Genomic DNA, 72,089 nt, shown 5'->3' on the forward strand with positions numbered 1-72,089 from the left:
ATGGAGAGGAGAGAACGGATAGGTGGAAAGAATACAGTGAAAGCCTCTATGAGGGAGAAGATTTGCCTAATGTGATAGAAGAAGAAACAGGAGTCGATTTAGAAGAGATAGGGGATCCAGTGCTAGAATCAGAATTTGACAGAACTTTGGAGGACCTATGATCAAATAAAGCAGTATGGATAGATAACATTCCATCAGAATTTCTACAATCACTGTGGAAAGTGGCAACAAAACGACTATTCACATTGGTGTGTAGAATGTAGGACTTTGGCGACATACCATCTGACTTTCGGAAAAGCATCATCCACACAGTTCCGGAGACGGTAAGAGCTGACAAGTGCGAGAATTACCGCACAATCAGCTTAACAGCTCATGCTTCCAAGTTGCTGACAAGAATAATATACAGAAGAATAGAAAAGAAAATTTAGGATGCGCTAGATGACGATCAGTTTGGCTTAACGAAAGGTAAAGCCACGAGGGAGGCAATTCTGACGTTGTGATTCATAAGGGAAGCAACATTTAAGAAAAATGAAGACACGTTCATAGGATTTGCCGACCCGGAAAACGCGTTCGACAATGTAAAATTTTGTAAGGATTTTTGAAATACCGAGAAAAGTAGGAATAAGCTGTTGGGAAAGACGGGTCATATACAATATGTACAACAGCCAAGAGGTAGAAATAAGAGTGGACGACAAAGAACGTAGTGCTCGTATTAAAACGGCTGTAAGACAATAATGTAGCCTTTCGCCCCTACTGTTCAATCTGACGGCCTCGGTGGCCGAGCGGTTCTAGGCGCTTCAGTCCGGAACCACGCTACGGTCACAGGTTAGAATCCTGCCTCGGGCATCGATGTGTGTGATGTCCTTAGGTTAGTTAGCTTTATGTAGTTCTAAGTCATAGGGGACTGATGACCTCAGATGTTAAGTACCGTTGTGCTCAGAGCCATTTGAACCATTTGTACCGCCCAAATCGCCTACAATATAATCGTTTCTTATTCACACAATAGTGTACACGCATAAAAAGTAAGGTTTTGGTATTTGCAGTCATTCCTCATGTTTAAATTTTAACGCCTAGTATCATACTTGTGGTTGATCTTAGGATGTCGAGGCGTGTGGAGTATCTGCTCCTTTATCTCCGCACACGCTGCCACCCGCAACTAACAGCTCCAAGCTAGATGGAAGTCGCTCACGCTGGGGCTTCCGCTGAACGGCGGGCCGACTCAAGGCCAAACCACAGTATTTTCAGCAAATAGCGGCCCTATTTTTAGTTGCTTTCAGCGACGGAAACATTGACATCGACAGAGTTTATTTTTCGCAATGAAGTATACGAGATTCCGCAAGTCTTTATAGAACTCTCGCTTTTAAAATGTTGTTACGAGAGTTAAGGATTCTGCAAAGCAACTACTCGTCCATCGACGAGAGAGAAATAGCCCAGTGTGTCTGTTCATTTTCTGGAAACAGTGTTTTAAGTTGATAGGTGACTTTTCCTTTTTATCAATCGCAAAGCTTCCTGAAGCTGACTATAGTATTCCACATTTGACAATAAACTCAACTGCGTAACTAATATTCCATTCCCAGTTGCATTGGTTGCGCTTGAACAAACCTTTACAGAAGTATGAGTGATGAAGACCTGGACGGTAAGTTGCTCGTTAGGGTACATTCAATCGAATAGAAAAGCGACGCGATGATGTTACGCTGCGCTGTTTTGCAGCGACAGCAACGACATAATGTTGCTTTGGCATCTAAACATCGACGCTTTACTTTGTGGTGTGTTATGCGTTTTGGTGATTCTTAATTAGAAATTCTTATTCTGCTGTGAAAGTATTTTAACTGAAAAAAAAGTAACTGGGTCGAAAGACTAATAAGCCCTAGTTACAAAACTGCTACGTAATGATTTGGAAGAGACTGCAATTCCCTTACATCAAAACACTCAGCAAAATCCCTGAACAAAATTCTAAAATCTCTCGATAATGTTTAGTTTCTCTAAATATAGCACCCGCCGCAAAAGTTTACGCATTTGAACTATACCTACGTCTAAGGTTATTTATATATGAAATTCTTAATTTGAGAAACTGTTTTGAGAAGTAATTCCTATGACTCTAAACAGAAAATCACATTCACGGCATACAGGTTCCTGTCCTTATTGCAAAATTACTTTCTTGTACTTCCCGCGTTTCTGTTGCGTGACAGAATGGTTGTCGTTGCACTGTTTCTGCCACCTTTTACAGGAACGACTATGGGTTGTGTACACACTTATTTCAACAGAAGCATCGTCCCTGTTAATCAGATTTCGGAGCACGAACACCTGTTAGTCCAACATCTGCCGCACGTCATAATCGTCTTATGAGCGTTCATATCTCAATATACATTGCCGCATAATACGAAGTAGCCCAAATAAAGGTGGCACAAGAGTGCCCCATGCCATAACCTGCTGTTTCGTAAAAACGCAAGGGGCAAAAATAGATGGTAGACCTTACAAAGTTGGCACAGAGGTACAGTGGCGTGGAAAACTTATGGATGAAAGTACCTTTCTGTGCCAGGGACGCTAAGTAACACTGCACGATGAAACTTGCACCATATTAAGGCAGAACTGCTGCGGTACAGTCCAGGAAGTAATGAAGAAATACACAGTGACAAGAATCACATTTGTTGTTGTGGTCTTCAGTCCAGAGACTGGTCTGATAGAGCTCTCCATGCTACTCTATCATGTGCAAGCTTCTTCATCTCCCAGTACCTACTGGAACCTACTGCCTTCTGAATTTGCTTAGTGTATACCTCTCTTGGTCTCCCTCTACGAGTTTTACCATCCACGCTGCCCTCCAGTACTAAATTGGTGATCCTTTGATGCCTCAGTATATGTCCCACCAACCGATACCTTCTTCTAATCAAGTTGTGCCAGAATTTTCTCTTCTCCCCAATTATATTCAATGCCTCCTCATTAGTTATGTGATCTACCCATCTAATCTTCAGCATTCTTCTGTAGCACCACATTTCGATAGGTTCTATTCTCTTCTTGTCTAAATTATTAATCGTCCACGTTTCATTTCCATACATGGCTACACTCCATACAAATACTTTCAGAAAAGACTCTCCGGAACTTAAATCTACATTCGATGTTAACAAACTTCTCTTCTTCAGAAACGCTTTCTTTTCCATTGCAAGCTTACATTATATATCCTCTGTACTTCGACCATCATCAGTTATTTTGCTCCCTAATTAGCAAAACTGATTTACTACTTTAAGTGTGTCATTTCCTAATGTAATTTCCTCAGCATCACCCGCTTTTAATTCGGCTACATTCCTTTATATTCGTTTTGCTTTTGTTAATGTTCATCTTATATCCCCCTTTCAAGACACGGTCCATTCCGTGCTACGGCTCTTCCAGGTCCTTTGCTGTCTCTGACAGAAATACAATATCATCGGCGAGTCTCAAAGTTTTTATTTCTTCACCATGGATTTTAATTCCTACTCCGATTTTTTCTTTTGTTTCCTTCACTGTTTCCTTAATATACAGAATGAATAACATCGGGGATAGGCTACAACGTTGCCTCACTCCCTTCCCAACCACTACTTACCTTTCATGCCCCTCGACTCTTATAACTGCCATCTGGTTTCTGTACAAGTTGTAAATAGCCTTTCGCTCCCAATAGTTTTCCCCTGCCACCTCAAGAATTTGAAAGATAGCATTCCAGTCAACATTATCAAAAGCTTTCTCTAAGTCTACAAGTGATAGAAACTTAGGTTTGCCTTTCTTTAATCTGCCTTCTAAGATAAGTCGTAGGGTCTGTATTGCCTCACGTGTTCCAACATTTCTATGCAACCCACACTGATGTTCCCCGAGGTCAGCTTCTACCAGTTATTTTATTCGTCTGTAAATATTTCGTGTCAGTATTTTGTAGCCGTGCCTTACTAAACTGATACTTCGGTAATTTTCACATCTGTCAACACTTGCTTTCTTTGGGATTATTCAAAGACAATAATTACACTGAAATCACCTCGATTTATGATGGTTCCCTGAACATCACAAAATGCAGGACATGGTTCTTAATTGCGTGTATCGTCACTACGCATTGCATGCTCTGAACCTTACTAGCCACACGGTTGGTAAGAAGTTCTTGTCGTAGGGCGTCTGAATCCTTCGCCAGTGCGGGCAACAACAGGTGGATGATCATTGGTGCTCGCGGATGTGCTATAATACGCGTCCCCAAAGCATCCGACCGTTCGTGATGCGAATTATGGCGAGGGAACGAACAGGCCAGTCCCTCGCGTAATATACTCTTGTCCCATATACTCTCGTTTCTCCTCCTACGTAATTCAATACGGTCGCACGCTGTTATCAATAAATATGAAGTCAGGGCTCAATGCACTCCAGAAAAGAAACACGTGGGAAAGGAATACAGTGTCACAACGGCGTGGCGAATGTACCGTGTTCAAGGATTATGGGACCCCACATCATAACGCGAATACCACCAAACGATCGTGTTCAACAGTGTTCGTGAGTGCATAACATATTCTATCTCTCGCCATAAGAGCAGCAGTTGTTTTTAAGTATGGTCCAAGTTCCATACAGCTATATTACTTGACGGTGACATACCATGCAAAGCTACTTTCGTTCTTAATTGTCACATACCAGTGTTTCTTCGGAATTCCGTGACAACGTAAAGAAACACCTGATACATTGGTCATGGGATAAGTAGTGTCTTTACCTTTGCAAATGGAACATTAAAAAATCGCTGTACATCTCCATCCTCACAAATTTTCTGTTATACGTGACTCTAATCTTTCAGACAATATTATGTTTATTTCTGCTGTCGATTTGTGAATCAAGAAGAAGCAGGACATCTGGATCATCCGATTTTCATTTCTTCAGATGACAAGGTTCAAGGTCTGCGATTTTGTGAAGTCACAGCACACAGGCCGCTAAGGATCACAAAAGTAGTTAGTAAATTAAACAACTGTTGCATAATATTCCCACAGATATTTGGTGTGCCATTTCTGAGTCAATGTTCACCACCCTGTATATGGATGGTAAAGTTAGATAAAACGTCTGAGAAAGTCAACCGACCAACCTTCGGACTGTGGACAGTATTATTTATAAGTGATACGTCATGTGACTCCACAGGAATATTCCGGCGGAGTCAAGTCCACCAATTTACTGGCGACCCAACTAATCACTCTACTTTACACGAACCGTCTGTTTAGTTCATAGAAACTAGAACGAGTTCTAAAATCCCACATGTCGAGAAAGTAGTGAAAACGAAAAGAACAGGTACCCATTCTGTCAACATAGATTTATTTCTCTTTTTGTCCTGGAATCGAAATCCAGAAATTGTGTACTTTATTAATGTTTGATTACTGAATTAAGTTCCCTGCTCCACCGCTGAATAAATACGAAGACACACTTGTTGAAGAAATGTTGTGCTGTTCAGGTAGCAATAATATTCCAGACGGAAGTAAACTTTCTTAGTTGAAAAATATTGTTACTGGAAGTGTCAGAAAGCAAACAGTAGTAGTTCCTGGCCACTTATAAAGACTAAAATATGTAAATTACTTTGTACAGGACACGGTGGGTAGAAAGTGTACTGAACTGGAAGGAGAGGCTCTAGATTAGGAACAATGTAGGACATCCTGAGTTCTAAAGATTATTGAATGCGGAAAAATTAAAGCACTAGATGGCTGGGTTCTACATCTCTTTTTCACGATCTGTAAATCCACGTTGTGTTTATAATCTACTATAGTAATGTGTACAGCGTAACTTCTTTTTAGCCTGATTATTACCGTTTTCCGGCTTAACCCATCAATATACATCATTATACAACCGGTATGGTACCCTCGACTCGGAACTGAAGCTCTTAGCTTACTCTTTTGCCTCATTGGGAAATTTTGCGAGATCTTAAAGGAAATTAGATTTGAGAAAGTTTTAACTGAAGCACATCAGCTGTAATTATTGCATAATTGCACTGATTCCAGAATCCTCACAGAGTCTAACACCCGTCATAAAACTAAGTACATCTTTACAAAGAACATTTCTTCGTCAAAATATAGACAAACGAAAATTATCTACATCGGATGCTTGATTCAGTGTACTGCAAGAAATGTGAAAATAACATTATTACTATCTTACCTTTTAGAAACAACTGTTTCCCACATTCGGAAACAAAAGTGACATTTTATCCTCTCCGAGCTGGTATTTCTGCTTCACAGTACAGTTTCCCCCAATCACACTAAATAAAATGATAAAAGGAAACGAGACATCACAATCCTACATCATGCAATATTGAACATATCTGTAGTTGAACTGCCAGTAATGAGCACAACTATGAGAAATAAATAAATAAATGAGATAAACATAGTGGACAGAATAGTTATGAAATTCCTAATAATTTGGCCAGTGATTTCCTGTCAAGAACAATTCCATACATAACTTAAAAGACCGTGATGCAGTTATATAAGTACAAAAAGACCGAATACTTCAGTTAGGATGACAGAAATTTTTGAGAGCACTACATCCCGCTATGTGAATCAGCATCGTTCTAATTCTGGCTTCGTTACTGTGGAAAGAGTCTCTGACAGACAAATCACAGCAGCAGACAACGCTAAAATGGGGCAGCTAATAAGGAAAATCGTCCACCATCGTCTGCTTACACTAACTTGTCTGTGTGATTATCTTCCCATTTGCGGTAAACCAGTTTCATCCTATACTAACGTTTTTTTGTGCGATGGGTGACAGCTTTAGTGAATATGTGGTACATTGTAGGTAGAAGGATAATCATTCTATACTTCCTTAAGCCTTTCTGTTATCTTTCGTGTGAAGTAAAACAGTTACAGCATTACACCACTTTAGAGAAATTACCTACCTCCGCATATATTTAGTAAACGGTTTATCAGGATCCTTCTGTATTACTATGCCTCCTTCAGTAATAATTGCTATCGAGACACCAACATATCCAATGCCTCCATTGGCTTTATAGTCCTCATATGGCATTATTTGCGGAATGTCTGTTTCATAATTCGTAATTTGAACACTATAAAGTAAAGACATTTGGAGTGCACCTAATCTTTTCTTGCATCTATTAACTGTTATGCCTTCAACCACCTACACCGTTGAAATGTGGTGGCTACCCAAAATAGGATTGTATTCCATCTTTTCCATAATCGTAACGTTTCAGTTCCTCAGCTTCCAATTTTCCATGTGTTCTCTCGTATCTTCTCGAGGACGATTCCAAACAGCCTTGTCTAATTCAACCTATAAAAGGTAGCCCTAAGTACTACTTGACTTAAGCTCTCTCTTTTTCTTCAATTCGAGATTTTCTTTTCTTTTCGTTCGTTCGTACCTGCCAGCATCTTAAGTTGACTGCTTAAATATCATTGTAAAGTAATTGTTCCTTTCGGGTGTACCTGTGTAATATGCATTTATTAAGATGCTGACATTGCTGCTTATTTCGATATGGTACACCTCCCTACTCTTACACAAATTTACATAATCTATATTTCTGTATACGGCATAATTTTCCCTTTTGCTCCTAGCATCATATAAGTCTTTATTCCGTACTTTTATTTCTTAATAAAACATGTTCGGTTTCATTTTTGTGTTCCAGTGCTTTCTGTGAAGCCGTTATTCTATTTTAGCACTTCATTAAGATAAGAATGTTAAAAATTTTGTGGACTGATAGGGTAAGAAATGAGGACGTTGTCTGCAGAATCGACGAGGAAAGGAATATATGAAAAAACTAAGAAGATGAAGAGACGAGATGATAGGACATCTGTCAAGACACCAGAGAATAACTTCCATTTTACTGGAGGGAACTGTAGAGGATAATGGCTTTAGAGGTGTAGAGCAAGACAGAGGTTGGGATACATCCAGGAAATAATTGAGGAAGTAGGTTGCAACTGCTACTCTGAGATGAAGAGGATGGCAGAGAACAGGTATTAGTGACAGGTCACATCAGGTAAGATGCTGATGACTCACAAAAAAAGATAACCTACGTGTACAATCCATTTATCAGACTTTATAGTTTCATTCCTCTGTCATGAAGATTTTTGATATTATTATAAACTGTTTCTTGTTTTCTTTGGCAGTGCTTCTGAACATTCCCTTTTCTTCAAGTACTCGTCTGTAACTATTAGAAAGATTAAAATGAGGACATAATATGATTAAGTGCACTTCAGTAACCACCGATAGCGACTACAGCACCACATATTCCGCTTCAAACCACACAGCTACAGCATAGTAAAGTCGAAGCAAGGAAAGGCAACGTTTAACAGTGTTGTTACAGAGGGAGCACAATCTCGACTAGGGAAAAGGTACCATCCAGGTATCCGCCTTAAGTGACTTACGGATACCACATAAAACCTAAATTTGGATGCTCTGACGTAGATCTGAAGAGCGGACCTCCGCAGTACTTTTACAGTCCAATAGCGCTACACCGAATTGGTCGGTGATAAAATATAAAGCAGTCGCGAAATAACATAAGGTTCTGTTATCATCCGTTCTCCTTGATTTTGACTTGGTTTTAACTTGGATGTCCGTAACAGTGTCCAAGAGTTAAGCTATATTTTTCCGTCTCGTCGTCATAAAAGAAAGGGGAATTCATCAAGCAACAAATGAAATACAGAAACACGAACTTCGATAATACTCGGTGAGTATAGACGAATGTTGATCCGTCGCCCGAGGCCTAATGATCGGTCTGTAGATTATTCTGTCGGCCTCCCTAACCCAACGACGTGTCTCTTAAATACGAGTACACAAATACGTAGTATTCGGGAATTGTCAATTGAGACCTTAGAAAATATACAACAGGTACTTTGGCTGCTAGTTAAGTTTGAGTCGCATGATGAATCATTAACGATCCCCCATTACGTAGTACTTACCGCAATCTATCCGTTAGGACGTGGTAGCTTTAGTAATCAGCTATCCGAAACCTTACAGAAGGGTAAGACGATAGAGCAACTGAGGCAATCGGTCGTGGAGGGTGAGTTATCAGACCGTATGCGCAAAGAACTAAAGAGTAGATATTATCGGCCGGTGCAAGACTCCCACGAATCGTTCCTTGAATATGCAGAGCGGGTTCGTGAAGCAGTATCGGCACTACGTTTGGATGTTCCCGAGGCGACTTTAGCAGCTAATATCTTGGAAGGTATTCGGTCTGAAGAAAGGTCTCGGATCACACTCTTTCCTCGTCCGCTCACTCTTCGTTAACTAAGGAACCTTGTTAACTCTGTTATGAAATTGTTTTTTGCCGACAACCACTGCAATGAGTTAACGGGGAAACATCAAAGATTATCTGACTCCCAGTCCAGAAGGTGGCATGATAGGTAAAGCACGAGGGTCAATGAAATCAGGGATTTGTTTTAGATGCGGCGCACGTGAGCATTTACTAGGAGGATGCCCTGTTCCAAGGACGCCCCGCGCTGAGAAACGATCCCAGGCGGGGGCGCGATTGCATCCTCGGAGATAGGGGCGGTGTAGTCGCATACAGGCAGCCACCACGGGTACCTTACCATTTGTTGTGCGGCTATAGAGCATGAACCGTGGTGTGAGTTACTAGATTTAAGCAGATCTGTGTCACTTCTTAATTACGAGTGGTTTATTGAATATGGTCACATGTAGATTATCTCCAGTACGTTCCTCGATTGAGTGATGTGAGACTTACCTCTGTGCGGGGAAATCTTTCCGTGTGTGAATTATCATGGCCTGTCAAGTTTTTATTAGTTAAGGGACTGGTGCCTGACTTAATCTAGGGCATGATTTCATCCATAAGACCGGTATGGTGTTACATTTTGGTACCCGTTCATTTTATTTCAAATTTTCCGCTAACCATCGAATAGCCTTTTGTTCATGTGCTCATGTGGGGATAGGACGTGACACCAGTAATAACACGTGCCTGCTTGGAATACACCACCTCTCTAATCAGCAAGGGAAACAGTAAAATGAACATATCGGAAAATTTCGTCACTTACTTTGTTACAGGTTGAGAGTCACATACGTCATTAGACACCACATTCGTGTCACGGATAATGTGCTTGTTCAGCAGTCTCCATATCGCTTGTCACCACATAAGAAAAAAATATTGCGGCACAAAATTGAGGGGTTGTTAAAAGACGGAGGCTTTGTCTGTTAAGCTCATCGAGCTCGAGGCGCAGGCGTCGGCTCGTAGTGGCGTTGGGGCAACTGTGGTGAGACCTATGCCTACTTCGGTGGCCTTGGAATCACATGGAACCCCTGATGTCGCTGCGTCTTCCGGCAGTGAGCATCTTACCGGTCAGCCATCACTCCAGGGTGAATGGCGGACAGTGGTGGGCTCGCGCGTGCCTGGCCGAAAGGCAAAGGTGGGATCTGGCCGCGTGGCAGCTGCCTTACCCCTTTCCAACAGGTACGGGGTGCTTCCTAGTGGTGATGACATCGTTTCCGAGCCACCACAGGATGCCTCGCCTGTTGGGCCAGTGGCCGATTCTCTGGCAAGGTCCCGACAGTCACAGAGGGCGGGCCTATTAGTTATAGGGAGCTCCAACGTTAGGCGGGTTATGGAGCCCCTCAGGAAAATAGCGGGTAGGTCGGGGAAGAATGCCAGTGTGCACTCGGTGTGCTTGCCGGCGGGTCTCGTCCGTAATGTGGAGGAGGCCCTTCCGGCAGCTATTGAACGCACTGGGTGTGACCGGCTGCAGATAGTAGCACATGTCGGAACGAATGACGCCTGCCGCTTGGGTTCTGAGGCCATCCTTGGTTCCTTCCGGCGGCTGGCTGATTTGGTGAAGACAACCAGCATCGCACGCGGAGTGCAAGCTGAGCTTCATATCTGCAGCATAGTGCCCAGAGTCGATCGCGGTCCTCTGGTTTGGAGCCGTGTGGAGGGTCTAAACCAGAGGCTCAGACGACTCTGCGACTATAATGGTTGCAAATTCATCGACCTCCGTTATTGGGTGGAGAACTGTAGGGCCCCCCTAGACAGGTCAGGCGTGCACTACACACCGGAAGCAGCTACTAGGGTAGCAGAGTACGTGTGGCGTGCACACGGGGGTTTTTTAGGTTAGAGGGACCCCCCCTTGGGCGAAACGATAAAATACCTGACGGCTTACCAGAGAGGACATTATCATCGTTGATAAAGAACGTCCGTCCTCAGAGACCAAAAACAGGAAAAGTTAACGTAATATTGGTAAACTGCAGGAGTATCCAGGGCAAGGTTCCTGAATTAGTATCTCTTATTGAAGGAAATAGTGCGCATATAGTATTAGGAACGGAAAGTTGGTTAAAACCGGAAGTGAACTGTAACGAAATCCTAGACACAGAATGGAATATATACCGCAAGGATAGGATAAACGCCAATGGTGGAGGAGTATTTATAGCAGTAAAGAATTCAATAATATCCAGTGAAGTTACTAGCGAATGCGAATGTGAAATAATCTGGGTTAAGTTAAGTATCAAAGGTGGGTCAGATGTGATAGTCGGATGCTTCTATAGACCACCTGCATCAGCAACCGTAGTAGTTGAGCGCCTCAGAGAGAACCTGCAGAACGTCGTGAAGAAGTTTCGTGATCATACTATTGTAATAGGGGGAGACTTCAATCTACCAGGTATAGAATGGGATAGTCACACAATCAGAACTGGAGCCAGGGACAGAGACTCTTGTGACATTATCCTGACTGCCTTGTCCGAGAATTACTTCGAGCAGATAGTTAGAGAACCAACTCGTGAAGCTAACGTTTTAGACCTCATAGCAACAAATAGACCGGAACTTTTCGACTCCGTGAATGTAGAAGAGGGTATCAGTGATCATAAGTCAGTGGTTGCATCAATGACTACAAGTGTAATAAGAAATGCCAAGAAAGGAAGGAAAATATATTTGCTTAACAAGAGTGATAGGGCACAAATCGCAGAATATCTGAGTGACCACCATCAAACGTTCATTTCTGAGGAAGAGGATGTGGAACAAAAATGGAAAAAATTCAGAAACATCGTCCAGTACGCCTTAGATAAGTTCGTACCGACTAAGGTCCAAAGCGAGGGGAAAGATCCACCGTGGTATAACAATCATGTACGAAAGGTACTACGGAAACAAAGAAAGCTTCATCATAGGTTTAAGAGTAGTCGAATCATAGCTGATAAGGAAAAGCTGAACGAAGCGAAAAAGAGCGTAAAGAGAGCAATGAGAGAAGCATTCAACGAATTCGAACATAAAACATTGGCAAACAATCTAAACAAGAACCCTAAAAAGTTTTGGTCATATGTAAAATCGGTAAGCGGATCTAAATCCCCTATTCAGTCACTCGTTGACCACGATGGCACCGAAACAGAGGACGACCGAAGAAAGGCAGAAATACTGAATTCAGTGTTCCGAAATTGTTTCACTGCGGAAAATCGTAACACGGTCCCTGACTTCAGCCGTCGCACGGACGCCAAAATGGAAAATATTGAAATAAACGATATCGGAATTGAAAAACAACTGCTATCACTTAGTAGCGGAAAAGCATCCGGACCAGACGAGATACCCTTAAGATTCTACAGTGATTATGCTAAAGAACTTGCCCCCTTTCTATCAGCAATTTATCGTAGATCGCTGGAAGAACGTAAAGTATCTAGCGACTGGAAGAAAGCGCAGGTCGTTCCCATTTTCAAGAAGGGTCATAAATCAAATGCGAATAATTATAGGCCTATTTCGCTTACGTCAATCTGTTGTAGAATAATGGAACATGTTTTGTGTTCTCGTATTATGACGTTCTTAGATAATACAAATCTCCTTCATCATAACCAACATGGATTCCGCAAACAGAGATCATGTGAAACTCAGCTCGCCCTATTTGCCCAAGAAATTCACAGTGCCGTAGACACTGGCGAGCAGATTGATGCCGTATTCCTGGACTTCAGGAAGGCATTTGATACGGTTCCGCACTTACGTTTAGTGAAAAAAATACGAGCTTACGGAATATCGGACCAGGTTTGTGATTGGATTCAGGATTTCCTAGAAGAAAGAACACAACATGTCATTCTTAACGGTTCAAAATCTGCAGATGTAGAGGTAATTTCGGGAGTACCGCAGGGAAGCGTGATAGGACCTTTATTGTTTACAATATACATAAATGACTTAGTTGACAACATCGGTAGCTCCGTGAGGCTATTTGCAGATGACACGGTTGTCTACAGGAAAGTAGCAACATCAGAAGACTCGTACGTACTCCAGGAGGACCTGCAGAGGATTAATGCATGGTGCGACAGCTGGCAGCTTTCCCTAAACGTAGATAAATGTAATATAATGCGCATACATAGGGGCAGAAATGCATTCCAGTACGATTATGCCATAAGTGGTAAATCATTGGAAGCGGTAACGACCGTAAAATACTTAGGAGTTACTATCCGGAGCGATCTGAAGTGGAATGATCACATAAAACAAATAGTGGGAAAAGCAGGCGCCAGGTTGAGATTCATAGGAAGAATTCTAAGAAAATGTGACTCATCGACGAAAGAAGTAGCTTACAAAACGCTTGTTCGTCCGATTCTTGAGTATTGCTCATCAGTATGGGACCCTTACCAGGTTGGATTAATAGAAGAGATAGACATGATCCAGCGAAAAGCAGCGCGATTCGTCATGGGGACATTTAGTCAGCGCGAGAGCGTTACGGAGATGCTGAACAAGCTCCAGTGGCGGACACTTCAAGAAAGGCGTTACGCAATACGGAGAGGTTTATTATCGAAATTACGAGAGAGCACATTCCGGGAAGAGATGGGCAACATATTACTACCGCCCACATATATCTCGCGTAATGATCACAACGAAAAGATTCGAGAAATTAGAGCAAATACGGAGACTTACAAGCAGTCGTTCTTCCCACGCACAATTCGTGAATGGAACAGGGAAGGGGGGATCAGATAGTGGTACAATAAGTACCCTCCGCCACACACCGTAAGGTGGCTCGCGGAGTATAGATGTAGATGTAGATGTAGATGTAGAAGATCGTCGACCTCCCCCTGTACTTCCCCCGTTTTCTTGGGTCCTAAAGACCAGGGGTAGGATTTCCGACCTCTGATTAGTTACAGGCTTCTCAATAAATCTTGGAATCGCTGCCACTGCCTGATCTCCCCGACTGTTCCACCTGGTTTTCTGGAGCATCTTGCTTTACGGTCCTAGATCTTAACTAGGCTTATAATCAGACACCCGTAACGGAGGAATCTAAGCATCTCACCGCCTTCGTCACGGACTCAAATTTATATGAATTTAATCGGCTTTCGTTTGGTTTGTCAACCGGTGCAGCAGTTTTATCCCGTTTATTTGATAAAATTGTAAGTGGTTTTGGTTTCATTGAGTCTCTAATTGTTTGGACCATGTGATTATGCTTTGTGCCTCCTTTGAAGAGCATTTAGAGCACACACGGAAGGTACTATCCTTGCTCAGGGATGCGGGGCTGACTGTGAAACCGTCAAAGATAACCTCGGCCTGGTGTCATTTTTGGGCCACTTGGTGTCCGGCGACGGAATAAGCGTTGATCAGGATCGCACTAGAGCGTTGAGGAATTTTCTGCAGTCACGGAATGAGAGGGAGGTTGCCCGATTTGTATGAATGGCTAATTATTTCCACTTGCCGCTCCGTTAAATTTGCTCCGCAGAAGTAAAGAGAAATTCGTTTGGGCTGAAAGTCAGCAGGCAGCCTTTGAAGGAATTAAAACTGCGATTGCCAGCCCACCGGTTCTAGCCGCACCCGACTTCAAGAAAGATTTTTGGTACAGACTGATGCTTGCAATACTGGTGTGGCGGCAGATCTTTCACAGGAAGATCTAGATATCAGGCATCCGTTAGCATTTGCTTCCCGACATCTGGAGGGGCCTGAGCTCAATTACTCGGTATATGAGAGCGAAACCTTAGCTGTGTTATTAGCCCTGGAAAAATTTCTGTTGTATCTCGAACATCATTAATTTGACCTAGAGACGGATAATCAGGCCTTTAGTTAGATCCTAGCTCGTCCTAGACGATAGGCATATCGGAAGTTTGGCGGTCCGCATTTCGGCTTTCCATTTTAAGCTTCGGCTCGATAAAGGATCTGACAATCAGGTTGCTGACGCCTTTAGCAGAATGTTCCAACAGCACGAGCTTGATGAGGTAACGCCAGGCAGTCACCTAGTATGTCCGATCCTTGTCGAAGTATCCCAACTGTTTAGTAATTTGAAAACTGAGCAAGAACAAGACCCATTGTGGGTTGCTTCAGTAAGCAAATACTAGATGGAAGAACGGCATTCTGTGTAACCGCAGAGATAGGTCTGGGGAAGTTAGAATTTGTCTTCTATGAAACTTATTTTTTCTGGTCTTCCAGTACCTCCATGATTCTCCAGTAGGAGCGCATTTAGGTCTTTATAAAACCTTAGAGGAGGTCAAGGAGCAGCTGACCTGGCCGACACTTCATAAAGACATTAAAGGTCTAGTCAAAGAATGCCGAGACTGTAAGAAGGGGATTGCTGCAATCGGAACTGGAAGAGCAGACGTTGGAAAAATTTTGGTTGATTATGTTGGCCCACTTCCTCGAACGAAAAATGAGATTCATATATTCTCGTAGTGGCGTACGCCTTCTCCAGGTTCGTTTGGTTGATACCTATCCGGGGTGTGACCGCTATTACCACCGTCTCTCATCTTACTGATATATTTAGGTGGTTCGGGCCTCCACGGGCCTTAGTTAGGGATAACGCTCCCGGCTTTCTGGCGAGGTCATTTAGACAATTCTGTTTTGGCAGTGAGATAAAACATGTTACCACTACATCTTCCTTTGCTGAAAGAGTTAACCGATACTTGAAGCCAGAATTGATTATTTACCACCATAAATCGACCAAGAAGTGGGATACCATCTTGTCCAGGTTAAACTTCGGGTTTAACTCCGCACGGCATGAAGCATCCCAGGCCACCCCAGCTTGCCTAATGTCCGCATATCTCATGAATTCCCCACTCTCTAATTTATGGGAGACAAATGATCTTTTACCTGCCTCAATTAATATATGCCTCAATTAACAAGTAAAATGAACAAAATACCTCTTGTGGTTTTATGGAAAACAAAATTTTATTCTTTCACTAGTAAAATTCCACTTTTTTGTTTATTGATTATTATAAAACAGTTTCTGATTCTTTGGTGGTTCTCAATTTACTTGTAATAACTTATCACCATCTGCAGTGTAAGTCGACCAATTTTCATGTTTCTAACCCCATTAGTTTATCAAATAATGGTACCTGAAAGTAAAAAAAAAATGTATGTTTGAGAAAAATTAATTTAAAGTTTAATATTACAATTCTAGTATAGTTAGTGATGATAATTACTTACCAATAATATTTTCCTGCACCATATTGAGTATTATCTGAATCATACTGGTCTTCTTTTCTTCTTTTGGTCCCTCTTCTTTTCTGTCTGGCTTCTTGTGTGCATTTTAAATTAGCAATATGTGCTTTGCGGATTCTTTATTTATCCATTTGCACCACCGATTTTTCGGTATTTCCACTAGATTTTATGCTCAATAATTCAAAAACATCCAGTTTTCTAATCACACCACCACTGAAGCGTAAAATAGCATCATAAACACCAAATTTGAGGGTCGTAAGCTGAATTTTTAGGTTATCGGTTCCAAATGACATAAATCAGAAATTGATTTAAATTTCGATTTTTCTCATAAAGACATTTCTTCAACAAGATATTTTTACAAAGGTCTCTAAATATGGGTTTAATTTCATTGATTACTGATGCAGGTAAAGAATGTTCGTGGTCATATCTGGTACTTCTTCTGTACTTGCACCAAGTGTCAGGATCATTTGGGCAAAGACCGTGCACAGGATTTTCATTTGTGGATAGCTTATGGAAAAAGATAGCCCATACAGCTTTTTTCATGATTTCTAAATTCACTACATGTCTTCTTATGGCCAAGCCACAATAATTTTGTAATCTATCTATATCAACATTTGTCAGGCGACCTTTACCACCTATCTTCTTACCATCTTTCAATACTATTTTACACACTCCAATTTAGAAATTTTGACATTAGGACCATAGGGTTGTTCTGCACATACCCGGTCATAAGCCTTTCTGTCACCATCCCTTAAATACTGTATGTATCTGACACCTCTGTTTGCCAATGAACGATTAAAAATCCTGAGAAATCCTGCTACTTCCATCCCACCACTTGCACCAGTATAATTCATTAGACAGTTATTTTCATGTTCTTTCTCAGTTCCACTGCCACAAGTTTAATAGCACTTGCTTAGAATCTCTACATCAATTACCTTGCCGGTATCAAATGTTGTAGCTGTCACGGCAACATTTAGTGAAGTGTGTCCACGTTTCTGCCAGCTGGCATGAAAACTCACACAAATATCACCACTTTCAGTATCGTCACTTTCCTTTAGTGCTTCTTCCGCTGCCCCCTTCATTGAGATGTTACAAACTTCAGCAACCGCAATGCCAATAACATTATTGTAAGTCATAAATTTTGCAGGAGGATTTGAAATGTCAAGTAATGCACATAAGAGTTTGCCTGCCTCCATCCCTTTACCAGTAGATCTGAGACCATAAACTAGCCTTATGTTGTTCTCATATGAATTATTATTTGCCATTTTTTATGTCATTGTTGTAGCAACTGCACCACATTTTGAACAACTCAGTGTCAGGTTTGACACAATCGCTTTATGTCACCAACACATATTCTGCACACAGTATTTTTGGAAATGAAATCACAGAGCATGCTAAGGTTCACCATAATATTTCCAAACGAATGTTCATCTTTACAAGCTGACTGGAACGAAACGCCTTGAAGTCAGTGCAGTTCCTTTCTTGATGTGCTGATTTTCTTTATGTCTAACATTCTTGGGTCCTTTGGCCCACTAACCTCAATTACCTTTACGTATTTATTTCCTCTGAACATTAATTTGAGTGAGAATTTCTTTTTTCGCGGCATTTTTATGAAAACATGCGGAACCAAAGAAAATAAAAATTAACATGTACTTCGCTCACAACAAACTTCACTAAGTACAATCATTAACTGTCGAAAACAATAACAAACAGGATCGGAAAAACGAGCAATAGTAAATACAGGGTAGGAAACACTGAAGCGATAAAGCAATAGAAGTATGAAATAATAGCCGGCCGAAGTGACCGAGCGGTTCTAGGCGCTACAGTCTGGAACCGCGCGGCCGCTACGGTCTCAGGTTCGAATCCTGCCTCCGGCATGGATGAGTGTGATGCCTTTAGGTTAGTTAGGTTTAAGTAGTTCTAAGTTCTAGGGGACTGATGACCACAGCAGTTAAGTCCCATTGTGCTCAGAGCCATTTGAACCATTTTTGAACCATGAAATAATATACGGGGAGTAACAGAATGCTGAGCATTATCTCTGCATGGTACAAAAAGGAAGACGTGGCATTTAAGTTCCAGATTGCACAGAGCGCCAGGGAAACCATTATATCTCAAGAAAAAATTGTCGTATTTATATAAAACAAAATCTGTTTCATGCAGGAAAGACGAGGCATTTCAAATATGCTAAAATCTAAAAATCAAATTTTTGAAGCCCACTTGCCTTCCTTCCTCTATTAACACTGAACGCGGTGCGAGTCTTCAGGTCAAATTCTCACCGCTTTTCAGTTAACTGATTCGCAAGAGTAATGCCGTTAATGCAAGATCGTCCCTTCCCAAAGGGCTATTATTCCGCCATTAGGAGAGTGTAAGGTACCTTACTCTTTCTTTTCTTAGTAATTCTTGTGTACTGCTTGTAACAAGCATTTACAAAGCCTGTTTCTGTCTAGTTCTGACGGACATAGCGTCCTCTTTTTTTGTAAAGCAGTATATCATCTCCCCTGTCTTACACGCCTCAGGTACCACCTTCGTCCTCCAGCATTCACTTAAGAACTATAAGAATCTAATATTAATCTGACTTTTTTAAGGATTTCTATGTTGATTTTATCAGCGGTACTGTTTCTAATTTGTTCCAGGTTCTGCTGCATCTCCTTTAGTATAGTTACAGGAAAATTTTAAAGTATCTATTTAGTGCAAGCTCTGTGCCTAAATGGGGCAGACTCATCTCCAGCAGAGAACAGGAAACACGTCCAACTGACGCCAACTGTGACACGCGGTTAGAACACGGTCCATTGGGCGCCGCCGATCCGTGAATTTCACGCGTCTGCCGAATAATTCACACTTGGCTGTAATCGGGACGGGCGAATGTGATGTGACGTGCTTAACGTCACTGCCACGAGCAGTTCTGACCGGCAGACAATGAAATGGAAAAGGGTGCGGTGCCTGCGCCACATGTCACCACAGCACGATCCATCCTCTTTAATTTTCTGCAGCCACAGTCCATTCAAGTATTCGACCTTTCGTCCTACCTATTCGGTGTGTATTTGTCTCTGAGAACAACAATGTCATAAGAAACGGGTGATAGCTGTTGGCAGAGAAACATGACACACGAAGTATGCGTAAATCAATAATTAATTACATTCATACACTACTGGCCATCAAAATTGCTACACCACTAAGATTTAACCGACAGGAAGACGACGCTGTGATATGCAAATGATTAGCTTTTCAGAGCATTCACACAAGGTTCGCGCCGGGGGCAACACCTACAACGTGCTGACATGAGAAAAGTTTCCAACCGATTTCTCATACACAAACAGCAGTTGACCGGCGTTGCCTGGTGAAACGTTGTTGTGACGTCTCGTGTAAGGAGGAGAAATGCGTACCATCACGTTTTCAACTTTGATAAAGGTCAGATTGTAGCCAATCGCGTTTGCGGTTTATCGTATCGGGACATTGCTGCTCGCGTTGGTCGATATCCGATGACTGTTAGCAGAATATGGAATCAGTGGGTTCAGGAGGGTTATACGGAATGCCGTGCTGGATCCCAACGGCCTCGTATCAGTAGAAGTCGAGATGACAGGCATCTTGAAACTTCCTGGCAGATTAAAACTGTGTGCCGGACCGAGACTTGAACTCGGGACCTTTGCCTTTCGCGGGCAAGTGCTCTACCAACTGAGCCACCCAAGCACGACTGACGCCCCGTCGTCACAGCTTCACTTCTACTCTTTCTTTCACAGATCATCGGCAATTTATTGCTCTTTGTTGTAATTGTGTTTGTTCCATTTTTTCTTTGTCTTTGTTTCATTTTGTGCTGAATTTTGATTTGTGAAAAACGCCGCGAAAAACTGTTAACAGTACATCGCGATGTGCAATGAGTGAAACAGCCGACTCGAATAATTTGACCGATAATACTTGCAACACACAGTGTAATATTGAAAATCCCCTAATTACAGATAATCACTGCCTGCCGATCACTAGTACTGATTTTGATCCTAATGATGAACAAACAAATTCAATTATGTCCACAGTAAATGTAACAATTGATGACGCGGCACGTTCTGATACAATGAACGCTGCTCAGTTTGCAAAATTTGCGTTGTGAACAGATAAATTTTTCCCACGAAGATGAACAGTGTAGTCAGAATACGTCAGATTTATTTGATTCCGTTGGAGTGACCAACAGTGCACGTCCGATTGGCAAACCTTTTCGCGAGTCAGACAATGACCAAATGGTTACACAAAACGTGACACATGCAGATGCACCATCAAACAGCACAGAGAATACAGCAACTAATTTTGGCTGGGATCAAGTTGTAGCATTATTACTATAAATCAAGAAAGAACAAGACGACCATTTCAAACAACTTAATGAATCGTACAAACAACGTAATGAAAATCTCAAACAGTGGAATGAAAAACTAAACAACAATTTCAGACAACTTAATGAAAAATACGACAACCATTTCAAACAACTTACTGAATCGTGCAAACAACTTAATGAAAGTTTCAAACTGTCGACTGAAAAATACGACAACCTTAACGAACAGAACAAGCAACTTAGTGAACAGATTACAGCCGTTGCCGCGCAATGTCATGATACTAAAGAACAATTACGTGAGGAAATTGAGGCTTGTGCTAGGAACAGTAGTGAAGAAATTAGATCTGTTGCACAAGAATTAAGTAGCACACGAGTATCCACAACGAAATTAGAGATGAAATTAGTGCAGTCACTGAAGAATGTTCAGAAAACGCAACACAGAAACACGACGAGTTCAAATTAATGTCAGCAGAAGTTTCACGCACTCTGGATACGGAACTCGATAAGAAATTTGAACAACAGATTAGCCAAATTGACGAACGTTTTAAAGTGACAGAAATAAAAAATGTTTCAGTCACTAACAAGTTGCAGCATACGCCACGTTCCGAACATTTGTCACACTCACACAGCCAGGATAACTTAAGTAATTTACAGAGACCACGCGACTTAGAATCCGAACAGACACAGACAAATAGATTCTCATACAATCCTGAACCTGTTCACACATTCAGAGACGATAATTTTGATTACAAGCACTTTCTATCCGTTAGGAAATTTAAAGTATTTAAAAATGACAGAACACAGATTCACCCCTTGTATTGGATACAACAATTTGCTTTTGAATTTTCACCGGCATTGCCTGTAGTGCAGAAACTAAAATTTATTTGCAGCGCATAAGTGACCTCAGGGGATTCATTACACTTCGATGAATATGTGCCGTAGTAGTGCTATTTCATCTTTAGTTTTCTGCATTGCTGCCTTCTCTTTTACTATCCTTTATATCTATCAAAATAACTCTTTAACTATCGATCTATCTAGGATTGGAAACGTGTAAAGAAAACCCGATATGACAAGATTTACCGAAAGTGACAATTTTCATTAGACATTCCTAAAATGACAAGAACTACCAGCATTATTTTAATAACAAACAAAATTTTAATCATCAGTATCGTCGAAATTATCAGCAACAGGAACCACATTTTGGTAACAATAGAGGTTTTTCCCAACAACAGCAACAAAACCAACCGGTTAGCACACCTAACCAACAATATAATGTGCAAGGTCAACCAAGCTTTAATGTTTCACCGCCTGCATTTATAGCGTCGGCTCCACCAAATAGTAACGCACAGCAACAATGAAATCAGTACGTACAGAAAACACACCATTTCAACTCATATCGCAATGCACCGTATAGAAATGACTATCATGACAGACGTAAAAGTAATGAGCACAATTTTCAGCGTACGTTTAATAACAGTCGGTCTTACCAGCAGCAAAATCATCCGCAACAACAGATTATCATGAATGAACCAGACAGTAGATATCATCCCGAACGTAATACGTCAGGACGAAGTAACAGAACAGTACAAATAGTTGAAATGCCACAGCATCCTCCCGAAAATAACAGCATGCCAGAAAGAATTTCACTAGATACAGTGCAGAATGAATCTTCCAGCAACGCAAGCAATACTTTTGACACAGAGAATCTTGTTCACGAAAATGTTATTACTTTTGACGACATTTGAGACACACTTTTACATGAAATAGTCTGAATTTGCTAATCTGAAACAAGCTTTGTTGAGTGCACCTCTTTTATCACACCCAGATCTTACTCGAAATTTTTCCATTGCCACCGACAGTTCTAACACAGCTTTAGGCGTACACATTTTTCAGGAAATTGAAGAAGACGGTAATACAGTAATTAAAAATATCACCTTTGCGAGTCGCATTCTGTCACCTACTGAACGCAATTATTCTGTTACAGAACTTGAAACATTATGTGTTGTATGGGCATTTACGAGATTTAGGCATTTTCTTTATGGAAGACGTACGACCGTTTACACAGATCATAGAGCGATACAGTTTTTACTTTCAGCAAAATTTACACATGACAGGTTAAGCAGATGGAAACTTTATTTACAGGAATTTAATTTTACAATTGTTCACATTCCCGGTACACAAAATATTGTAACAGACGCACTATCCCGTTCTCTCAGCAACAATCAGCAAGACATCGCAACCAACTTCGGCGAAGCAAATTCTAGCGTCATGTATATTCAACAAGTTGCATTTGAAAATTTTATTTCGACATCATTACGAGATATAGCACAAGAGCAGAGTAAAGACAACGTGCGGAAAGAAATTAAACACCTTTGGCAAGATAGGAATAATGTTACTATCAGAAACCATTGCACTGCACGCAATAATATTCTGTTTCGCCGCTCTCGCCCTGACAGCAACACTTGGTTATTATGTATTCCTGACGAGCTTACACCATGAAATAATTGACATTGCACTCAACAACATCAAACGTGCCGCAGAGCGCCGAAGAAGACAGCAAAAACAGGTTTGTACACACCGTGACTTTCACATTGGACAGAAGATATTAGTACGCACACACTATTTATCCAACGGAGGAAAGAGTAGATGCAGTAAATTTGAGCTTCTATACGCAGGTCCATATCGAATTCGCAGCATTCCTCACCCCAATGTAGTACAAGTCGAAACTTTGAGAAGCATAAAAAGCATAGGCAATCATCATGTCTCCAATATTAAACCCTTTATTGAATGAACATACTTTATGATTTATCACACTGTAATGCCATTTCCTGATTTTTGTATGACCACTTATGCAATTATATTTATATGAACACTTACAGATGATTGTCATATTTTTTCTTGGAAAGTGCCCTGCAAGGTAAGGTTAGCAGGTCGCTTTTCTTGTCGTTATGTATCAGACCGTGCACATTTTCCATATTTCTTGTATTTATGACTGTTTTCCTGTTTTGTCTCAATGCACTATGAAATGTTTAAGATGTAAGAAACACCAGTGGACTTTGAGATTTTTCCTTATGATATCTCAATATCTTGACTATTTTACATTCTTTTTGCTACTACATTATGATACTCCGTGTACATTTTTTTTTTTTGCACTTGAAAACTGTCTATGTTTTTGACAATAAGTTTTCTGTTATGCTATGCTCTATGCTTAATTATATCACTAGAAACAAGTTTTTATTTAATGAGTATATGATTTAAATGCAGGATATTAATATTTATTCATCATTTTCAGTAAGCAATAACGTTTAAAAGAAATAAATTAAACAAACCACAGTGGATTACAATGAAATGGGAATTTCACCTTCAGAATGAACGAAAGAAAATGCAATACCATGTCATGAAGAGTAAATGGATCAGAAATAACAAGCATTAACAAGAATATACTATACACATCGTATGATAGCAGTCTTTCAGAATATGAGGCGATTGATGCAGGCTGTCAGACAGAACTACACATCTTAGTTTTAGTGATGAAATATGCTAGAAATAAGAAACTCTATACTATGAATAGTTGTTTGAAGTAAATGGTAATATGAATAATGAATAATGAAGTTTCTTGTTTGCAGATGATAATAAATGATGATGAATAATTATATGAAGAATGTACTAATATGAATAATGAAGTTTTTCTTTGCAGGTGAGGATAGTAATGAAGTTATGGTAATATGAACAATGAAGTTTTTCTTTGCAGATGCGGATAATGATGAAGTTCATGTATTTACTGTTAGTTAAGAAATGCTATGTAGTTATTTAAGTATCTGTTGCAGTTCGTTTTGACAGTATGTCTTATGTCGCATGGTATAATGACTGAATGTTTTGGAAAGGACAGCTAGAGTACATACATATTGAGTAAACGTTTCATTACCCGTTAATTCGAAGTTCACTACTTTTCAGCATAATATGCATTTCTTCTTTCAGCTCAATAATACATTTTGTATTTTTTCTAGGAGAAGCTATTCATGAAATTAATGTGCTATAAGCAGTTAGTCATTAAACCTGTTCTAGTACTTGCATTTTTTTACCCATTTGTGTGTGTCATTCATTAATGTGATCACATATATTCTACTTGTTTCATAACCTTGCTACAGCTGACTCATGACAAATGACGTTACTAATCGTTATATCCAGCAATAAGTCAAAAGCAAATATTTTCATGCCCCAGAAATTAATTCTCGATCCCAATGCAATGCATTTCTAGCACAAAAAAAAAAAAAATATTTACCAGTCCCAGCTATTACCAGTATACAAACAAATAATGCTACTAGTTCAAGATGTATTTCTAGTTCTAAATATAATGCAAATTTCTTAGATGTATTGAACCCATTATATCTATGTATTATTGGACCACAGACCTTGAGTAATAGTTACAGTGTGTTACTTACATTTTAAATATGTCCTATGTCACTTGAATGATGAGTTCTGAGTAATACTGAATGATGTTTTGGAATAATGCATAAATGCTATGCCAATAATTTCTGAAAATAATATTTTTGTTATGTCACTTGAATGAAGACTTCTGAATAATACTGAATGATGTTTTATAAAACGATATGAATACTCTGGAACTGGCCAATGAGTGCCAATAATTATTTTAAATATGTCATATGTCACTCGAATGATGTAAAATGTTTTGTAATATTCAATACTTGCTATATGTTTAGTAACTGGCCAATGAATGCCACTGTTTCTTACATTTTAAATTTGTCTTGTGTCACGCATATGATATCATATATGAATACCAGTAGCTTGATGCTACACTCATTACCTCCTGTTCTGAATGATGACTTCTGAATTATGCATAAAAATGGTTTGTAACTGGCCAATGAGTGCCAATGATTACTATAATTAGATGAATTATGTAAATGCTATGCCATTAATTATCTCTTGTTTTGAATGATGACTTCTGAACATTGTATAAAAATTGTTTGTAACTGGCCAATGAGTGCCAATGATTACTATAATTAGATGAATTATGTAAATGCTATGCCATTAATTAACTCCAGCTTTCAATGATAACTTCTGAATTATGCATAAAAATGGTTTGTAACTGGCCAATGAGTGCCAATGATTACTATAATTAGATGAATTATGTAAATGCTATGCCATTAATTAACTCTTGCTTTGAATGATCACTTGTGAATAATGCATAAAAATGGTTTGTAACTGGCCAATGAATGCCAATGATTACTATAGTTAGATGAATAACGTAAATGCTATGCCATTAATTTACTCTTGTTTTGAATGATCACTTCTGAATACTGATAAACAATGGTTTATCAGATGACTTATGAATAATGTTCTGTAATACTCCATACACAGTTCAGAAATATTTAGTAACTAGGCAATGAGTGCCAACAATTACTCAAATCGGTTGATAGACTAGTGTAATTCTCAATGATGACTAGCATAAGACTTAATGTCCTTCACCTTCTGACCTAATTGCCAGAAATTACTGCAATATCCGATTGTCCTGCCCATCCTCATGATCATGGAGCACTATATTTGGTTTTTGCACTAATTCTACGTTGGTGAAAGACAATGAATTCTACAAGAATGTGGTTTTGACATATCATGCTGTCCACCACCTTGAACGATGGAGATGTTACTATGGTCCCACTGTTTGGTGTACCTAATGTACTACCAAAATGATAACATTGAATATTAATACGACATTTCAGTGTCTTGGCTACACTGATTAATACTTCAGGGAAGAGAACTTCAGATTGTCTCACTTGGTGTTATGCTTCTGTAGAAATATATGGACTTTCAGTGGAACTACGTGCAACCTACTGTGTTACAACAATGATGTAATCCTTCCCTTTCCTATCCTAGTTCTTGTAAAATGGTAAAAAATATATACAGTGCATGTGCACTTTATGTCATTTGTTAATATGTTTTGTACCCATTGTGTATACATTTTGTCATTTCTTGATATGTTCTGTACTCAGTGCATGTGCGCTCTATTTCATTTCATGTTCTGCACTTATATGTATATATATACATATATATCTAAAAACAAAGATGATGTGACTTACCAATCTTACCATCTTTGTTTTTAGATATATTTTTTCCCACGTGGAATGTTTCCCTCTATATATATATATATATATATATATATATATATATATATATATATATATATATATACTCTGTGATTGTAGACTTAGTTAATTAAGTAGATTATAGAAAAATTTGTTGCTCATGGCAAGTCCAATTGACTCACCATCGCTGCCAAATTTTTGCCCCCGCCCCCTCCCCCCAGTGGAGGCTTATGTAAGAGGTCTGAGCACATGTAATTTCGATGTATTGCTCATGCACTGCCTGCGATATGCAAGGTATAAGACAATCTCTGACCAGAGAACAATGTTGACTGCAGTACGAACTGTGTAGCTGTAGCAGTAAGTTGTTGCCAGTCTGCAGTCTGCTCTGGTCTGATCTGGTGTATCGTGTTGGGTGGCTGGTCGTGGTGCAGCGATGCTGGAGCCTAATTATTATTGTATAAGGTAAAAAGTAGCCTCGCGCATATGTAGTAATGTCATCTCAAGTCCCATGTAAATGTTTTAAAAATCTCGTAATAATAATCTTTCTCAGAAAAAGTAACTTTTAACAACCATTCATTTAAATTTAAAGAATTTACTAATTTCTCCCATCCATGATCATCCCGATTGTTGCATAAGAAAAATCAGTTGCTTCCTTTCATAAATGACAAATCTATCGGCCAGCATTGCACAGGGCTGTGCCAGAAAGCATTATTTTAAGAACAGATGTACATGCGTTATCTGGCGACTTCATTGAGGTAACAATTTTTTTTTTATTCAGAATGATCTTTCAGGGCCATGACGCAACACTATTGACGTCCAAAATTTATCAGGTTAAATTCACAGTCAATTATTGAAAAGTCATAAGTGAGTGACAATTTAATTGTGAGGTTAGTTACATTGTATTATTACCAGGTTACTGAATTTATTTTTTTTGTTGGGACGTTACACATGAATGTGAACGACATAATAATAATTTTTACTGTTGAGAGATTTAGGAATTTTTCTGTTTTGAGCATACATTAAATGGGAACGAATTTTGTGGGGAGATTAAATGTAAATGAATTTTGTGGGGAGGTTAAATGTCAATGAATTTTCTGTTTTGAGGTTACACTAAATTAGAATCATATTCATATTTATTTTATTTAATTTTGTGGGGAGGTTACAACCTGTTGTTCGCATTGACGGCACTTTGAACAGTGGACGTTACATTTCAGATGTGATACGACCCGTGGCTCTACCCTTCATTCGATCCCTGCGAAATCCTACATTTCAGCAGGATAATGCAGGACCGCATATTGCAGGTCCTGTACGGGCCTTTCTGCGCACAGAAAATGGTAGACTGCTGCCCTGGCCAGCACATTCTCCAGATCTCTCACCAATTGAAAACGTCTGGTCAATGTTAGCCGAGCAACTGGCTCGTCACAATACTCCAGTCACTACTCTTGATGAACTGTGGTATCGTGTTGAAGCTGCATGGGCAGCTGTACCTGTACATGCCATGCAAGATCTGTTTGACGCAATGCCCAGGCGTATCATCGCTGTTATTACGGCCAGAGATGGTTGTTCTGGGCACTGATTTCTCAGAATCTATGCACCCAAATTGCGTGAAAATGTAATCACATGTCAGTTCTAGTACAATATATTTGTCCAACGAATACCCGGTTATCATCTGCATTTCTTCTTGGTGTAGCAATTTTAATGGCCAGTAGTGTAGATTAGTAGATGCAATTATCTGTATGCATGTCCTTCGGTATGGGGATTTTATTTTGTTGAATGTAGGCATTGTTAATCATCTTTCAACTACATTCTTTTAATGTCTTCTTTATTGGCTATTAAACAGACACGACTATAGAAAGAATTCTTGAACTGTTGGGTTTCGTGCGTTCTTTCCTGGATGTTACTTCTGTCAGAATGAACTGTCTACATACATCTTTTAATTTAGTGCGAGCTGCACAACTCGTTTCGTACGTAATTGTTATAAGTATCTAATACTGTATACGTTATTTGCACAAATCACATTTCGTTGTGCTTTTGGTGATTATTTTCCTTACTGATATCACTCACATAAGTTTCAATTGAGATTCATAGTGCTGGGTGGTAATGCATTATTTATTTTTATTGGTCATTTTATCTTTGCGGTATATTTCTCTCTGTTCTTTGTATTATTTTTGAGTTTGACAATTCATTTTTACTTTTAGTAATTCATTCATTATCATCATAACTCAAGGGTCATTACTGCTTACGCAGCTTTGCAGAGCCTCTATAACAGTAACTTTTCTCGTCTCACACCATAGTGTTGTAAAGATAGGCCAACCCTACTGCCACCTAACCCTTTTGTTATATTTGTTTTTCAATAATGATTTCTCTTTCTCATGAAATCTTATATTCAGCGACAAATCAGTTGTCAGGCAAAAATACTGATTTATTGTGAACGAATTCACCACTGCCCAGGCTTCATACTGCCGCCGGCCGCGGTGGTCTAGCGGTTCTAGGCGCGCAGTCCGGAACCGCGCGACTGCTACGGTCGCAGGTTTGAATTCTGCCTCGGGCATGGATGTGTGTGATGTCCTTAGGTTAGTTAGGTTTAAGTAGTTCTAAGTTCTAGGGGACTGATGACCACAGATGTTAAGTCCCATAGTGCTCAGAGCCATGTTTCATACCGCCTGGTATCGCTGATGGCACGTGATGCCGTAAGAGAAATACATGAGCGGAGCAGAGACGAATGAGGAATCATTCTAGCAACGTTCAGTGGCGCAGAAGCGGGAATGCGCTGACTTAAGCGACTTTTACAAAAGCCAGATTACTGTGGTCTAGTGGCTGTGAGCGACCATCTCGGAAAGGGATAAGCTGGTCAGCCGTTCGTGTGCTACTGTTGTGACCATCTATGGAAACTGGCTATGAATGCAGAAATCACGAGTAGGTGACAGGAAGTTGGGTGTCCACACTCATCCGAGGACATAGGTATCCGAGGCTTGCCCGCTGTCTAACGCAGGATAGGCGGTGATCTGTTGCCCGACTGACGTCGGGGTACTGTGCTGGAGCAGCCACAAGTGTTTCGGAACACACCACCCAGCAAACAGTATTGAAGGTGGTGTTCCGTATCAGAGGAACCCTACGTGTTCCCATGCCGACCCAGCAACATCTTTAGTTATGATTACAGTGGACACGGAATGAGGCTGACTTCTTGTTCTAATCAGAAGCGGCAGCTGACCAACACCGACAACGATAGTTCAGGTATACATGCCGACGTCGCAAGCTGAAGATGAACAGACAGAGAAAGTGTATGAGGATATTGAAAGGGTAATGCAGTACGTAAAGTGGGACGAAAATCTAATAGTCATGGGCGACTGGGATTTAGTTGTAGGAGAAGGATTAGAAGAAAAGGTTACAGGAGAATTTGAGCTTGGGACAAGGAATGAAAGAGGAGAAAGGCTAATTGAGTTCTGTAACAAGTTTCAGCTAGTAATAGCGAATACCCTGTTCAAGAATCACAAGAGGAGGAGGTATACTTGGAAAAGGCCGGGAGATACGAGAAGATTTCAATTAGATTACATCATGGTCAGATAGAGATTCCGAAATCTGATACTGGATTGTAAGGCGTACCCAGGCGCAGAGATAGACTCAGACCACAATATAATAGTGATGAAGAGTAGGCTGAAGTTCAAGACATTGGTCAGGAAGAATCAATACGCAAAGAAGTACTAAGGATTGACGAGATACGTTTGAAGTTCTCTAACGCTATAGATACAGCAATAAGGAATGGCGCAGTAGGCAGTACAGTTGAAGAGGAATGGACATCTCTAAAAATGGCCATCACAGAAGGAAAACAAAGGTACAAAGAAGGTAGCTGCGAAGAAACCATGGGTAATAGAAGAAATACTTCAGTTGATTGATGAAAGGAGGAAGTACAAACACGTTCCACGAAAATCAGGAATACAGAAATACATGTCGCTGAGGAATGAAACAAATAGGAAGTGCAGAGAAGCTAAGACGAAATGGCTGCAGGAAAAATGTGAAGACATCGAAAAAGATACGATTGTCGGAAGGACTGACTCAACATACAGGAATGTCAAAACAACCTTTGGTGACATTAAAAGCAACGATGGTAACATTAAGAGTGCAACGGGAGTTCCACTGTTAAATGCAGAGGAGAGAGCAGATAGGTGGAAAGAATACATTGAAAGCCTCTATAAGGGTGAAGATTTTTCTGATGTGATAGAAGAAGAAACTGGAGTGATTTGGAAGAGGTAGGGGATCCAGTATTAGAATCGGAATTTAAAAGAGCTTTGGAGGTCTTACGGTCAAATAAGGCAGTAGGAATAGATAACATTCCATCAGAATTTCTAAAATCATTGGGGGAAGTGGCAAGAAAACGACTATTCACGTTGGTGTGTAGAATATATGAGTCTGGTGATATACCATCTGACTTTCAGAAAAGCACCATCCACACAATTCCGAAGACGGCAAAAGCTGACAAGTGCGAGAATTATCGCACAATCAGCTTAACAGCTCATGCATCGAAGCTGCTTACAAGAATAATATACAGAAGAATGGAAAAGAAAATTGAGAATGCGCTAGGTGACGATCAGTTTAGCTTTAGGAAAAGTAAAGAGACGAGAGAGGCAATTCTGACGTTACGGCTAATAATAGAAGCAAGACAATATAAAATGGTGCAAGCTGTTCGAGATTCTGAAAAAAGTAGGGGTAAGCTATAGGGAGAGACGGGTCATATACAACATGTACAACAACCAAGGGGGAATAATAAGAATGGACGATCAAGAACGAAGTGCTCGTATTAAAAAGGGTGTAAGACAAGGCTGTAGCCTTTCGCCCCTACTCTTCAATCTGTACATCGAGGAAGCAATGATGGAAATAAAAGAAAGGTTCAGGAGTGGAATTAAAATACAAGGTGAAAGGATATCAATGATACGCTTCGCTGATGACATTGCTATCCGGAGTGAAAGTGAAGAAGAATTAAATGATCTGCTGAACGGAATGAACAGTCTAATGAGTACACAGTGTGGTTTGAGAGTAAATCGGAGAAAGACGAAGGTAATGAGAAGTTGTAGAAATGAGAACAGCGAGAAACGTAACATCAGGATTGATTGTCACGAAGTCAATGAAGTTAAGGAGTCACGAAGTCAATGAAGTTAAGGAATTCTGCTACCTAGGCGGTAAAATAACCAATGACGGACGGAGCAAGGAGGACATCAAAAGCAGACCCGCTATGGCAAAAAAGGCATTTCTGACCAAGAGAAGTCTACTAATATCAAATACCGGCCTTAGTTTGAGGAAGAAATTTCTGAGTACGTACGTCTGGAGTACAGTATTGTATGGTAGTGAAACATGGACTGTGGGAAAACCGGAACAGAAGAGAATCGAAGCATTTGAGTTGTGGTGCTATAGACGAATGTTGAAAATTAGGTGGACTGATAAGGTAAGGAATGAGGAGGTTCTACGCAGAATCGGAGAGGAAATGAATATGTGGAAAACACTGATAAGGAGAAGGGACAGGATGATAGGTCATCTGCTAAGACATGAGGGAATGACTTCCATGGTACTAGAGGGAGCTGTAGAGGACAAAAACTGTAGAGGAAGACAGAGACGGGAATACGTCAAGCAAATAATTGAGGACGTAGGTTGCAAGTGCCACTCTGAGATGAAGAGGTTAGCACAGGAAAGGAATTTGTGGTGGGCCGCATCATACCAGTCAGTAGACTGATGACCAAAAAAAAAGTTAAATTCCGAAACCCTTTTTATTTTTCCATATTTCCTGTTCAAAAACTTTGGTGCTTGTTTGTTGCATGTCATATGCTCTGTTTTTTCGAATGATATTTGCAGTCCTAGCACAGGAAAGGACCAAAAAAAAAAAAAAAAAAAGGACACGGAAACATGGAGATTGGGCCGCGGATCACTGGAATCGCGTTGTCTGCTAGGATGAATCCCGTTTAATTTTGGTCGTGTCCAGGTACCCCGTTATCCAGGAGTACGGCTGCTCGAAATATGTGGTGCGCCGCGGACGCAGGCCAGTGGGAGCAATTTTATGTTTTGTGGGTCATTCACCTCGGCTTCCACGGGACCTGCGGTAGTAATCTAAAGCACCATGACAGCTGTGGACTCCGTGAACATTGTTAGGGACCACCTGTAACCAATGATGCTTGACGTATTCCTCAACAGCGACAGCATCATCCAGCAACATAATTGTCCTTGTCACAAGGCCAGAATAGTGCTGCGATGGTTTGAGGAGCATGATCATGGACTCACGTTGATGTCTTGTTCAACAGATTCGGCATATCTGAATCCGATGAAACCCAACCGGACACTACGTGGCTCCATCTCCGCTCCACAAACCAACTCTCCGTAAATCAGGGGATGTGTGACCAGTGCGTAGGCAGCTGGTGCCACAAACCTCTAGAAACCTATCAAATATTGCCGAATCCATGGTACTCAGAATCATTGTTGAATTGCATTACACAAGTGGACCAATACGGTTTTAGATAAGGTAGTCATGGCGTTATGGTTCATCAGTGTATACTGAACTACTTCTTCTTCTCGTTCTCTTTTTTTTCTTCGTTCTTCTTCCCTACCTCTCGATAGGGGGTTATTGTTGCCTCCTGTAGATTTAGGCTTCCCTAGGTGAATTAATAATCATATTTTCATCATCGAATTGCTGTCATCACTACATTTATCTACCGTCTGCCTACCACTTTACCGATAATACAGGGGCGTTACCGAACTGATAAACTAATTTTGGCTTACTATTGTAACACCTCCGCTTTTATCCCGACCTGATCTGATCGAATAGCAGCCCAATATTTATTATTAACGTGACCGTGAACCTAATGGGGCTGGTAATCGGAATTGACTGCTATGTAAGTTGGTACTTTCCAGTTCGTTCTGTTCAATACTATAATACTGAATGTATGGTAATAAGGAACACCAACACAGTTTTACTAATTACGAACTTATATTCTTCTCAAAACACAAAAAGGAGACAGCCACTGCCTTCGTCATACATATCTAGTTACGGCTAATCTCAGCACAAGCTTTCTTCATTTTTCATTATCGTCACACGCTAATCCATCCCTGCATCCGACACTGCAATCCCAGGTTAGGCCGGCGCGGTAGACGCGAAACTAAATATCGGCACTAGTAACGTCACTGATCACTTTCATAATGATACTTCACCACTTTCCCGGTATTAATTTATTATTTAGGGGTCTAACCACGGCGATGGTGACACCCTTCTCGGTTAAAGACCCTGTATTTCAATAATGGCCTCCACACGTACACCATTCCCGCCAACCACTATGGCGCATCTCCACACTCGCTCTCGCAACACGTCACAATCGATTGTTCGCCCTATCGTCCTGTGCCGAGTGCAAAGTTATAGTAAGGGCCTACGGACCCCTTACACTATGCTATTTATAATGTCCTTTTTGTTTTAAAGTCGGCATCACTATTCCATAAGTTTCCCAAAACGGGGAGAGATAGAGTGGTGTCTCACACGGGACCAGTTCTTGAGAGACGTGTGGTACATATTCTCGTCACTCACATTTAATTTTATTGGTTCTTATTTTTAGTTTTTAGTTTTTTTATCACTTCACTTCACTCATTACATGGTGTGCTATTTCTATGCTTTCATCTTTTTCCACTGCACGAGTTCTATTGGACGTAAAACATGAGTTGTTACATAAGTAACCATTTACATCAATACCTAGTCCTGTATCATCTGCAACAACCTTACTACTCTGCACACACCACTGCTGAAACGTAAAGAGGACAGAGCTTTCCCTTTATTGACAGCTAATATCCTTTACCAGTCAGAGCTATGAATAATTGCTCGTCTTCTTTTATAGATCTTTTCCGATTTCGAAGGGCTTGGAATCACTTAACCAATGTATGCGAAAACTATTGCGTCCCTTCGATCGCTCTGCATATCTTTCCAATAACAATGAGACAGAACACGAATTCTCGCGAAATCATCATCGATGAATATTCATTTCGTCGTTGCAACTTTGTGTAAGTTGGACAGTGCTGAACCCTTTTTTTTGTATCTTTAAAAGTGGTTGCTATAAACAAGAACAATATATGCAAAATTACTGCGCAAACAGTCAAGGGAAGACTGAATAAATACTAGCACACGAACGTACAGGTTTAACGAGAAATAGAGCCCCTCGTGAAGTAAATATAGAGGGACTGATTCAGAAGGAATTAGCAAACATACGAGTACATTTCATTCCTTTACTTAGAGAAACATTTTCATGATGATGACTGAAATAAAATTTAGTACATGCAAAAGCATTGTTTATCAACGGTTATTCTTGTCTTTATGCAAAGCAGAATGGGGAATTGACAGAATAATGGAGATGGCCTGTATGAGGAAATGCCTAAACTTCGAGGATTTCAAAGAAGAGATTTAGATTGTGGTACTTTTTTAAGTGTAGCAGTGTCGCAGCAACCCGAGAAATAGGATGACTAAATGTCAAGCGTGGAAAACAGACTCTTGAAGGGGTGGTTTAATTTTTATACCTCAGCAGTGCAATGTATAAATGAGGTAGATGGTAAAATGACATAGTGATAAGCGACCCACAAGTCCAAATGGAGGTAGGATACGGCAAATACTCCGAAATAAAGAGCATTGCTGAAAACGACAGGATTGGAGAATTGCATCAAATGAACCGTGTAAGCAACATAGAGCTAATAAATTTTAAGAAAGTGTTGCCCCAAAGCTGTAAGCATTTGATGAAAGTCATGATTTACCACCAAGAGCTGCTGTTCAAATTTACTCGTTGAACAATCAGTTTCGGTTCACTGACCACCATCAGCTTTATAAAACATTTTCAGTTTCATACTGGGTGATATTTTATACTGATTTTGTGTCGAGTAGTATGGGTCGTGAACGTTTTATAAACCGAATGAAGTTCCATGGGTCGAAACGGTTGTACAGTAAAGAAATTTGACCAATAGCTCTAGGTGGTAAATACTGGAAGTACTCGCTGATGCGATTAGGACGAGGTACGAATGTAGAAATATCAATAGAGAGATCTTATGAAAGCTGTATCAGGTCGCAATCGATGAGTTAAGTATTTTTGCTATCTCGACTGACCACGTACAAACATTTTATTCCACGCTGTAACAAATACTTAAACAGATATTCAAGTTTCTATTTATCTCAGACTTCGGCTCACATAAGCAGACCATATTCGACATAAAACTCTGCACGAAATCTAGCGGGATTTCGAGTATGAGAACGGGTACCTTTCCCAACAGTCCATTAATACTTCAGTGTCTGCTCGCAAAATCAAATTTGGCCGTTTTGGATCGTGTCACCCCCCGAGTTCGTCTTGGCGTGTTCACGTCATTACCCTGTGGACCGGAGTCACTGAGTACATGCGCTCGGCTTTCCACGGGCGGGCGACTGCGTTGGCGTATTCGAAGCGTGGCCCCTGGCGACGATAACTTTGAAAACGTGAGCGGCTCGCAACAGCCGCTACCGAAGTTTAGCTAAGCGCGCTCCCGATATTAGATTACTCCGAGTAGCGTTCCAGGTGGAAGTAATAAAATTAAGAGCTTTACCGCACCACAGCTTTTCTTTTTTCGCCAAAAAGAAAGTTGTGAAAAAGCCTGATGCTGATGAAGGTCCATAGTAACGAGTACCATGAATCGCAAGGCGAAAAACATGTGGATACACCCTTAACGACTGCTTTATCCACGTCTTCCGACTGGGGAGAGTAAAAGTCTGTGAAAAAATAATTTTGAATCACTATACTTCTCCATTGTTGCTACGCAGCACCAGTCATTGTTGATTATCGTAGTTTAAAACAGGTCTTGGCGTACGTTATTAAGTAAAGGAACATTTACTGCTAAGAGCGATGAAGGAACGAAAAGTTAATCAGTTAATGAGACTAATATTGAAGAATTATTCTCTTCTAGAGGTATCTCATTTAAATATAGACACCCTTAAGAAAAATACAGATATATCAGACGAGCCCCCGTCATATCGAGGGAGATTCCATAAGCTACCAAAGAAGAGAAATGTACACAAAAGCCGTTTGTGACCATACTATGAAGAGCCGTATACATAAAGAGTCCACAATTTGCTTCATCACAGGTAATACACTACTACAAATAAATTGAGTAAATATATGTGATTGAGTCTGTTATCCACTTTTAAAAAATATTTGTTCTTTATTGAAAACAATGATGCATGTCGTAAGCCTTTAGGCTGTGAAGGGCTATAGCTTTCGCTCTCTCACCCTCAAGACGGTTGCTGGTTTTGCATGATATTGAGGAGCCTGGATCAGTTTGCTTGCTTCACTTTTTATTGTTATTTTAAGGAACATAGCGGTAACTGATTCATTGAGGTAATTGGACATTATTTCAAATGTAGATAACTTTTAATACTGTAAAAATATATTTCATTTATTTTGTGAAGAAAATCAGGACAGGACGTTGAAAACGATGAAACATCGGTTTATTTTATAAAGACTGTAGTATCACAAATCTGGTCTGGAACCACAATTATAACACTTTCACTGAGCTATTGAGAAATCACAACCTATTAAAATTTTAAAACAAATCTTGGGCGTGGGTGACAGGGTCACACGACTCAACAGTTTCGTTGTAATCTAGCTGCTGATGGCGCGCACAGCAGAGAAAAATGTCCAGCCGACGACCTAACTAGCAGTAAAAATATCCTAAAATAGGTATCAGCTAAATACTGCTCAAACAGGGAGTAACAGCGAGAGTCAGACAAACAAATTGGCGTTGTATGTTGTTGTTATTAAGGCACTGTCGGAAGGGCATGACAGACCGTCACTGTTCAACACCTTCTGTACTGCAACTACAGGCACTATGCAAGAAAACAAGTAGATTTTCATTTAATAACTTTATTAAATTATACAGAAATATCTTTAAAACGCAATGATCAACAGTCAGGACATGTGGAAGTTACGAATTCGATTTTTATCATGGAATTATTGGCCTATTTGTTGTCTTTATCACTAACCTCTACCAATTTAACTGTGTAATTTTTATGTAACATACTCTTCCAGCTAGCCTGCCTGTAAATAAAACATGTTGTGTTGACACGTATCTATGAAGGTTGTCCGATATAAAAGTTACACAATTTCATTCAGAATATATTTATTCTTAAGACTTACAATTTGATGAAAATGTCAAGCAACATTTATTTTAAATATACTATTTTTCTGTATAGTCACTATAACATTTTATGGAATTACGACATTGTATTGTAAGAGCATGTATTTCCTGCTGGTAAACAAGGCTCGTACCCATGTTTCGACTGCATGAATTATGCTGTCATGATCTTACAATTTGGCCGTACGTGGAAAACCCTTCACGTAGATCGAACAGATAGAACTACAAGGGAGCCAGGTCTGGGCTATAGGGTGCTGGGGGCACTGGTGTCCTACACAATTTGATAATGTGTTGCCAGGTTCTGAGACTTGTGTGTGACCGTGCACTATCATGTTGAGCAAGATTTTTTGGGATTCTTGCCAGACCGAACGCGTCAGAAATAGTTCTTGACTTTGTTCACGTTTTTCACACAAGCCTCTGAATTAATGGTTGGTGTCTTTAGCAACACATCTACGAGAATAACACTGTTACATCCCAAAAAACTGTCATCACGACTTTGCCAGCAGAGGGAGCTTTCTTCTCTTAGTGATTGCGGATAGTGTCACTCTAGTGACTGCCTTTCTGTTCCCGGCTCACAGTGACGAACCCATGTTTCGTCACCTGCAGAGATCCGTGACAGAAAGGCCTCTCCATTGGCCTCACACTACTCCAACATTTCAGATGAAATGGCTTTTATTTCAACAATCTGGTCTGTCGTGAGTATTCGTGGAGCCACCTTGATTACGTCTTTAAATATTCAAGAGTCTCAGTCATTGCACACACACTTCCAATAGCTGTAGAACCAACTGTCGAGTTACGATGTACCACTCTGCCTGCATAATGGCATCCGCACGATTCACATATCGGGTGCAGTGACTGCGACAGGACATCCCTAGCCTGGCCGATCAGGAAACTTACCATATGCCTTTACTGGCGCCTTAACTCTCATTACCCACTGCCCAATATCACTCCTATGAACTGTATCGTCACCATTTGTGGATCATCGTTACCATTTATTGATGTTCACCGCGGTTTCTTTCCGCGAAATCAGGAATTCGGTTATGGCAAGTTACTTATAAATAATGTCTTGGGCAGAGCCCATTTTGATAATTTCACTACGTCTCCACACTTTGTTGGAATTGTTCGAAAGTTCGCACACTTGCAGATGAAACATCACATGTAAGGCACCTAAAAGGACAGTTTCCTATACAGAGCGTCCTCCTAGGAGTCGTCAGGCGCGTTTTCTCTGGTATTTCGACAAATATTAGAAATTTCGGTTTTGGGATACATAGCTGAAGTCACCTTCAAGAAATAGTACTTTCATGCCACGGCGAGCACAAACGGAAGGCGTCAGTTTGTTTACCGTTACAAAAAATATAAATTTTTAATGCCCATTCCTCAGAGTATTCTCAAAGTAGTCTAGTGCGATAGGATTAACAGGACCAGTAAATCACGGAGAATATCCATTACTCCAACAGCGGTAGAATCGCCCTGGCCCGCGCTGACTGTTGCTGTCATGTAGCAGCGCTACTCAGTCGCAGATGGAGTGCTGGTTAATCTTAGAGATTTACTGTAACTGTTAGCACATATCAGTAAAAATGATATCGTACTACACTAAGTTGGGACCGCTCTATCGAATGGGCAGGTAATATTGCATTTTAAAAACCGTTTAGATTGTAATGGGAATGAAACCGACGCTTTCCGTCCAAGCTGGACTTCGTATGCAGGATATCATGAGCAGTATTTCTTTGGACTCACTGAAGCTACACATGGCAAAAACGAAATTGCTATCTGCCGAAACATCAGAGAAAACTCGCCTGATGACTCTTAGGAGGGACATCATTTATGTGTTAAAGGGTGTAAAAATAACAAGAGCCGTTATTTGTAGAAAGACTCTGGTATTTATTGAGAAGATGAGACATCGTATCAAATTATTGAGGGTCAGCAAATCTGGGAAAAGAAAAGAATGGTTCAAATGGCTCTGAGCACTATGGGACTCAACTTCTGAGGTCATTAGTCCCCTAGAACTTAGAACTAGTTAAACCTAACTAACCTAAGGACATCACACACATCCATGCCCGAGGCATGATTCGAACCTGCGACCGCAGCGGTCTCGCAGTTCCAGACTGCAGCGCCTAGAACCGCACGGCCACTTCGGCCGGCTGGGAAAAGAACATAGAGCGGTTGTGGTTTGTAAACGATGCTACAAGAGTCAGTGTTCCATAAGTACATTAATTATAACCACGTGTGTTCCTCAATATTTACAGAATCCCTTTTAGTGAGTATCTTGCAATAACACTTTTTTACTTTAACGTTATCTGTCGTCCGTTTGCAAGATATTTGAATGTTAAATTTAAAATATGCACCATTATTTCTTTTATCTCAGACTATAAATCATAAATGTAGTGAAATTATCAAAAGTAACATAAATATAAGCCCGCCCGGTTGGCCATGCTGTCTAACGTAGGGCTTTCCGAGAGGGAAGGAGCGCCTGGTCCCCGGTACGAATCCGCCCGGCGGAGTCGTGTCGAGGCCCGGTGAACCAGCCAGTCTGTGGATGGTTTTTTGGCGGTTTTCCATCTGCCTCGGCGAATGCGGGCTGGTTCCCCTTATTCCACTTCAGTTACACTAAGTCTGCTATTGCTGCGCAAACAAGTTCTCCACGTACGCGTACACCACTATTAATCTACCATGCTAACATAGAGGTTACGCTCGTCTGGTGTGAGACGTTCCCTGGGGGGTCAACCGGGGGCCGAACCGCACAATAACCCTGGGTTCGGTGTGGGGCGGCGGAGGGGTGAAGTGGACTGCGGTAGTCGTCGTGGGGTTGTGGACCACTGCGGTTGCGGCGGGGACGGAGCCTCTCAGTCGTTTGTAGGTCCCCGGTTAACATACAATACAATACAATACCATAAATATTAAATGCTTTCTACGTTAAGAGTCATTACTAGGCAAATATAATAATGTTTCACTCATTTTTGTATAGTAGTGGTACATTCCGATGTTTATAGCTCGATATTCAGTGATGTAATTGTGCAAGTAAATAGAGTTTGCGAGCAGTGGCCATAGGCAACAAAACTACGTGGCATTTGAAGCGCTGTTCAGTCTCTGGGGCGATACACTTATTACTTGAACTGAGAGTCTAAAAAGTTAGTCAAGTAACGTAAGTGTGAATCAAACCTCAATGTCAAAGACTTATAAAACGGGGCCCATTTACCATTTTAGCACGATAGACGTTAACAATGTACCAGAGCGTCGGCAATGAAATTCATCCAGAAACTTTTATTTCATCAGTAATCTCAGTGGGTTGATGGTGTCCGCCATGGCTTTCCGTGCTGCATCAGCATCTATCACCTCGAAGCACCACTTACATTACTCATCCTCTAAACAAAGCATTGGTGCAAAAACCAGAGATTTTCACTTTGAGCCGAAAGTAAGATTTTTACTGCCAATTCATAATTTGAATATTGGATGATCGTATGGTGCAATAAATAACGAGAACCGTCCATGGAACGAATTCAGAATAACACAGTGACAGTGAATAGACTTGTTGGCGTCGGGCGTTTGGGGTAGGAATCAGCTACATCCACCGATAGCCTTGTCATTGCACTAAACAATAGTGAGAGTATTGTATGTGAAATACATCGAAGTAATTCACTAAGGTTGATGTTACACAAGATCTATGTTTAGACTTCTAGTCCTGCCTAAAGAAGCTGTGTCGTTCTAATATTAATAATACTGATAATGAAAAATTTACTGTGTGAAAGCACATGTACATTGAGTACTTCAGTGCGCTCAAGCACGTAGGTCATTCCCGTTTTTAAGAAAGGCCGTAAGACAGATCCAAACAATTATAAACCTATGTCGTTGCGTCACTCTGTTATAGAATTATTGAACATGTTTTATGCTCAAGAATTATGACGTTTATCTAAAATGAACAGTTCCTCTATAAAAATGAACATGGATTCCGCAAACAGAGATCCTACGAAACTCAGGCTCGCTCTGTTCTCCATCAGACCCACAGCGCAGTGGACAACGGCGCTCGGGCTGATGCCGTGATCGTTGTCTTCAGTAAGGCATTTGATACCGTCTCTCATTACCGATTACTGAAAGAAATACGAGCTTACGAGGCATTGGAGCAGACCTGCGGTTGGATTCAAGACTGTCTTACAGACAGAACTCAACACGTCGCTCTTAACAGAACTAAATCGACAGAGGCGAAGGTATTCGCAGATGATGCAGTCGTTTATATCAAAGTACCAATGCCAGAAGATAATAAGAATCTGCTAAACGACGTGCAGAGAACTGATGAGTGATGCACAGTCTGGCAGTTGACCCTGAACGTAAATAAATGTAACATATTGCGCATACATAGGTAAAGAAATCCACTACTTTACAGCTACACTATTGATGACAAGCAGCTGGAGGCAGCGTTTGCCGTAAAATAACTTGGCGTACCCATTCAGAGCGACATTAAGTGGAATGGCCATATAAAACAGATAGTGGGAAAAGCAGATACAAGACTCAGATTCATCGGAAGAATCTTAAGAAAATGTAACTCATGCATGAAAGAAGTGGCTTATAAGGCGCTCGTTGGCCCGATTCTTGAGTATTGTTCATCTATCTCGGATCCCTATGAGGTAGGATTGGTAGAGGAGATAGAGAAGATCCAACGAAGAGCGGCGCATTTCGTCACGGGGTCGTATAGCTGGCGAGAGAGTGTTACTGAGATGCTAAACAAATTCCACTGGTAGACGTTACAAGAGAGACATTGTGCATCACGGAGAGGTTTACTATTGAAATTTCGGGACAGCACTTATCAGGAGGAGTCAGACAACATAATACCTCCCCCGACATACATCTATCGTATTGACCACGAGGAGAAAATTCTAAAAAATTAGCGCCAATACAGAGGCTTACTGACAGTCAATCTTCCCACACACTATTCGCGAGTAGAGCAGGGTTGTAGGGATCAGATACTGGTACCGAAAGCACCCTACGCCACATATCATTAGTTGGCTTGCGGAGTATGATGCAGATGTCGACGTAGTTCGGTGTAATGCATCTTATCACAACGTGTTTATCATGATTTCGCTCAACTAGCCTGACTTTTCCAGAAGAAAAACTTCATTAATGGCCTCTGCAATTAAGTCTGAGAATATAAATATGTTGTGAAGATTGCAAGAAATATGTGCCAATCTGAGATACGGAATTTTCTAATAAGTTGGTCGTTGACAGAACTATTACAGATGCTGCATAAAGTTCATCAGATGAAGCACAATAAGTTTCCTATTTACCTTCCAAACCTCTGATTTTTATTACTCTATCCACTTTTCCTCGTAAGATTCAGTAGGCTGTTTACTGCAAATATTTGTTTCTTTAGTTATATTTTTATTTATCTGATATCACATTCAAAAGAAAGCAAAGTCGTTAGGTTCAAGAGCGAGACAAGTACAATTTTTTAAAATTGGTTATGTAATAAGATATTATGGTGTGGTGGTGGCCTAGGTAAAGATTTGGGAAAAGATAACACAGATAAAAATATTTTGCAAGTTTGTGAACAGTCTCTGGTGTTTGATTCGAAATTATATAAAGGTCACTTACCCACTTATTACACCAACGCTTTCAATAATTTTTTGGATGTATTCCAGTCTCTTCCTCTGTAATAATTGTTGCTACCTACGACACCCTCTTCTAGAAGAGGGATATTCCCTGACATTATTAGGTGGTGAGTGATCATTTAATTCCATATAAAGAAAGTTTCTGATACGAAGTTTTTATTGGCTTGATAGCATGTGTGTACACTGGATTACTCATTTCGACAGGACTAAGATACCGTCTTCAGATCCACTGACTACAGGTTATGAAATCGTGCTGTCTGGTTTATCGTAAGTAGTAATCCAGTGTGTGTATATGCTGCAAAGGGAATACATAACTTGATATCAGAAGGTTTTTTTACATTTTGTGATTGTGCCATAAGAAAATAAAAGAAGGAAAGTGATGTACATCCGGAAACCCGATTGTATGTCTCCAGTCCCACAGATTCTACACACTAACATGAGTAGTCGTTTGTTTACCACATTCCACAACGATTTTAGAAATACAGGACGAATGTTATCTACCTGACTTGTTTTCTTTGATTGCAAGTCTTTCACGTGTCAAACTGTAATACTAGATCCGTTAAGTTTTTCATATCGACATTCATTTCATCCATCACATCAGCACACTGTTCCTGCCTCTCGTAGGAGCCCTGAGTGAAACTTTTGGATCCACCCTTCCCTTCTCTGCGTTTAACAGTTGAATTCATGCAGCAGTCATAATGTTGATGCACAAGGTTTCAGTTTCGTGGCAAGTTATTTTCTACGCGTCGAAACTTTCCTGCCGGTAGTCAGTTACTTAATGGCCCCTTCACTGTTTTTCTGTAGCCATTTCGCATCACCAAGCCTGCACTTACTATTGATTCGTGCAGTCTAACGCATTGCTTTTCGGGTGGGAAGGCGTGCCGGTCCCCGGCACAAATCCGCCCGGCGGATTAGTGTCGAGGTCCGGTGTGGTGGATGGTTTTTAAGGCGAATCCATCTGACTCGACGAGTCTGGGCGGGTTCCCCTTATTCCACCTCAGTTACACTATGTCGGCGACTGATGCGGAAACACTGTCTCCGCGTACGCATGCACCATAATTACTCGACCACGCAAACATTGGAGTTACACTTCTCTGGTGTGAGACGTTCCCCGGCGTCCCACTGGGGGCCGAACCGCACAATAACCCTGGATTCGGTGTGGGGCGGCGGTGGGGTGAGTGGACTGCTGTAGCCTGTTGTGGGGTTGTGAACCACTGATGGCTGCAGCGGGGACGAAGCCTCTCCGTCGTTTCTAGGTCCCCGGTACAATATATTACAATACTACTGATTTCATTCATAAGTGATTTGGGTACACGATGGTGTAGATATCTTTGTGTCTATTTATAAATGCATGCAGTAATAAAGAAAGAAAATAAATAATTTATAGTTTGGCGTCGTGTGGATTTTATAATAATTGTATGCGCAATAACGCCAGCTGCCCTCACATGTCTGCCTGTTCAGGTTGCATAGCTCGTTACGTGAACCCTCTTACCCCTCCCTCCCCACATCCCTATCCTTCCCTTCCACCTCCCCCATCTCCAGCTGCAACGAGTCTCATGATGACAAGTCTCATGATGACACGCCACTTGTAGCATCACTACAGAGTAATGTGTGCGGAGGGGCTTGGGCAGATATCGTGCGATTGAAGTAGTATACATTACACTACGAATTTAATAATTTTGTAACGTGGGTTATGCTGACTAATGTAAAAGAAGATATTCCATTCCATACCTCACCCTCAGGTTTTTTTCCTTTTTTCCGTGAAGTAGTCCCTGTACTCCCTCATGGCTCATGTTATACTGGCTCGAAATTGGTTCAGCTATTTTGTCGTGAAAACGTAAGTGACAGAGTTATTTTCGTATTTACAATAATAGTGTGGATTGTGTCAAATGCTACGTGGTAGCACCATAAAGCCTTTGTTCTGGGACAATCGTTCAATTACGCTAGCCACGAACGATGTAAAGCTGTTTTTAATCATGTCATGTGTGGATGTTGTCAGTTTAAGAAGATTTTAGCGATGTCTGAAGCCTTTAATGACACCAAAAGTATTCGAGAATGTTTTATGATCTGAAAATGGCTAGATTATTAGCCTAAACTAGTGATCAATCCAAATAAAGAAGATTTCATGTGCGATCTTTATTTCATGGGAATTCAACCCCTAACGTAACAAAAAAAAATCATGGTCGTTCACTGGTAAGTGGTGTAGCACATTGTAACACAAGAATGTGCATTTCACAGATTATACTCTACACTTTGGATTGGTTCATCTCCGAAACTACGTATCACCGGATAATTTAAAATAAAAGAATAATTTAGTACTAACAAGAACACCTGGTAACTAAATGTTTAAGATCATTCAAGAAATCTTTCTGTTAATGTGATGTCCCATTTCAGACTGAACCTAGCGAGGTTTTATCAATCAATCTGATATGTTCAATCTTTACTTTGGTATTTTACTGCTTTCAGATTTGGCACACTCTCATTATACACAAAAATCATTTGACGTTTCTGAAAGAGGAAATTTCATTATAAAGTGTTTTGTGGTTGTGTAGCAGGAGTCGTGAAGCTGTAAATAGCTATAATGTAGGACGTTATGTTACTGTTTCTCACCTTTTTGCAAAATCCATTTGTAGACTACTTCAGACTAAAAGACAAGTGTTGCTTTAATTTTGAGCGTATTTTAATTACCTCCACTTTAATTATACTTTTCCTAGAGAAAGATACAAAATAATCTCGCCATTATGCGAACCGTTGCTTGAATTAACAATAGTGCCCCGGTGTCGTTCATTTCATCAGAAACAGAACCTCACCATATTGTACGTAGTGTTTACTACTGGAATTCAGTTTTTCTAGAGAAATATTTGTGGAGTATCTGATCCACGTAACTGTATTCTGCAGCAGCGCATGACATGACCTAAGTGAGGTATCGTGGCTTTCATAATGTTCCAGCTTTTGTTTGACTGTGCGTGTATTTAGAGAGGTAGGTAGGATAAACCGTGTAAATATAGAGCACGGAGCCAACAGGTTAATGGGCAATACACATAAAGCAGTTTATGGCTTGGTGGCTTAATGCAAACGTTTCACTACAGAAAAGAAATAGCGCACGCGAAAAATTCATTACGCTTACGAAATGCGCAGTAAAACAGCAGGTAGGAAGCGAAGAAGTACTGTGTTGTGCTTAAATCCTTTCGATAAACGGCCTTCCAGAGAAGTAACTGTCGGAAAAGTCCACACGGAAGTAATACTGTTCCGGCGAATGCCGACGTAGAGTCGTAAAGAGAGAAACATTTCCACCTTAAGCCAGTTTGCCAGACTGCCCGGTTTTTGCTTGTGATATTTTTGATTGTTTACCGTTTGTCTGTTTAGCCTCCAGCTGCTATTTCTATATTCGTGTTTCGTATGATACTTAACCAGAACTGACGTTTCGGCTATACTACTGCAGAACTGGTTCTGCACTGTCGTGTACAGTGTGATGGCACGTGAGCAGTACCACTGGTGCCTACCAGTGGTCGATTATTAGAAAGAGCGTCACTTGCTTGAGAAATCCCTAGTAGACGGTAAATAAACAAAGAAGCAGAATTTAGAACACATTAGTTCTGGCAGTTTAATTACATGACATTCCCAAAATTTCAACTCCAAGAATTCGCAGGATTGGCAACCTACAGAAAATATCTTTTTACTCTCCTGCACCAAGGTCTTGATGCTTATTGCTGGTGCAGCGTCTCCTCGCATACGAAATTTTATTTCTCCCATATTTGCCTCTACAGCTGATGCCCAGGAAGCTTCTCTACGACTACGCAGTCCAAAGACCATTCCACAAATTCGTGATACGATACTTTCCTCTTGCAGTTTTTCTTTTGCTGTTATCTCTGTGTCTGGGGGTTTATCCACGTCCACTCACTTATGACCCCCCCCCATTGTCTTAACAAGCAATCAGTACGGTTGCAAAGACACGGGATTATGGATACACGATCTATCGCTTCGAGCGATAAACCACGTTTCTTGTCGCACAAGAACAATGATGACGTTCAGACACGAAATATGACCAGTGCCATGATGCAGTGTTATGCTATATGGGACATTCACCTGGGCTTCGGTGAAACCAGAGATCAAAGGTACCACGACTGGTTTTGACTACGTGACTATTTTTTCGAGCTGCATGCACGCCATTATGCTTGATGTTATCACCGATGGATAGCATCTTCCAGGAAAGATAACTGTCCAAATAATAAGGCTACAATCATGCTACAGTTTATTGAGGAACGTGATAGTGAACTGCCGTTGATGTGTCGGCCAGCACAATCTCCTTATCTGAACCCGACTGAACTCATGTAAAGTGCTGCAGAGCGCGACTCCATGTCCACAAACCACAGGGCCGTAATTAAAGGGGAACCGCATGACCAATGGTGCCAATTACCTCCAGAAACCTACTGAGATGGAGCTCATACTATTGTGGCTTAGCAGTGTATGTTTCACACGATGAAGTAAAAGATACCAGATAAGTTTTGACACCGGAGATGCATTTTCTTAGAAACCTTTTTCCTGCTTATCCTACTTGTAGAAAGCGAGTGAAAAATAGTGCTACACTGACATATAATTTGTTGTATCTACATCCACATCCACACTCCGCAAGCCACCTGACGGTGTTTGGTGGAGGGTACCTTGAGTACCTCTATCGGTTGTCCCTTCTATTCCAGTCTCGTATTGTTCGTGGAAAGAAGGATTGTCGGCATGTGTCTGTGTGGGCTCTAATCTCTCTGATTTTTTCCTCATGGTCTCTTCGCGAGATATACGTAGGAGAGAGCAATATACTGCTTGACTCCTCAGTGAAGGTATGTTCTCGAAACTTCAACAAAAGCCCTACCGAGCTACTGAGAGTCTCTCCTGCAGAGTCTTCCACTGGAGTCTATCTATCATCTCCGTAACGCTTTCGCGATTACTAAATGATCCTGTAACGAAGCGCGCTGCTCTCCGTTGGAGCAAGCGTAATGTAACCTGCACATGAAATCGAAACGAAGATGATCCTAAGTTGCGTCTGTTCTGCCCTTTTTTTCTAGTACTCACTACGTAAGCTACTTGAATCACAAAATGCGTATGCCAATACTGAAGTACATGTGCCTCTGTTTTCTCATAAGACAGTTATGGTGAGGTGGTGTAGTGCAACTCTTTCGCTCTTATCAATGTGCGTTCGCGAGTTTTCTGTTCAAAATATTTATTATGCGACCCAAGAATGTAATTTACCGTCTTATACGTGACTTCAGATAAGAGCACGATTTTTCTTTGTTTTATTTCCTTTATCTCTATCTGTATGGCATTTAAGGCTTACACTCCTTGTAGATTATTTAAAACAAAAGTGAAAAAGTTTCCCCTGTAAATAAATCGAACAACTGAGATACAAGTCAAATGTCGTTTTGATAGATTAGTTGCATGAACTGAGATTACCTGAACAAAGTGTAGTTAATTTCTTGACTTTTGTAGCTACTTTTTTGACTTTCAACGAACAGTGCGTAATCCTTGGCACGCTATTTCTCGTTTGCTGTGACGTCACCTTGTTGCAGCCTTAGAACGTGTAGCTGTGCCTTATTTCCTTTTTCCATCCGCTCTTGCCGCACATGCCTCTGAGTAGTGGAAATCCTATTACTCGACAGCTCTCCTGCCTCCAGTCCCCCATAAAAAGACGACTCTGAAGAACATTTCTTGCTACAGGAACATCGCTTTATAGCTGCAGCCGATATCGTAAAGGAAGTCAGCATGATTATACTATCTGCGACGAGTAAAGGTCACTTCTCAGCACGCTTACTTTTTTTTACCCCCGATGCAAAAGCGAGCTCTGTATTAGAGATCATACTTTCTTGAAGACATACTGAACGTATTACGAAGTCAAATTAGATTCTTTAGCCCTGAAGGCGGAACTAGATGTTCGATGATGATTTTGACTTCATATGCAATGCAATGTAAGATGATCAGTCCCACGCTCCTCCTATTAATGAGTTCACAGCTCATGGCCTGGTGGCTAGCGTTACTGACCCTGGATCACTGAGTCCCACGTTCAATTTCCGACCGGGTAGGAGATTTTCTCCACCCGGGGACTGGGTGTTTGTGTTATATTCATCATTTCATCATCACACGGGTAAATGACGAGACTGGACTGTAAAAACCGTGGAAATTTGTCGTTGAGCGCCCCACAAACCAAATATCATCCTTTTAATGACGATGAAAATAACGACAAACAGCGACCTTTCCGAAGTCTAATGTATTTTCTATGACACCTTACAGGTATACATTACTTGACTAAAATGACTAAGAGCGGGGTCAGCTTCTGCTTTCTAAATAACATTATTTAGTAATGAAAGCTGAAGGACAATTAAACCATTTTAGAAATTTACGATAGAGTCGCAGGGTGTGGAATTGTGACTCGTTGTAGAGTCAGGAATTTTTTGCTAGATTTTGGAGTGGATTTCTAGTTCCAGACATTTGCCTTGCAAACAAGGGAAGGATCCACAAAACGTTACACTGAACTGGAGGATCGGAATTATTTCCAATAGACAAAAACTAAAGCGTCTTGTTCGTGTAAATACACTTTTAGATGTATACAGAGTAAAACAATGCTTTCCGACAATCACATGCCATCCATTCTACGCCGACTACTCCTAACGATACACGTAATGAAATTTCTAATTATAAGTGGAAAATACTTCACCGAGGTAGCAGTAAGAATTAAAATAAATTCTTTAATACACTCTAAAAAAATTATAACCATGAGTGATAACGAGATAACTTAAGTGAATAAGTAACAATATTATGCTTCCTTTGCACATATTCTTATAAAATTTTTTACAGATGCTGTAACTAACAAAAAAATTAATTTAAATGTTGGAATGGTTTGCAGTTTCAATAATTCAGGCCCAATAAGGAAGCAAAACGTGCACTCCTTTCATCAAATAATGTTACTATTGATGTTTCAGAAACTGCTTGGACTGAAGCGCTTTTAATAATTAAAGATGCAGTAAGACAAAAATGAAATTCTTTCCATCACACAACGTTGTTATTGATATTTCAGACACTGTTTTTGTTCCGCCTGTGGCTTTTAAACGAGAGAAGATTTCCAATTTGTTTTCACCCTTCAGTCGGCATACACAAAAAATGATAGCTATCGGTGTTATACACTGACACTGTTGGAAATGATTCGTGCCACGGAGGAGCATAGAAAATTCCTGATGAAAACGGCTGATGTGAAGATGCCATCAGCAGATACAAATGAATTCATTCACATGAAAGCATGAAAAAGTTTCTGCTATCAAATGATTTTGAACCATGACTATGTTCCTGGTAGCTCTTTTAAAAAAGGCAACCTTGTGCTGCTTTTAGCTGTATCCATAATATTAATAAGCAATCAATAGTATATTGTCGCCAGTATATTTTCCTTCCTTTAATGGTAGTAAAGGATAGTCGCATATAATTTACAATAAAATGTTTGTAGGTAACTGACTGATACATGCTGTAATATGCACCGACGTTTTCATCCCTGTAACCTTGTTATGAATGGATCTTGCTACCTCTCACATGAATTACCTAGTGTTCTGAGTGATTCACATTAACTTTTCCGTGTTGAAATTTGAGTGGGGGCTGAATGCGAGTGATAGATTACGCTAGTCTCCATAACATGCTTTAGGATATAGCACTCCTCCTATCATTTGCTAACAGGTGGCTTCCAGATGCCAAACTGTTTACTTTCTACAGCCGAAACAAAGTCAAAGCGATCGACAATAAAGTGGTCGAAATTTCAGATCGCTGTTCACTGCCAGTTTCTTCCTAAATCAACTCTGAAAGTATGGAGAGGATGCATAGCATAGGATACGTTTTATGGTAGCTTATTTTTTAAGACCTCATTCATCTCCATTCATAGAAAGATGAACAAAGACTGTTTTTTACTCTTTTCCTAGCTGTTTCATATGAAACCATGTTTATATCTCCTGAAGCTTGATGCATGTAATTTGGTTTATGTCATGCAACCAAAAATAGTTCATTTATAAGTCTCCGTTCCTAATCCTTAGAAAATTCAAATTTTGTATTTTATTATGGTGGAACTCATCTTCGTTGGAAGTTAGATAATCGCATCAGATAATTGAAACGCTCTAAACTTGTTGCATCACACTGTTGGGTGTCTCTAATTGAGCAGATAATACAGACATAGTTTCTTTTTGGGGAACTGTAACGTTTTATTTACAAAACAGCAAATTCGAACCCAGTGTCGCCAGTAGAGACCATCTAAGACAATTTTTTTCGGTTTTATGTGCAGTCGAGACATCGTAAAAATTCTAGAAGAGAAATAAAACCTTTTTTGTAGTTAATACAAACTTGACTTCTTCCAACGAATTCGCTTGTGTTCGATAGCATACCGAAAGTGAGATGAGTTACAATTTCCTTCAGTGACGACGTCATTAGAGCTGATCCTACAGCTGGCACGCCACTGCTGACAGAGAGACAGACAGACAGTGACAGATATAGAACGACTGAGCAGACTTTCATTTGCCTCGGGCTTCGTCGCCTGTTTTGATCGGATATATTTTCCCGAGAAGCAGACCGATGTTCGGCTCTTCAGGGCAGAGATGTGTTTCTAATTAGCGGCGAGTCCGGTAGCAGCTATCACAGTGGTGTGTGTCAGTTTTAATTAAAACATTCTCGCCGACGTTACGCAGCAGTGAATGTGTTTTGAAGTTAATGCGCCCGCCGTACGGGACACAGCGCCGTGTGTTCACTGCCTAGCAGATAAGGGTGGGCTGGCGCCGCTGCTGTTTTGTCTGGCCGGACACCGGCCAGAAGAGAGCCGCCCCTGATCCCTTCCGTAGCCTCACCCTGGCCGGCCCTGCTGACGTCACTGTATGCACTGCTGATAGCGCGCCTTTCCAGACGGGAATACATTTAATCACCTAACGAGATACAAGAGTGGGACCTCATGGATTATAGCGTGGCGTGGGTTAAAATAACTGTCTGCCCCATACAATACCCGAAACTACATGAGTTGGAAGCCAGTTACGTATACACGGAGATTCAGCTGCCGCTACCGCTAGGTTTTATGCAACCTGCAACACCATCGAATGTTACGCGGAAGATTGTCATATTGTCGTTGTGTGCAGACTATTAGACATACAGAAAAACGAACGGGATCTTTTTGCGGGAAATTTAACGCACTTAAATTCTGTACTTGAATGCGTTTCCGCTAGAGACTGCAGTTTTCGAAATAATTAAAGAAAAACGTACATATGTGACCCACAAATGCGTTTTTCTTGAATAACTCGAAAACCGTGACGACCAGCAGTAACATATCTCAGTACAAAATTCAATTACATTGCATTTCCTACAAAAATATCTTGTTCATTTTTTTCTGTTCGACTAATAGTTTGTGTGTAGCAAGTGAGAGAATATGATCATCTTGCATGTGGCATCTGAAGGCGTTGTGGGCTGCATAAATCCCAGCGGTAAGGCAGCTGGATCACCTTGTACAGGTGGTTCCCTGCTTGGTAGCCTACATTCACGACAAGTATTACAGGACTAATGCGGAACGTGTCAGTTGAATAAAATATTGCAGAAATAGAAAGTATATGAAGACATCCGCTGTAAACAATAGTAAGGAACAAGTTGGTTGTTTCGAGAAGTTGCACAGCAAAGTTCAAATAAAATCTGGAAAACACGAAATTTGAAGTACATCCATCATCATTTTTTTATTCAGATAAGTTACTGTTTTCAAAAAAGGGATAGACTAACAAAATATTAGAAAAGTCGTTAATTCTATCCAAAATTCTGCTCTTAAAATATGACAAGGAGTATGTAACATTGATTACTTGCTAAGTGAGTGCACTTAACAAAAAAAATGGTTCAAATGGCTCTGAGCACTGCTTAAACCTAACTAACCTAAGGACAACACACAACACCCAGTCATGCACTTAACATGAAGTGTCATTGACTTAACACTGTTTACTTTCTGGCCGAGATACCAAAACATTACCTTGAAACGTTTCAAAAATACAAATTTAAAAGATCAATATTATTATTTATTGCGTAATGATAATCCCTTGTGTGTATGTAATTTCATTACAATTTTTGGTGTTCAGTCCGTTAAGGAAATTAATATCTGTGAATAATGTTACGAAGGGACAGGAACGCAGAGACAGGATCGATGGTGAGCGATGTTGGATTGCTATGTAAGTAGGCTGTTTATGTTTTCTTATTGGCAACGTTACATAGCGCTCTGTGTGAGAATCACTGGCTGTGCTGTGTGCAGCCTGTGGCTGGTTTGCATTGTTGTCTGCCATTGTAGTGTTGAGCAGCAGCAGCTGGATATGAACAGCGCGTAACGTTGCGCAGTTGGAGGTGAGCCGCCAGCAGTGGTGGATGTGGGGAGAGAGATGGCGGAGTTTTGTAATTTGTCATGAACTGCTACATATATTATGACTATTAAGGTAAATACATTGTTTGTTCTCTACTAATATCTTTCATTTGCTAACTATCCCTATCAGTAGTTAGTGCCTTCCGTAGTTTGAATCTTTTATTTAGCTGGCAGTAGTGGCGCTCGCTGTATTGCGGTAGTTCGAGTAATGAAGATTTTTGTGAGGTAAGTGATTTCTGAAAGGTTAGTTTAATGTTAGTCAGGGCCATTCTTTTATAGGGATTTTTGAAAGTCAGATTGCGTTGCGCTAAAAATATTGTATGTCAGTTCAAGCACAGTCTTGTATAATTGTTCAAAGGGGACGTTTCATATGTCGAACCTTAGCCGAGGATACCTCACTGGAATCTTCTGATTTTTTTTCTTGTAGTTTGTGTAATTAGAATTAGTGTAGCTTTTGATTATTGCTAGCGCGTAATTATAGAGAGAGTTTCCATTGTAGTTGTAGTTTTTCATTGTTGTACAGTAAAACAGTTGTGGCATGCATGTAGATTTGCACCAAGTATTTCGCAGCTGCGCTTGCAACTAAGTAGACATTATTTCCATTGCTATGTTATTTTATTTTGTTCTTCAAATTGTGCTTTTCTGTGTTATCGTGTGAAATATTGTGACAATAATGGCGTGTGAAAAACGTAATACTAGGCTTCAAAGTAAACTGAGAAATGACAGTGAAAACGAAAGCAGTGTGTTTGCGTCACCGAGTAATGAATTAACTGATGTTCAAAGTAGTAATTTGGTAATTGTGCATAGGGAAACGGAGTGGGCTGCAAACAATGGTGTACACAGTGAAACAATTAGTGAACAGGTAAGCATTATCGATCTATCCGTCGGCAACAGCTCGCCTCAGGATTCCGAAATGACAGGACACAATTTTGCAAATACTGTAGATTCAGGTTTTGAGTCCTCACCGTTTTCTCAAATAAATCAAGACACATTTTCTGCTTCTCAGAATGCGAATATTGCCGGTTCAAATGCACTGCCGAATAGCACTGAGGAACATGTTTCAGACACCAGTGCACTGTTATTACAGTTAATGCAACAAATGGGACAAAGGCTACAAAAGTTAGACACAACGCTTGAATAAAATCAGAAACAAATGGGACAAAATCTTCAAAAGTTAGACACAATGGAACAAAATCTTCAAAAGTTAGACACAATGGAACAACACCAGAGACAATCACAGCAACAGTTATACACAGTGGAACAAAATCTCAAAAAGTTAGACACAGTGGAAAAAAATCTTAAGAAGTTAGACTCATTGGAACAAACTCTTGAACAAACACGTGAAGATTTAACTACTGAGTTACATAACATTGAATCGAAATGTCAAAAAGTCTGTAATGACGTAAAAACACAAATTTGTGAGCATTTCCAACCTATTTTTTCGTGTCATGAAAATGCATTACAGAATCACGAAGCAGCCATAAAAGAACTGCAAACTATTGTTCATGAAAATCACGACACCTTGCAAGCTAAAATTGACTCAGTTGCATCTACCGATTCGGTTACGCAACTTGCAAAAACTCAAGAACACTTAAAGGACACAGTAGATTCGATTTCAACACAAATGGACACTCTGAAACTTGATTCAGAAAAACACACTGAGGAAATGTGTTCACTATCGGAGAAAGTAGCCGAACTTTCGGATCAGGTCACTAATTTATCTACGAAGGTAGATGATAATCTGAATGACACAGAAGAGTGCAAACAAATTAGGAAATTCAAACAAAATCAGAATCAAATTAATACGCAACACCAAAGAGAAATCCGGGAAGTACAAGATCAGCTGACACAGGTAATACAAGAATTACGTATTTCAGAGGACACTCGTGCCCCAATACGGGAAGAGGGACATACAAATATGGAACAGCCACAAAATAATAACACAGCGCATTTCGGATATTATGAAAGAAATTGGCAAGGTGCACCGAATTTTGAAATGGAACCGCCGAAACGACGTAACAATGACCGATATGCGACTCGCCGACATGATGACTTTGACTATAAGTTGTTCATTACTACACGTAAATTCAAAACATTTAAGAATTCTGGCAACGACATTCATCCACAAGCGTGGCTCCATCAATTCTCTCATTGTTTTCCTCCCAACTGGTCATTAGAGCACAGATTAGAATTTATGTGTGGCTACTTAGAGAATGAACCAGCTGTAAGAATGCGATCGGTCATTCACGATTGCCACAGTGAAGGAGAGTTTTACCATGCCTTCCTCTTAGCATATTGGTCTCAAGCTACACAAGACCGAGTAAAACATAGCATCATGATGATGAAACACTTTGAACAATCTGAATTTTCCAGTCTTGTCAAATATTTTGAAGACATGTTGCATAAGAATCAATATCTTTCAAACCCATATAGCCCTTCAGAACTCATCCGCATTTGCTTAATCAAATTACCTGAACATTTACGACATATTATTTTGGCAGGACGTTGCAAAGACGACATTGAAGCTTTTCAGGGACTCTTACAAGAATTAGAGATTGGCACAGACAGTCGCGGGATGCGAAAACAGGAACACAATCACTACAGGTCACATCCGTCACAATTCCGTGACGATAGAAACAATAACTGGACACGACAGGTCTATTCTTACAACGCAAATCGTGACCAAAATAGACACCACCCGTATGACAACCGTTGGCAGAGTAGTAATAATTACAGGGAAGGATCACCTCTCCGCGGTAGTGACTATCACAGAGACAATCAGAGAAACAGACAATTTGGGAACCAAAATAATTATTATCAAGGGAGACAGAATAACTTTAGACGCAACGGTCCAGCGAGCAGTTACGATTCAGGGAGAAATTCTCCACCACGTGACCGACAAGAAAGAAACTATGGCATCTACCGACATGACGACAGACGATATGATCGTAACGACAGACCTGAATTGCATCAGAACTGGCGGGATTCAAACAGAGCAGGGCCCTCTCGAGGAGGTGAATTTGTAGAAGTTAGGTCTCCAAATCCCAATAACGACGCGCGCCAACAAAGAGACAATAGGCAATGACTCATACCACTGGCAGCCACGAAACGTACCTGTGGAACTGACGACGCAGCTGCCGTAGCTAGTAATTACGTCAAAATGGAAGACATTAGGGACATCTTACTCCAGGAACACGACGTAAAACATAACAACATTGCATATCCTGTGATTCACATTACAGTAAATGATGAAAAATTTACGGCAGTACTTGACTCTGGCAGTCCCATTTCAGTAACTAGTGAAACAGCCTTTAGCAAATGCAACAAATCGAACGATTGTCCCACACTTCCGATACGTAAGATTAAATTACAAGGTGCAATCTTTGGAAAAAGTGTAGATGTACGCCAACAAACCAATTTAGAATTCTTTTGTCAAAGCCACAGCTTCTCTATGAACTTTCTTATTGTTCCATTATTGTCGACGGAAATTATATTGGGAGTAGACTTTTTGAATGAATACAAAGCAATCTTAAACTTTCACGATGCGGAAATAAGTTTAGAGAAGGAAGGTAAGTCAATAGCTTTGAAATTTGAAGATTGGCTCTCAAACCATGACGAGGAAATTAATCGGCTTTACCTTCTGTTAGACAACAGTTCGGAATTTTCTACGGAACTAGACACTAATAATCACTCTGCAAATACTGACAGGGATGATATCGACGGCATAATTGAAATTAATGAGTTAATTTAGAATAAAATTTAAACAATTGAGAACTGTAATGACACTGATAGGCAGGACCTTTTTGAGATTTTACAAGCACATTCCACAGTTTTTACTCACAAAACAGGAACAATCAAGGGATTTCAATGCCAATTTCGTGTTCGTGAGCATACTAAGTTTTGTGTTAGACCATACATAATTCCGGCGCATTATAGGGTACATGTTAGAACAGAAATACAATCTATGCTTAATGAGGGCATTATTGAGCCTGCAGTAAGCTCATACAACAATCCATTACATGTTGTTGAAAAGAAAAGTGGATCGATCAGACTTGTCTTAGATTCGAGACAAATCAATACTATCATTATTCCTGAAACAGACAGGCCGCAGACGATGGAAGAACTTCTTCAAAATTTTAGTGGTGTAAAAGTGTTGTCTTCCATTGATCTCAGTTCCAGCTTTTATCAGATCGAACTTCATCCTGAATGTAGAAAATACACAGCTTTTCTTTGTTTCGGCGTTTGTTATCAGTTTCGGAAACTTCCTTTTGGTTTGAACATTTCTTCGGCAGCATTCATTCGCGGGCTAAATTCCATATTACCTGAGTTCTTAAAACGTCACATGACCTTATATGTAGACGATATTCTGATAGCAGAAGCCTCATGGGAACAACACAATCGCATCCTCAACAGCGTGTTACATATCTTTGCAGAATCTGGAATTACAGTTAACTTGGAAAAGTCTGAATTCGGTAGGTCAAAGGTGAAGTTTTTGGGACATATTATTTCTTCTGAAGGCATTCAGTCGGATCCTGAAAAGTTAGAAGCAATCAGAGCCATTCCAGTTCCATCCACAAAAAGACAAGTCCGCAGTTTTCTAGGTCTCGTAAATTTTTACCGTCGTTTTCTGAATATGCAAATTCTTGTTACACCAAAACTTTGTTCTCTCACTGGAAAAAATAATATTTGGAACTGGGACGAACAAGCACAGTTGGAATTCAATTCTTTGAAAGAATCGCTACTTAACGCGCCCATACAAGCTCATCCAGATCTGTCACAAGATTTCTGCCTTAGCACAGATTCTTCTAAAGTCGGTCTTGGTGCCCACTTATTTCAAGAAGCCACAGAAAATGACACTACTGTTCAGGAAACCATTGCTTTTGCTAGCCGAGTGCTAACAAAATCCGAAAAAAATTATTCCGTTACTGAGTTAGAAGCTTTAGCAATCGTTTGGGCATTTAACAAATTCCGTTTCTTTCTTTCTGGTAAGCACGTAAAAGTATACAGTGATCATCGTGCATTACAATTTCTTATGTCTTCAAAATTAAATCATGACAGGTTAATACGTTGGGCATTGTTTCTGCAAGAATTCCACTTCACAAGAGTCTACATTCCCGGGAAGGAGAACATTGTTGTGGACGCACTGTGACGCGCACCGGCTGGGCTTAAGAAAAGTAACACAGAAGGCAACCTCGAGAAAAGTTTCAGTATTCTTTACATTCAGAAAGTCGCCTTTGAAAACTTCATCACCACATCTTTAAAGGACATTGCTCATGAACAAGACGTAGCCAAGATAAAGATCCGATTTGGAAAGACATCAAAAGCAAATGGCATGAAAAGACACACACACAGATTCGGCATTATTATCTGGTTAGAAACAACATACTGTTCAAACGCTGCACTGTTGATGACAAGCTATGGGTACTTTGCATTCCTGACGATTTTGTTAATAAGCTCATTTGGTACATTCATTTCAGCTACGCACATTTTGGTCCACGAAAATGTTATCATATTCTTCGAACGACTTGTTATTTTAACAATATGGAAAAGAGAATTCGAAGAGTCCTGTCTATTTGTAAACTTTGTCAAAAGGCTAAACCATCTACTATCTCACATCATGCTCCGTTGTTTCCTATCATTCCTTCTAAATTAAAAGAATTTGCTGCAGTTGATCTATAGGGACCCCTTGTCAGAACATCGAATGGATTTTCGTACGTTCTAGTCGCTGTTGAACTTACTTCAAAATTTATTTCTCTCACTCCGTTACGTAAAGCCACTGGACGATCTGTATCCAACGCCTTTGTTAAATTTTCTTACGTGAAGTTGGCCACGTTGCTAAAGTCATTTCAGATAACGGACCGCAATTTAGATCTGCTGTTTGGTCACGCATGCTTCGGAATCATAAAATCAAACCTGTTTTTATTTCATTGTACTCACCACATTGCAACCCGTCTGAAAGGATTATGAAAGAAATCAATAAGCTTTGCAGACTTTATTGTCACAGAAAGCATCAGCATTGGGACAGATATTTACACTTATTTCAAAATGTGCTGAATGAAATGCCTCATAATTCCACTGCTTTACCACCTATTCTTGTACTGAAGAATGAAGAACCACCGAACAGAATCAGAGAACTTGTACCTTTCCCGAATACACGTAAACTTCGACACAAAGACATAATTGATTTGGCTCTTAAAAATATAAAATCTGCAGCAGACAAAAGGAGAAAACTACACGGTAAAGGAAATGCAAAGAGATTGTATATTCGTCAGAAAGTTCTCATTAAAGCTCATTCATTGTCATATAAGAAGAAACACTTGAGTCACAAATTCTTTCTAGCTTACAATGGACCTTACAGAATCCGACGTATACCACATGATAATTGCGTTGAAGTTGAAACTCTGCGTACTAGGAAGAGTAAAGGTTTACACCACATTTCACATGTAAAACCGTTTATTGAAAGATAATCTGCTTTTTAACTTTGTCTTTGCCATATAACTTTTCACTTTACATTATTAGTATGCTTTGTCAGACTTAGAATCTGTTAATATGCAACAATGTTTGAAGTTAAATATCCAGTCAAGAACCAAGAGAACTTATTTAAACAGAAATTACGAATGCATTGTTATTGTGAACAGACGACACAGTGTTATTGTGTGTGTACATTCTTGCTTGTTAGTTGCACGTTTACGTAACGACTATAAGGCTCACATACTTAGAACATTTACCAGTACTGCTAATGAGATTTTAATGCAACATTTTGGTTTACTTGCAGATACATTATAGGTTCAAGGTGCTTTCTGAGAGATACCAGATGACACAGTGGTTAGTTTATGTGACAGCTACACGACTATATCACGACGCTACTAATGTGTGACACAATTTACCTCGTTGCTTTTGCGGTGTATCTGTTTTATATCTGGACAGTTTTTCTGAATTCTTCTGGAAAGTAAAACATGTTTTAGTAGTAACTTTTGTGGTACAGCAACAATGAGACAGCCTTTTTCGTGGTACAACAATACGTTACTGAACAGTAATTTCTTCATCACGCCAATAAACTTAATAACTACGATATCTATTCGCAAAGCATTTCACTTTCGTTTATGATGAGGTAAGTACATTGACTTCAGCAGAACTTTGCTTACAGAGGACGATAACTACGACACTTCCACAGAATTATCTTACAGCAAGACGCACATTTAGCGCTACAGGACACGCATTTGAGTGATCAATTTTGTACTTAAACCATTTATTTTTCAAGATTTTTGAATTGCAAAGAAAGTTTTCCGTGATACATTTCATTCCATTGCTGTAATCTGTAACACTTGAGGATATAATTACATTTATCCTCAGGGGGGTACACGCTTACTTTGTGTACCATGTGTTTGGCAAGCACATGGAGCCCTAGCTAATATGGTATTCGCTTATACAACTTTACACTTCGGTACCATATTTCTCTAACACATAAATTACACAGCTATCTGATTATTTACCTGAGAGAGGCAAACATTTATCTTACTACATCAGTGACAGATGTTTATGTAACTACACAGTTGGATAACTTCACACTTATGAAATTGTATTTTGTCTGTACTTTGTGAAATGCTTATATTATTTCAGAACCATTGTGATACTATGAGAGCTTTGAATGATGTATTTGGTAAGGGAGCATGATTTTTAAAGTACGTTTGAGGTAAATGACACTACTGAGATGAGCAGAGAATTTTTTTTAGGTTTTGACACTATTGGAGGAAGCTACGACGATTTTGAGGTTTGGCTGAGGTTTTATGATGTTATTATTACGATGAGGGAGCACAAAAAGACATTTACCTTCACAGGAACTGCATTCATAATTTTCTTTTTAAGTACTTGGTAACTTTTTTGGTAGAATAACTTCTTGTGTTGCACCACTTTAATTACATAGACATTAAGATGTGAATATACATTTCCCTTGTCTGCATTATTGTCTTTAGTGTAATGTTTTTTTTTTTTTTTTTTTTTGCTTGAGCTATGTCCTGTTTAGGTATTTCATTTTCTACTGCTGTTTGCCAGGCATAATGTTACTGAATTTGACTTTGTATTACGCTGTTAAGCCAGTTTTACTACGCATTTATTTTTCTTGTTTGCTGCACAGTGCCTTATATTAGTTGTAATATTGCAATTGCTTTGCCAGTTTGAATTTTTTGTCATTGATGTTTGTGTTACTTGTTTTGTGCTGCTGCATTGCCTCATCCCTTAGTTTAGCATCTGAGCTCAGTAGATTTAAGTTAGCTTAAGAGGGGGTAGACTATATAAGATACTAACTATGATGAATTGGAAGAAATGCATTGAGAAGATATAAGAATATGGTTTGGCCAAAAAAAAAAGTATTTTGAAAGAGGAGATGAACAAAAATGTAGGGCCTAGAGACAATAAGTTTAGGTAGGATTTTCTTGGAAATAAATGATGAGGTAAGATAATGGTAAATAAATAAAGAGGTAAGAAATGTGTGAACATATAAATACAGAAAGCATGCTTGGATAGAATTTTTTTGGTGGAAACAAATGGTGAAATAAGAGGAAAGATATATCGATTGAAGTTTTGGGGTGGACTGCAGTACCAAATGTCACAATAAAAACAAACCCTGTCCTGTATTTTTGTGTTATTACACTATGTGAATTTGTGTTTTTCCTGTCTTAATGTGTTTAGCTAATAAGAGTTATGTTGTAGAATTTTTCTGATAATATGTTATTTTCTTTGTAAAGATGTTTAGACATTATTTATTCTGTTTTGTTTTAATATTCATGTGTGAAGTTGTTGTTCCGAAAGTTATTCTGATCTTCTATGTATGTACTCATGTCATAATTCCTGTAACTCTGATGTATATGTTAGTTCGATTCTTTTGTAAAGCCTGTACTACAAATGTTATCTGTATTGTTATGTTCTTTAATGATGTATTTTGTACCTTTGTAATTGTATTCTTATGTTATAAAATGGTAATTGACACCAGTTCATCATATTATTAACTTGTAAGTTACATTACACTCCACACGTTTCTGTTGGTCATAGTATATGGACAATATGTGAGAAGTAGGGACTGATAGTGTTTGCACGTGCGTTAATAATTCAGCAAGGGACTGGTTAACAGCATTGCTGGTTCTAAGGACAATTCCAAAAACTTCGTGAGTGTACAAGTGGAGGTTTATGGACTTGCTATCTTCTCTGCAAGACTCTTCGATGGTGATTGTGCACCTGCACAGTCGCAGCAGATGGCTGCTGGCCATCTCTACAAGGACTACATTGGGGCTGCATCTTTGATGGCCCACCAATACCATTATTTCTACAAGGACTACAGTGGGTCTGCACCTCTGGTGGCCCACCAATATCGTAATCTCTACCAGGACTACAACGGGTATGCTCTGTCATGACCTACCTACCAATATCCTTCAAAACGTCGAATGACTCTGCTGTGGGTTTCCTCTGTTGTGGCCCATTGCCTGCCTGCATGTCAAGAGTCAGCACTGTCTTTCCATTAGAAGAACAAGACTACTTCTTCAAGACTGCATGGAAATCCACTCCTTCCGTGTGCATTTTCTTTTACTGCTCAGATTTTGTGCGTAAAATTGTAATTAATACTGTGATGAATCAGGACTATATGGACTGTGAGAAAATTTTAGCTTTTGACCAACATTGTATCAATAAGTGTTTTATCAAATCATTCTTGACCACTGCCCAAAACAATTTGTAAAATTTTTTTTGGGGAGCATGGGGGCTATGTAAGTAGGCTGTTTATGTTTTCTTATTGGCAACGTTACATAGTGCTCTGGGTGAGAATCACTGGCTGTGCTGTGTGCAGTCTGTGGCTGGTTTGCATTGTTGTCTGCCATTGTAGTGTTGAGCAGCGGCAGCTGGATGTGAACAGCGCGTAGCGTTGCGCAGTTGGAGGTGAGCCGCCAGCAGTGGTGGATGTGGGGAGAGAGATGGCGGAGTTTTGTAATTTGTCATGAACTGCTACATATATTATGACTATTAAGGTAAATACATTATTTGTTCTCTATTAATATCTTTCATTTGCTAACTATCCCTATCAGTAGTTAGTGCCTTCCGTAGTTTGAATCTTTTATTTAGCTGGCAGTAGTGGCGCTCGCTGTATTGCAGTAGTTCGAGTAATGAAGATTTTTGTGAGGTAAGTGATTTCTGAAAGGTATAGTTTAATGTTAGTCAGGGCCATTCTTTTATAGGGATTTTTGAAAGTCAGATTGCGTTGCGCTAAAAATATTGTATGTCAGTTTAAGAACAGTCTTGTATAATTGTTCAAAGCGGATGTTTCAGCGATTATGAGTTAAGCTGACTATTATGAATGAAACGGACTGTCTTCGTTTGGGGCAGTGGTCTATGGTCTGTTTTCGTATACTCAAAATTAGATCGGAATTTGTAAGTGAGCCGATCTCCTGAACGGTTTAATTTTGGAGAAATGAAAAATAAACGAGTGGACTCTGCGTCGGGGTTGCTGCTCAACCGGCCGTCCACTACTGTTTCTGGAAATCTGCGTTCTTGTTATTAAATTAACTCGATTGATTTTGTCCTGTTCTCCTTTCTGACGACTGAAGTTTTATTTACTGTATATTCTGACGTATCAGCGACTGGCAAGACAACGGAGCGTCGGCACCAGAGACCTTGCAGCAGTCGTCTCAGATAGTAAGCTGACGGCAACACATTTCTGCAGTAACAATATCTGCTGCAACCGACGTTTCATTGCTGCGGAGCATCAATACAAATAAGATCCCACAGATAAATATTAGTTAAGTACAATACATAGGTTTAAGTCAGATTTCAGTTTATCTTTTAACAGTTCTCCTTTGGTAACACCTCAAATTGAAGTTACATTTCTGCTTTTAAAGGCAATTTCAGTGTCGGAACTTTACGTAGTTGTCGCATAACGAAGTGTGTTGACCTAACGGTCATAATTTAACGGTATTTTGATGACACCAGGGATAAAACTTGAACAGTTCTGCACTATTGACATTGTGAACTCACATTATTCAAGACAGTGCTCGTGAAAATCAGTTAACAATGACTTGGAGCCTAAACTGTTTACAGCTGCGTTATTTCAAGCCAGATCGTCACTCATTCTCCAGTTCTCACGTTAATTTTTTATTCTATTCAGAGTTCATTTAAAGTTTGTTGATTTCGGTGCTTAATAATTAAAGTTTCTCATCAAGAATGTACTGAATTCTAGCAGATCTACACTGCTACCAGCAAAAAGCCAATACTCATCAAATTTATTAGTTGTGTGAAAGACGTTTTCATATAACAAGGTTGCACTCCATTCTACATATCAGTCTTCAGTAGCAAACAGTAATCCAAAGTTATTTGCTGCAATTTGTAGATATTTAATCCGTTTATAGGTTTTTTGTATGTCTTTTTAATAAATGTGGCTGAAATGTACTTCTGTCCCGTGTCTGCGATCTCGATCAATCTTTCTTAGAGGTAGACGCTAACTACCATATAATATCAGAGGCACGTTATTTCAGGACAGAAAGAGACTGTCTAAGGGATGAATTAAATGGACAAGTTTTAAGGTTTTCGTATGTTTTGCGTCATTGTAAATAATTCAGCTCTGCTGTACAGGGATAAAAATGCATAAGCGCGCTGTACGAGTACCGGATAAATTCCTTAACACGGTGTTGAATGTAATCTGTGGTGCACTTCTTGTCAGTCGGTTGTGCAGCGCTGAGGCATTCGTATTACAGGCACCAGTTGAGTTTCAGAGAAGGAGATTTGATATTTGTGAAGCTTTATGGAGATGAAAACTTCTTCATAAAACTGTATTATTGATTTTATTGATGTAGAAGATCTTTTTGAGTAATTTTTCAAGATAACCTATGCACGTGCAAGAATAAAATGTTTGAAACTTCCTAGCAGATTAAAACTGTGTGCCCGACCGAGACTCAAACTCGGGACCTTCGCCTTTCGCGGGCAAGTGCTCTACCAACTGAGCTACCGAAGCACGACTCACGTCCGGTACTCACAGCTTTACTTCTGCCAGTACCTCGTCTCCTACCTTCCAAACTTTACACAAGCTCTCCTGCGAACCTTGCAGAACTAGCACTCCTGAAAGAAAGGATACTGCGGAGACATGGCTTAGCCACAGCCTGGGGGGTGTTTCCAGAATGAGATTTTCACTCTGCAGCGGAGTGTGCGCTGATATGAAACTTCCTAGCAGATTAAAACTGTGTGCCCGACCGAGACTCGAACTCGGGAACTTCGCCTTTCGCGGGCAAGTGCTCTACCAACTGAGCTACCGAAGCACGACTCACATCCGGTACTCACAGCTTTACTTCTGCCAGTACCTCGTCTCCTACCTTCCAGACTTTACAGAAGCTCTCCTGCGAACCTTGCAGAACTAGCACTCCTGAAAGAAAGGATACTGCGGAGACATGGCTTAGCCACAGCCTGGGGGATGTTTCCAGAATTTCTCATTCTGGAAATAATTTCTCATTCTGGAAATAAAATGTTTGTTTGTCAGGACCATCAATTGAAGGCAATCTTTGTCCCTGGATAACTAATGATATTAATGATTTGTGTAAATTGGATCACTTTGTTTTCATTATGTCATTAACAATGCAACTGTTTGATACGCCTGCAATTTTTGTAGTGAGAGAATTTCGTAAATGTTAGAGTCTTCTTGTATTGCAAGTCTTTTTTGACAGTAATCAAAGTTTAATTTTTGAAGAAAGCTTTTTCTTTAAGTAAAACTGTCCTTTATCATTTCCTAGTATAATTTGAAATATTTTATTATGTATGCATTGCCACTCGCAGCCACCGATTGTTTATGGCAAGCAACGTAAAATTTAGAGAAGTTTATTTTTCTCTTGCTCCTACATGTGCTGATTTCAGTTTACGTTCGAGAACATCGGTACACAAGATTCAAAATAGCATGATGAGCAAGGGTAAGTTAATTTCCTGTCACTTTACCCTCTTGGGAGCAAACAGTAGTTCGTCAGAATTTTCAGGTATTGTACTAAGTAAGCAGATTAATTTACGGTGAGCAGTAAAGGTAGTATTAAACAGTTATTTTCTTTTGTGTAGAGCAGTATTTTATGTCGTGGATATTTTGAGTCAGACATTCAACTTCATGTTGCAAATTTCAAAAAGTACTTCAGTATCGAGTGTCAATAAAATAGTTTTCACTGAGGACACAACTAGTTTCTCTTAGCATTTAATTAGATTCATTTTTATTTTTTCAGATTCAGCATTTTGTTAAGATTTATGTTTTTTTGACCACACTGTTACCATGTCCATCACAGGGCCAACCAACACTCAGTTTTGTTCAGAAGTTGAATACGACATCTAAAGCACACGTTGCACGGGGAGACAGGTTTTTGAAAAAAGAATATTCAATATTTCACATACATACAAATTACGTAGAAAGCTCTGAAGGCTGTGGTTCATCCCAAAAGTTTATGAAGTGTTTTGGTGAACTTTTTTATACAGAAGGTTTATGTGTTATGTACAGTAAGGCGTTTCCAAATTTTACAAGCTGCTTAACAAGAGGGGAGAAGGTGCCAGCTGCATGTTTACTTGTAAGAGACTGTCTAAATCATTATAGAAGACGTAAGCGAATAACAATGTCTGCATAAAGAGTCAGAAACATTTTTCTGATGCGAATCCCACACGCGTTACTACTACTAATAGTCACGTTTTTTGACACTTCCCACTGATTACGTGCTCACATACTAAGCTGCGATTAGTGAGAATCTGATATTAGAGACACAGCTGCCATTTCTCGGTTTATCGTGGAACTGTTAACCAATATTAAGGAAAAAGATCTCGTAACATATTTTACACGTAATAGCTACGTTTCTCTGTCCATTTTCATTGTTTACAGCGGAGGTCTTCTTTGCTAGTGTGTGTGTGGAAAGAGACGGACATATTTTGCTATCACTAGAATAACGTGAACAAGAGCTCACAGCTCTTAAGGTATACAATTTGAAGCCAATGTTTACTACACATTTTTATTGGTTTGGTCCATTACTACCACCTCTGAATGTTTTCTACTGTATAATCTCAGCGACAACAGTGTTGGTACATGTTTTTCACCATCAGAGGCATCGGAATAATGTTTGCATATATCTTCCGACACGGACGTTTCCGCACCAGGTCCCTTACTTCAAACTAATGTATTTACCCTTTCTCATCAACCCTGAAAGTGTCAAACATCATCAGGAAATCGGCTTGTATTTTTCCTGTAAGCTACTTTTATAAATTAATGTTTGATAACAAGTGTGAAACAGAATGAACGTCACCTAATGCGGACAACTGTTTCTAGGTGCTCAAACACAGGGCGGCCAATTAATGGAAGCCATGGCTTGCTTATTTTTTGCTGATGTTAAGAGAAGAGAAAGAGATCCATTAATACCGTGTGAGTTTTCATGTTGAAGATTTCACATTTCTCCAACAGTCTTCTGGCTGAATTTATGCCGCTTTCCATTAATTATCAATATCGTCAAAATTATCGGCAACAGGAACCACATTTTGGTAACAATAGATATTTTTCACCGCAACAGCATGAAAGCCAGCCGGTTAGCATACCTAACCAACAATGTAATGTACAAGGTCAACCAAGCTTTAAAGTTTCGCCGCCTACACGTATAGCGTCAGCTCCAACAAATAGTAACGCACAGCAACAAGGAAACCAGTACGAACAGAAAATACACCATTTCAATTCCTATCGCAATGCACCGTATAGAAATGACTATCATGACAGACGTAAAAGTAATGAGCACAATTTTCAGCGTACGTTTAATAACTGTCGGCCTTGCCAGCAGCAAAATCATCCGCAACAACAAATTATCATGAATGAAATAGACAGTAGATATCATCCTGAACGTAATACGTCAGGAAGAAATAACAGAACAGTACAAATAGTGGAAATGCCACAGCATCCTCCCGAAAATAATAGCACGTCAGATAGAATTTGACTAGATACAGTACAGGTTGCATCTTTCGGCAACGCAAGCAATGCTTTTGACACACAGAATCTTGTTCACGAAAATGTTATTGCTTTTGACGACATCCGAGACACTCTTTTGCAGGAAAGACCGGTTATTCAAAAAACCATTTCACACCCTGTCATTGAAGTAAAGATTGGATCATCCAAATTTTCAGCAGTAATCGATTCTGGATCACAGATTGAAATCGGGATTTTGGCAAATTCAACTCCATCCGAACTGCAGAAAATACACGGCTATTCTCTGTTTTGGTGACTGTTATCAATTTTCTAAATTACCGTTCGGTTTAACTATTTCCTCATCAGCATTTATTCGCGGTTTGAATACTATACTTCCGACAGAACTTAAAGACAGAATCACAACGTACGTAGACGACATTCTTATTGCAGAAGCTAACTGGTCTGAACACAATCTGATTCTTGAACAACTGTTGCAAACTTTTCGTGCACAAGGATTCACAGTTAATCTCAGTAAATCGCACTTTGGCAAAACTTCTATAAAATTTCTTGGACATGTAATTTCAGCAGAAGGCAACCATCCTCGTCACCTCAGACTATCACTTTCAAACAAGGGTATCAGTTATTTGTAGGAAGTAATATAATCTCTGTCCCCACCACAAATTTCACCTTCTACGGCACCTTCTACACTGCCAGAGTTAATAAAAAAAAATTGTTCAAATGGGTCTAAGCACTATGGGACTAAACATATGAGGTCATCAGTCCCCTACAACGTAAAACTACTTAATCCTAACCAACCTAAGGACATCACACACATCCATGCCCGAGGCAGGATTTGAACCTGAGCCGAAGCAGCAGCGCGGTTCCGGACTGAAGCGCCTAGAACCGCCCGACAACAGTGGCCGGCCAGAGTTAATCACTGATGTCTTAATCAGTGAGCTGTCCTCCTGTCTTCTTTTCCTAGATAGTATTTTCCATATATTTCTCCCCACGTGTATTTTGCAGTGAATATACTCATTTACCATTTCAACGGTTTCCTTCATTTTCTGCATGTGCCTGTAAAAACACACCTCAAATGCTTTCATTCTATTTTTGTCTGCTTCTGCTGCAATCCATGATCCATTTTCATACACTGTCGAATTGCAAAAGTACATTTCTAAGAATTTCCTCTATCTAACAAAGACCTTGGTTTGATACCAGTAGATTTATTTTAGCGAAGACTGCTCTTTTTGCCTGTGCTAGTCTGCTTCTGTAAGGCAACCAGATTTTACGTTACATTTGTCGCTAATTTCACGCAACCCACTTCTGCGTACATCGTCTTTCTTTCGTTTACTTTTAATTCATCTTCTGTTATCAGGAGACTTTTCACTGCCTTCAACGGGTATTGTAATTCTTCCTAAATTTCACAGATGACAGCAATGTTGTCAGCGAATTTTCTTTTTGATAAGCTTCACCCTCATATTCTCTTTCAGTCCCAATCCTGAAGCTGCCCTTTATTTGCGGTATTGTTCCTTTGGTGCACAGATTGAATATTGTAGCAGAAAATCTGCAAGCATGCACCCACTTAATCCGTGCACTTCTCTCTTCGCCACCTCTTCTTACTAATCCATCTTGGTACGTTTGTTAATCTGTTCTCCTTAAAGAATATACTTTTCGAGAGATTTTTAACGTGTTCCAGCGATTTATGATATCCGATGCCAATTTTAGGTCGAGAAATTCTGTGAAAGGTTTTAGATTTTTGTTTCGTCATGCCTGCATTATCAAGCGCAACTTCAGAACTGCCTCTTTGGTCAACTTAACTTTAGTACAGCCAAACTAAGAGTCACATAAAATATCCTCATTTTCTTTTCATTGTTTCTGTATATCATTCTTGTCAACAACCCGGATGCATAACACGTTAAGCTTGTGTTCAATAATTTTTGCACATATCTAAACCTTCGGAATTGCAGGGTGTGAATGATACTCATCCGAATGTCCTATTGCGGGATTTCTTCATAAAACTATCAAAACAGTATCGTAAAAAGAACACCATTTGTCGAGTTACGTTGTTAAGTATTACATGAATAATTCTAGAAAACCCTCGATTCGGGGTTGATTGCTTAAACTGAAGTTATTAGCTGAATACTAGGCACCCAGTGATATTAGAATTAATTTATTACCTTCAGCTGCTGACGGGAGTTGATATATATCAACGGGGATAGATGAAAAAGTGTTCCCCGATCGGGACTCGAACCCGGCATCTCCTGCTTACATGGCAGACGCTCTATCCATCTGAGCCAACGAGAGCACAGAGGAGAGTGCGACTACAGGGAGAATCTCGCGCACGCCTCCCGCGAGACCCACATTCTGATCTTGTATGTCCACACACTACATTCGTAGCGTCCCACACCAACACACTCATTACTCGTCGAAGACATTCTTACCAAGTCCCGTAAGAGATCGGGGAATATGTGTGCATTCCCACAGAAGAAGGTCATGGCTTTTATTGCCAGAACTATATAATTATACGAATATGGTGTCTGTTCTTTCTGACATATCCGAAAGAACAGACATATCCATATAAGTATATAACTACTAATGTACAAGTCTGCTTCGGAACGTGAAAATTTCATAGTATTGCATATAAGGTTTGGGGTATCGAAAGTAAGAGCCTGTAGGAGTAGTAATAACAATTTTTTAACAATCTCATTTTAGACCTTTGTAAAGAACCCTTGGCAAACGCTTTTCTTATCTGGAGTTTGTGCTCGATGTGCCAGTGAAGGCAAACTAAGTACAAACTTTGCAGTTCAATGAAATCAATAGCTGAAAGCCCCAAACTAACATTTTGAGGTAAACTAGAGTGTCACCTACATGCCAAGCCAATTTGTCCAAAATAATAGTAAAAACTGTTTAAATATTTGAGGGTGAACGGAAACTGATTCTACGTTGTCTTTATCGGCACCTAGTAAGCATCATCTAAGATAACTATATGGTGTACACTCCTGGAAATGGAAAAAAGAACACATTGACACCGGTGTGTCAGACCCACCATACTTGCTCCGGACACTGCGAGAGGGCTGTACAAGCAATGATCACAAGCACGGCACAGCGGACACACCAGGAACCGCGGTGTTGGCCGTCGAATGGCGCTAGCTGCGCAGCATTTGTGCACCGCCGCCGTCAGTGTCAGCCAGTTTGCCGTGGCATACGGAGCTCCATCGCAGTCTTTAACACTGGTAGCATGCCGCGACAGCGTGGACGTGAACCGTATGTGCAGTTGACGGACTT

This window comes from Schistocerca piceifrons, chromosome 2 (assembly GCF_021461385.2).
Source record: "Schistocerca piceifrons isolate TAMUIC-IGC-003096 chromosome 2, iqSchPice1.1, whole genome shotgun sequence".
NCBI lineage: Eukaryota > Metazoa > Arthropoda > Insecta > Orthoptera > Acrididae > Schistocerca > Schistocerca piceifrons.